At 43.7% G+C, this 72,089-nt stretch overlaps 5 protein-coding genes across 5 annotated transcripts; all 5 read left to right on the plus strand.

Annotated features, from left to right (window-relative positions):
• Positions 1-27,125: 27,125 nt before the first annotated feature.
• Positions 27,126-28,073, plus strand: LOC129339141 (olfactory receptor 11A1-like). Its single transcript, XM_054993744.1, has one exon. The coding sequence runs from the start codon at positions 27,126-27,128 to the stop codon at positions 28,071-28,073; it is 948 nt and encodes a 315-aa protein (XP_054849719.1).
• Positions 28,074-34,416: 6,343 nt separating this feature from the next.
• On the plus strand, positions 34,417-38,204 carry LOC129339142 (olfactory receptor 1038-like). The gene is made up of 2 exons (XM_054993746.1): positions 34,417-35,350; positions 37,894-38,204. The coding sequence occupies exons 1-2, from the start codon at positions 34,522-34,524 to the stop codon at positions 38,202-38,204; spliced, it is 1,140 nt and encodes a 379-aa protein (XP_054849721.1). The 5' UTR covers positions 34,417-34,521.
• A 5,932-nt stretch (positions 38,205-44,136) lies between these two features.
• On the plus strand, positions 44,137-45,075 carry LOC129339143 (olfactory receptor 734-like). Its single transcript, XM_054993747.1, has one exon. It carries the CDS (start codon positions 44,137-44,139, stop codon positions 45,073-45,075), a length of 939 nt encoding a protein of 312 aa, XP_054849722.1.
• A 5,057-nt stretch (positions 45,076-50,132) lies between these two features.
• LOC129339144 (olfactory receptor 4N2-like) lies at positions 50,133-51,068 on the plus strand. Its single transcript, XM_054993748.1, has one exon. The coding sequence runs from the start codon at positions 50,133-50,135 to the stop codon at positions 51,066-51,068; it is 936 nt and encodes a 311-aa protein (XP_054849723.1).
• A 15,073-nt stretch (positions 51,069-66,141) lies between these two features.
• LOC129339145 (olfactory receptor 5B21-like) lies at positions 66,142-67,074 on the plus strand. Its single transcript, XM_054993749.1, has one exon. It carries the CDS (start codon positions 66,142-66,144, stop codon positions 67,072-67,074), a length of 933 nt encoding a protein of 310 aa, XP_054849724.1.
• The last annotated feature ends 5,015 nt before the right edge of the window (positions 67,075-72,089 follow it).

A 72,089-nucleotide genomic window follows, 5' to 3' on the forward strand; every position in this document is an offset into this window, starting at 1 on the left:
TCTTAGGGCCAAGCTACAAGTGACGAATGACACTTGAATGGCAAGTGTATTTCTCCCTGCTCGCTTGCCCTCCACTCAATCCACTTGCCGTTCAAGTGTCATTCATCACTTGTAGCTTGGCCCTCGGACTCTTACTATTTTGCAACTACAGACTAACACGGCTAACTCCTCTGGACGTTTTATATATTTTCACTTTAAAAACTTTATATTCTATCTTTCTTCTTAAGAGTGGTGTGTAATATATATATTAATTGAAAACACATCTAATTTAAAATGAATCAATAGAAGTATGCATAACACATCAACTGATCCAAAAATACACACAGAAATCATGAGTTCGGTCCATTAAAGTGACTTCCAAAACAGCAGAACAAAATTGAGAAATGAGACTGTAACAATCCCACCCACCCACCCACCTCAAAAGTTCATGTGTTTCATTTTTGTTTAGGTTCTTACCTTTGCCACAGTGGTGCAGGCAGGCTGGCCAGCCAGGCAGTGTGACCAGCAGCCTGCATCATCTTGTTTTCCTTAATGGCAAGCCTGCATGCAACTGTATCAAAGGATAGAGACTGAGTCACCTTTAGTGTTAACCCTCTTGGCAGAGAGGGAAATGCGTATGGTGTGCATGAGGCATTTTTCCTGGGCAGTCTGGGCAGACCTCCTCCTGCCCTTAGGTTTTAGAAACTTCTGTTCAATTTAACTCAGTTGGAAGGAAGGTGAAGGTGCTGTGCTTCTTTTGGGGGGGAGGCACAGCTCATCATGGGAATGCAACTACAAAGTGCAGGGAAACATGACATCAACAAGCAGCTGTAGGACATTGCTACTATCATAAAGCAGGATTTTTTAAAAAATTGCTGCACTGGCAATGCAGCAATCTTCTGCTTGGCCATCAGCTCGCCACTGCTACTTTGCCAGCCAGTTTCCAGCCATTGTGTGCACACTTTGGTATCTGTTGTTGTCCGTGCATGTTTTGTGCTGGAGGAGAAACTTGTTGGATCAATAGGTTTTTGGACTGGATGGGGTGAATTTGCAGCTTTTGCTTGATTAAGCAAGAATAAAGAAAGCCTTGCCCCCCCCTAAAAAAAACAGAACAGTGTAAGTGTGCAGACCCAACACTTGAACTGATGCCTTTCCCATTGCCAAGCATTCTTCAGGACCCATAACTGAATCCCATTGTTGTGTGCGCTCAGAATCAGTGGGTCAGTCAATGACTTGGAGAGAGAAGTGTGTTCCAAATAATTTTGATGACATTAAGTGCAAAACCAGCCTTGTTTCTCCAAACCCCTTGAAAAGAAAGTGTGTGCATGTGCAATGGGCTGAAATTTAGGGGCGGGGGGAACAGATCAGATCTGAGCTGGCACCAGCCCACCTGGAAGAAACCAGTAATGGAATGGAATTAGTCCAGAACCCCGAAAACCAAAACGGAAATGGAAATTCCCTCAGTGCACACCCCTCCACATCAATACAGAAAACACACATGGTTGGATCCTCCAGCTTTTTCACTCCATGTCACCCACTTCCTCCCAGTTTCAAATGGCTTTTGTCCATGCAGATCACAAGGTCCCCAGCACAGTCTTTTTTGGTGGTCCAAGGGGACCCTTGTTTTTCACCAGCTGAAAAGCTGATGGGATCCAATGCACACAAAACTCAGAAATAATGGCTCTAAGAATTGCCAGAAACTGTATGGTAAAACCATATGGTTTTTACCAATTCCTAGAGAGGACTGATGGCATTTTTCTAGATTTTTCCCTGGAAATAAGATCACATCTTTGGCTTGATGGCCATTTTTTTTCCTGCAGCTGCTCTGGGCACCAGGGCAGAGAATTCCCCATCCCCACCCAAATTGTGAGGAGCTGGCAAACCTAATTAGAGATGGTACTGTTGGGAGAATTTTTTTGAGCAGATTTGTGACTCGTTTAAAATCTGGGTGATTATCATATATACAGTGATTAAATAAACACAATGTCTACAGTTAGAGTAATATGGATTTATTTTTCCTTATCCAGAAGTTACGGACAACATTGCAGATTCCAACAATTAGCATCATTACAATTATTAAATTTAAACATTTTATCTGGAGGCCTTTGTAACTCAAAATAACAGTGTACTTATATACTGCACTTAAAGGATTACTGCCCACTCAGAGCAGTGGAAAAAGTCTGTTATTACCAACTCCACAATACAGTTGAGGAGCAGGGCCGGATCGACAGGGGAGCAGAGGGGGTAGTCTGCCCCCGGCACCGACAAAGAGGGGGCGCTGGGCACAGCTGCTAGCCCCAGGAGCGCACAGGCGGCAGGACAGGGGGTGCGCTGTCCTGCGGGGCAGGCAAAAGGCAGCACGGGTGGCAGGACAGGGGGCGCACGGCAAGCTGGCCACCCAGCCACCTGCATTGCCGCCGCCAGCTCCGCGGCATGCCAGGACAGCACATGCCACCTTGCGTGATGATGTCACAGAAGTGATAGGATACCAACTCATTCTGTTGTGAGATCTCTATAACATTTTTGAACCAAGAAGGGTTGTTTTTAATGGCCTACTCCTTTGATTGATGTGGAAATGTAATTACACTCATCTTTCTCTCTCTCCATCCCTATTCTTTTTCAACTCCAACCTCTAAGATGGAAGCCTCTATTCTGGCACTGTGACTGACATCTTAGCAACAGATCCTGTCTTTTACCGCTTTGGAGACCTTCCAACTCTGCGAACAGCTAGTCGAGATTATGGCTGGTTTAAAGGTGACTGAATTAAGAAGATGAAGAGGGAAAAGGCAGTACTTTTGATTAAAACTTTGAATTTCATAGTATTCATAATTCCAGGGTAGGATATATTATACCCATTTTAAAAAAGAACCTGTGTATTTCATTACACTATGAAAAAATGAAACACTTCAAGAACATAGGAAATTTCTGCAGCAGTGGTGGTTCCATTGACCCTTCCCTCTGATCATTCTAGGTATATCAAAGTTTTAGGAGGCATAGAGCATTCTGCAACTCTCAGGGCCAAGCTACACATGACGAATGACACTTGAATGGCAAGTGTATTTCTCCCTGTTCACTTGCCCTCCACTCAATCCACTTGCCGTTCAAGTGTCATTCGTCATGTGTAGCTTGGCCCTAAGATCCTGCAATAAAAGTAAAATGACAGAACCTCCATTTTACCACCCACTGAGGGAAAGAGGACAGGTATGACTGAAGAAAATGCAGTCAGCAGCTGGAAAGAAAGACTGAGGGCCAAGCTACACATGACGAATGACACTTGAACGGCAAGTGGATTGAGTGGAGGGCAAGTGAACAGGGAGAAATACACTTGCTGTTCAAGTGTCATTCGTCATGTGTAGCTTGGCCCTGAGTTAGCTGAAGATGAAGCTTGTTGGAGTGTAGGGTCTCTCTCTGAAGTTTTGTTGTGGATTGGAAGATTTGTGGCCTTGTAGGAGTGCCTTTTTGATTCCACAGGCTGCATTTACTGTATTTATTGTAAAGACACCTCCAGTGATTTCTCTTACAATCAAGCCAAACACTGCAAGTATTTCTTCAGTGGCATATAAGGCTGCCACCTCCTGGTGGTTCCCTCATTTAAGGTCTCCTGCCTGGCTTCGCCTTCAACCAGAGGCTGTTTCTTGTCTATTGTAGCTTCCACTGTGTGGAACAGTCTCCCTCAAGAGTTAGGTGGGTTGCGGTGCTGTCGTTAGAGATGGTGCTGCGAGTCCATTTTATTTGCCAGGATATATAAACTGCAGGTCTTTTATATGGTGACAGATGATTTTATTTTGTAAATTTTAGACTGTAATTTGACAGCTGCCTTGAGAAATGGTGGGTCATAAATATTTTATTAATAAGCATATAAGGACTTACATGACTGCCACCCATCTTGTCAATCCAGTGATGTTTCTGAATCTGCTAATGCTACCCAAACAAATCAAGTTTTGTTGTATGGATGCATACTAAATTTAAACTGGAATGTATGTTATGTTCAGCTCAGATTTGTTGCCCTGATTCATTTTAAATGCCCATTGGCTTTATTGGGTGTTTTTATTTGAGTGATTTTTGTAATTAACTTGGATTGTTCTGTTGCTATCTCTATATGGGTTTTTTATTGTTTCACTGTCTGTTTTGTTGTGGTTGTTCATTGCTATGAGTCTCCTTGGACAGATCTAAATAAAATTCCAAATGTATTTTTCTAAATAAATAAATAAATTTCATACTTAGAAATGCATGATCAGAACTGTCTGTCTTGTTTTCAGATCCTCGCTTTATTCATGCAGTGGATTATGGCAACTTTGTCTACTTCTTCTTTCATGAAATATCACTAGAATTCAAGAACTTTGGTAAGGTAAGGGACAAAACTTTCTCACAGACTTGCAATGCTGTTGTTGAAATAACAGCCGTAACAATGCCAAGTTCATTTTGAGATTGGTTGAAGTGTTGCATTATGGTGTCTTGATGAGGCTTCTGATGGTAGCAAAATACTGATTTTTGCTTATTTCCAGTCAGCTGGAAAAGATAGAAAATTCAAAGCTTAGAACAATGTTTTAAGAAAAGAAACTATCAGTCTGGATCTAATACATTTTTCTGCTTGTTTAAAGGGAGGAGGGATCTCCTTTGATGACCCCAAATTAGCTGTGCCAAGGTTCAAGGGGGGTGGGGGTGGGATGGAGGATGTAATAAGGAATAGAATTGGATGATAATGAGCAATAAAGCTGTCAGGATATACCCTCTCTGTGTTTAGAACACCTTCATCAGAACCACAGAATGTAAAAAGGGAAGAAATTTCAGTGTGCTTTGTAGAAACAGAAAACTTAGTGGTCTGCATAGAAATTAGTTTCATATGGACCAAGAAATTATTTCCTGAAGAATGTGGAGCTATGCGTTAAGTATCCCAGGCTGATCTTTCAGAGAACATAATTCCAAAGTGGAATTTTTTTTATACATGAAGTTGACTTATACAGAGTCTATATCTTAATATTGTCAGCTCTTTCATCAAACCTGCTGCCTTAAGAACTTTTAATTCAGGGGTTCTTAACCTTTTTTTGTGCCATGGGCCCATTTGGCAGTCTGGGGAAACTTATGGACCTCTTCTTGTAATAAGTATTTTAAATGCATAAAATAAAATATAAAGGATTACAAAGGAAACCAATTAAATTGAAACACAGTTATCATATTTTTCCCATTCAAATTCATGGACCTACTGAAATCCTCAGGTTAGGGATTTAAGTAGAGGTGCCAGATACTGAACCTGGGGCCATTTGCATGTAGAGAAGTGTTGTTGTGACACACAGCCCATCTGTTGTTTATTGGGTGGGACCCAGACAGCTTATTTTGCTCACTATCCTAATTCTTGTGTTTACTATAGCCCTGGTCCAGAAGGCTTTTGCCAGCGGAGACCCCACTTTTCTTTTTCATCAGCAAAAAATATCATTGTATCCCACCAATTGCATATTGAAAGAAAAATGGGATGTGTTAATGTACCATAATTTCAATTTTTGTATAGTAAGGAAAGTAGAATTCCCGAGAAATCATTCTTTTAAAAACAAAGAGATGCTTCGGTTTCCTCATTTCCCTCTCTTCCTTCATTGTAGGTAATTTTACCCAGAGTAGCTCGAGTTTGCAAGAATGACATGGGAGGGAAAAAAGTGCTCCAAAAACAATGGACTTCCTTCCTGAAGGCGCGAATGATCTGTTCAATCTCTGGTGATATCCCCTTCTATTTTAGTGTACTGAGATCTGTTACAGACATAGTCAAAATCAATCATCAAGATGTTGTTGTGGCAGTCTTTACCACCCCTAGAAACAGGTAACGTCTACACGAACTTTTCTTCCTCATAGTTGAATAATCAACAAACAACAACAATAAAGGTAGGGTTTTCTACATGCGTGTTTTTCCTGTTTGTGGGATTCTGAAGAAAAATCTAATGCATTGCACTTAACTCAGGTGCTATTAAATACAAAGGCATGTGGGTAGCGAACCAAACTTTCAAGTGCGGTGAGTAAACCCACAAAATAAAACCTTGATATGCTTTAAGGTAAAATAACTTGTGTAGGGAACTAGAGTCATCATGTGACTTGCTTCTCTCTGTACCTAATTAATTATTTTCTCCACTGTCTGCTAAGTCTTTCTCCTTACCGTTCCCTCCACTTCCACAGCCTTGTGTGGTCAGTCACTGAAGATCTTCAATATAACTGCTTTGTGAAAAATGGTCAATGAGAACATGTTTGTTAATGCAAACAGAGTTCTCAAAATTTTATACCATATAACTTGCATTGGGTTTATCTAGTCATTAATTAAAAGATACATGGAGATTGTGTATCTCTCTGTGGCTGTTCCTGCTAGTTGTTTTCTCTAGAACAAAGTATTTTGCTAATTTGGATTATTCAAGAGAATTCAGACTCTTTGGTCAAAAATATAGAGCTTGAACCAATCAGCATTTTCACTCAATCAGGCCCAATTCTTTTCCTTGTTACAGCTCCCATCACACATTGCTTTGCTCATGCAGGTCCCATAATACCCAGGCATAGACTTTGGAGTGGTCAGAGCTGACACATCTTTCCTTTCTCATCAGAAGAAAACCGGTTGGATTCAATACATCATTATATTCCCATATTTTCTCAGATTTACTGGCATCCCCCCCCCCCAAGTGCTCACTTCTGGTGATACTTTTGATTTGAAGTAAGATTAACACACAGCATTTGCAAGTGGACAGTGTTTAGAAAATACTTGTAGTACATTTGTGCTTATGTGTGTAAGACAAGACTGTATTCGCTCCTGCCAACTCCCTTAAATTGACTGGATTGCTCATAGGAACTCAGTCAGAAACATACAGGGAAATCAAAAGATTTTCAGCACCCTCAAGGAATGGACAGCTGCATTTTTTCAAGTAAAACTTCCAGGTTGAGTGAGAGGCATCATTGCCCCCCCCCAGTTGAAATGAAAGGCAGACACAAAGCTTGGGATTAAAATTGGGCCACTTTATTGATTACAACATAACTTGTCACTACAGCAAAGGACCTAGCTAACTAGTGGTACAGGTCAAGCACTGGAGTCACCTCAGACCTCCGCCTTGACCTGTCTGGACAAGCCCCCACTGCCCCAGGGGTGAGCCATCTGATGAATAGCTGTACCTGGCGGCCAGGCAAATGGTTCCCCCTCCAAGTCTGCAGCACCTCGCCATACAGCAGGAGGGCCTTACTTGTACAGGGGAGCCATGCAGCAGTCTGCCCGCACCACTGGCTACTGTACAGCCACCAGCTGCTCCAGACAGACCCCAATTCCTCTCCAATGAGGATGTGCCAAGGGGGTCACCGGCCCGCTCATTCTGCCATCCTAACCTGCCAGTGGCCGAACTATGTACAGCTCCACCAACCAATTACACAAAACAAACCCCACAGTGCAAGGCAGGAAAAAAAACCCTTCTCCCTTTTCATGCCAATTGGGAAAAGAGAAAAAAATCCTACCTGGCCCTGACAAACAACGACCGGATAAGCCTCCACTGTGATAGGGAAGGTGGGTGGGCCAAGCAACCCAGCGTCCTCTGCAAAGGGGAGGGAGGCGGATCAGGCTTATATGCCTTTAGCTCCACCCTCCCCAAACACGTGTTAAACTTTCAACATGAAATTCTAGTTAGAAAATGCCTTTTTATTTATTTATATCCTGCTTTTCTCCCTCAATTGGGGCATTCAAAGAGGCTGGAGAACATCATTCTCTCCTTCTCCGTTTTCCCATAACAATCCTGTAAGGCAGGTCAGGCTGAGAGTTTGTAACAGGCCCAAGGTCACCTGGCAAGCTTCCATGGTAGAAGTGGGGATTCTAATCTGGGTTTCCCCAGACCTTCATCTGATGCTCTATCCACTATACCTCCTTGATTTAGAAAATCCACTTCTTTTGCATTATGAGTTTGCAGAAGGATATCTCAGAATCTTGTTAGATTTTCAAATTACATTTATGTATTCTACCTTTTGGAAGGATTTCTTTAATGTATGTACCCCCAACCCCAGTGGCATACATGGTTCTCCATCTACCACTTTATCCTTCCAACAACCCCGTGAGGCAGGTTAATAGGGAGTGGCCCAAAGAAACTGATAGGAGCTGACTGCCTAATGGTACACCTTAAATGCTGGAATGGGAGCAGGCTTTTACCGTCAATACTCAGAGGCAGAATCAAGTGGAATGTGATGGGAAGTCTTCTGCACTGTCATCATGTTTCTGAATTTACATATATTTACATTGCTTGTGACAATTTCTGGACATTTCACATTGTAGCATCCCTGGATCTGCTGTCTGTGCTTTTGATATGGCTGACATTGAGAAGGTATTTACTGAGAATTTCAAACAGCAGAAGAACTATGACACAATATGGACTCCAGTTCATGAGGAACATGTGCCTAAACCCAGGTATTAGCTGTACACTAATGCAGGGAGTTGGTAGTTTTCACAGAAATGGAAATTTAGTGTGCAGTGTGAACACAAAAGTTCATTATCTTCCGCAGTCCTAAGGAAAGTTACACCTTTCTAAATCCATTGAAGCTAGTAGGCTTATAAGAAAGAGATTGCTTGAGATTGCACAAGAAGATTTTTTAAAAATGTATATTAGGTGTCAAGTCAAAGCAAATAGATGTACAATTATTCTGAAGCATTTCCTCAGACAATAATGAAAAGTTATGCTAGATCATATGGCAAACTATCCTGGATCATTCTTCTAGAGAATACATTCAGGCAATGGTATGGGGGAGCCAGGTATAATTAAACATAAGATCATTTCTAAGGTACTAAAACTTGTTTAGGGATTCAGTGTCATCCCCTGTTTTAATTTCCAAATGTTGTACAGTACAACATATATTTTCCCACAGCATTGAGTGGATTGAAGCCAGCCACCATTTTTACTCAGTCTTGCCCTTTTCTTGTCCTTACAGTAGCCCCTATGTCACATAGTTTTTATATATGCACTTCCCATGATCCCCAAGATAGCCTTTTTGGTTGGTCAGTGGGGACCCCTCCCCCTTTTCTCACACTTGATTGGAGCCAACAAAGTTCATTAAAGACAGGCAGTATGTCTGCTGGTGAAAAATGATGGAGGGGTCTCTTTTAGCCACCAAAACAAGATATCCTAGAGTCTATTGGATGTATGGACAAAATGCACATTGGACCAGAGCTATAATAAGGAAGGAAATTAGGCAAGATTGAGTGAAAAATCTGGCTGCTTCCAACACTATGTGTTTATTTATGAGGCCCTCATAACTGCCAGTGAATGTCAAATTTGCATCTCTGAAAATTAAAAAATCCATCAAGTATCCACATGATAAACAGAACCAATTACAGTTTGCTAAACTCAAAATACAGAACAGTTAGTCATAGAAGAAATTAAAGACTGGATCCACATGCTGTTATATATTTTGTTGTTGTACTTATTCCTGATTTTTTTTAACAATATTCAATGACTTGTGGATCTTACCTAAGATGGTCTCAACCAGCAGCATTATTTTCAGTTTTCTCAATCCTTTACAAGGCATTGAGTTCACTCTTTTAAAAATAGCTTATTTATAACTAGCACCAGAACCCATTGTGTGAAACAATACAACGGGTTCTAGCTGTGGGGCTTTGTGAGGACTGTGCCAGCAACACAGCCCTCCCAAGGCCACGCACTGAGCCGACCCATGCTGCGTCACTGCCCTGCACCGCACTGCCATGCTGGGCTGCTGTGCCACTGTGACATGCTAGGCCAACATGCCAGACCAGCTGCGGTGCCGCGCTGGGCCTCACTGCCTCTGCGGTCCCTCAGATGCCTGGCACAAGCGCACCCAAAGACCCCTCACTGTGCCTGCACCAGGATAAAAGGTGAGTCATCACCAACACGGCTTGCCTTTTATATAGTAGGATATCTGTCACAAAGGGGTCAATAATTTCATTTCTTGCTACTGGTTCTTAGGCCTGGTTCTTGTGCTGGCTCCAAACCCTTTGAAAAGTACACATCCTCCATTGAATTTCCAGATCAAGTTCTACTTTTTATGAAAATGCATCATCTTATGGATAAAACAGTGTCATCAACTTTTACCAAGCCATGGTTTCAAAAGACAATGGTCAGGTAACTATCTTGGCATCATATTCTTGGCATCATGTTATTTAGGATGCTAAAACCCCAGAAAACTTTAGGTTTCAAGGTCTAAATTGGTCTAAACAAGTGTTTTATTTTATTTACTTCATTTATATCCCATCTTTCTTGCCAATGATCAAGATGGATTACAATTTTTTTATAAGATCAATCGGACAGCAAGGCTCTCCAATACTCAATACAGTAGGGTGACAGAACTGGAAAATAGCGCAAACAACAGAAACCAAAACCAAAACACAAACAAATAAAAAGCATGACAATGCCAAAGTGCAGAAAGTAGCCTGCAAAAGTAAAAGACAATGAAGTAAAAGGCAGATGATACATGCAATAAATATTGCAATAGACTACAATCCTCTCTCTTATAAAAACAACCTCCTGAGTTGTTCCATTATACTACAGTCCTAATTTCTTCATAAATTGTCCTCCTGAACATTTCAGTTTTGTACATTCTGTGAAATGATAGCAGACCATTCAACAAGAAGGGGAAGGTTGCATGTGGAGCCTCATAAGAAGGGCATCCTGTAACACCTTGACATCATTTCCAGTTAAGTAACCAGAAGGGGTGCCACCACATCGTCATAAAACCATAGAGTTTGGGGTGAATCCTAAACCATCCTGCAGTGCTTTTAAGTATTATCCCTTCAGCAACTCAACAACATTTGAAAACGAGATATCTTGTTTTTATCCTACCAATTTGCTCAGTTAAATGGAGAACCTTCTTTCCCAAAACAACTTTCCCCAGTATAAGAGGTTCTTCCTCCGGAGAAAGCTTCCTCACACCAATGGAAAGTTACATATTTAGAGAGCAATCCTAGCCAGGTATGCTCAGAAGTTAGTCCCATTTTATTCAATGGGGCCTACTTGTGCAAAGTATTCTTAAGATTACAGCTTTATCAGAAGAAAAATCCCAGTCTCTCCAGACTTTGCTCATTGGAAAGATCGTCAATCCCCCTAATCCTCTTGGTTACCCTCATTTTTACATTTTCCATATCACTTTTGTGATACACTGACCAGAATTGTACACAGTATTCCAAATGAGGCTTCCAACCAATGAGGTATTCCAACCATAGGTTTCTACAAGGGCATTACAGAATTGGCTGTTTTATTTTCAGTTCTTTCCCCCAGCTTTGAGTTTGCCTTGTTCATTGCTACTATATACTGGTTCAATATTTTCATTAAGCTTTCTACTACAAACCCATTTTTCCCGTTTCAGTCTAGGCCAGTTCAGAACTCATCAATCTATATTTAATACTAGCTTGATACCTGTGCTTTGCTACGGTATTTAATTGCCACCCTAAGAATGAAGAGGCAGACACCAAGTTGGATCTAAGGGCCACTTTATTAACTAAATATATACATACAATAACAACAGCGGCAAGGGCCTAAAGCGATACAGGTCAAGCCACGGGGTCCCAGCGGACCACCGCCTTGACCTGTCTGGGCGAGCCCCGAAGCCCCGGGTGCGACCCATCCACTGGATGGTGTGGACCCAGCCAGCCAGGCAATGTGGTCACCCCCTCTTAAGCTCCTAACACCTCAGCCGTATAGCAGTGAGGGAAGGACTCACAAGCTGGGTTTTCCAAAGGTAGCCTGCCCTGCCTCTGGCAGCCGTCAAAGCAGTACCAGTCCCTCAGGCAGGCCTCTCTTCCCACTAAAGGGGAAGTGCCAAGGGTGCTCACCAGCCTGCACCCTATCTGACCCCAAACCTCCCATGACTCAACTAACCGGCACCACCCTAAGCCAATACCTCAATCCCCAACATCGGTGCAAGGTAGGCAAAACAAACCCTCACCATCTTGCCAATTAGGAAAGGGGGAAAAAATCCTACCTGGTTCTGACAACAGCAGCCGGCTAATCCTGCACCAATACCGGGAGAGGAGGGTGGGCCGAGCAACTAAAGGCGACTGCAGCTGGGCGAGGGCAGCGCAGCCTCAAAGGCTCCTGCTCTGCCCCACCCAGCCAATCCCAACATGGAAGGAGGGCGGAGTTGGTGCTGCCTCCCTCCTTCCAGAGCGGCAATAAACAGCACCTGGCCTAACAGCGTTGCTGCCTGCCGGGTAAGTGCCACATTACTTTAAATCCAGTTATAATACTTAAGGGTATGTAACATTTGGGGGGGGAGGTTTTGAGTTGGCAACCCTAGTGAACTTTTAGAGGAAGATTGGGAGGTGCATTTTACCTCAGGGCACATTCAGTGACTCCCAATAGCAACTGCATACTGTTTAGAATGTGGGGGGTGAGGACCAATCAGGCCGCATATGCAAATAGCCTCTGTGATCCAACTGTCTCTGGGGTGGAGGGGAATGAGGTGTGGAATGTTGTGAGCCCCAATTAGTCTGCATATGCAAATGACCTTGAAAGGCTGGCCCAATCAGGGAAGAGTGGCCGAGCTGGCAGTGGGCGGGGGTGCAAGCAGGCAATAGCCTGCCAGCCACACAAGGAAGCTGTATCCCTTTGGGAAAACACATTTTACTCCTTTTTACCCCCTTAGGGGGCGAATTTCTTAAAATCCCTTCTTAGTGGGTGTTTACATCATGAAAAGAATGTTCTTCTCAAGTTTCATGTTTCTAAGTCCAGGGGTTTGGGCTGGGCATTGATGAGTCAGTCAGGAACTTGTCTTTATATAGATTAGAATTTTTTTGGTCCCAATATGGATCACATTAAACTTGTTCATATTGACCTTCATTTGCCACAGTGTTGTGTACTCACCCAGTTTAGACAGAACTTCTTGTGGTTCTTCTTGTAGTTCTTGTAGTTCTTTTCACCATCCTAAATAATTCATTATTGATTACAAATTTGGCTAATACACTGCTCACCCCCAATTGCAATCATTTATGCATTAATTAAACAGCACCTGTCCCAGTATTGATCCTTGTGGGACCCCACTGCTTGCATGTTATGCATGGTCACTAATTCAGGTGTGTCCAGCTGAATACTGAGACTATATTTCAGTTTAGAGACGTACCACAAAATGGCTGTCATGGGAAAGGATGCACAGACAAACATAAAAGGGCTGCCAAGGCAGCTGGCCAATCACAAAATTTGGAAATGGTTCCAAGACAAGTGTCCACCTATGACAGATGTAGCTGTTCTTGATTAGGTTCTCCCTACAGACACAAGTTGATACATCCTGGATTCTTTTAAACTACCTTCTGCCCCAATGAGGTATAGGGATGCCAGGACTGATTCTTTACCTCAGGGAAAAGATGTTAAAGAAGAGGGAACCAGAAAGTGTATTGGTTGGCACTACAATGCCTATTGGCATCACATTGATGATCTAATATAATGGCAGTCTAATGTAATTATTAAATGGGCAATATTATCATTTCAGGTATCACCTGACAAAAATTGTTATAGATACTTCTGCTGGGCCAAAAGGGGACCAGATTGTGGCTTTCATGGGAACAGAGAGAGGCACAGTTTTAAAAGTCTGGGACAGGTCTGGAAATGGTCCTCTTTTGAGTGAGAGCATTTTGGTGGAAGAGATGAACATTTACAACCCTGACAAGTATGTATCACCCATTCTGCTTCTGTCTTTTTATAAGCCAAGAAAATAGTCGGATCTGAATTCTGAGAAAATTGTGCAATGAGAAAAATTGTGGCACTCTGTTGTTAATTTAATTTTTATGGTGTTAGTTTTATAAATTTAAAATCTGTTATGAAGGACATGACGTGACTACTCTACATTCCTAACCACAGTTTGCATACAGTCAGCTTTTTTAAAAAAAAAAATTCAAAATGAAAGAAATTTAGAATACATTGGCAAATCACATTACCAAAGCACTTTTTGGCAATTAAGAGATTTTAATCTATTAAGATTCAAAAAGGTTTTGCATAGAAATGGCATCAAACAACATAATGCATTAAAATGGTATTAAACATCAACATAGTATAAAAGGGGGGTACAAATGGCATAAAATGGAATAAAGTGCTTTAAAAGAAATGCACAAAATGGGATGAAAAGGTTCGAATTTTTTAAAAAGTATGGAAACAAAAGTAACACGGCAAGTAAAGAAAATCAAGAATGATGTATTTATACATCTGCAATGATATGCCTGATTTTTCTGAGCTGACACTATCTATGAATTTTATTTTATACTGCCTTTGAAATATTTCTCCATCACTAATAGAACTATCTCCCCCTCCCCCTAAAAAATCAGGTGCAACTATAATGAAGAGAAAAAGCTAGCAATTGTGACAATGACACTGGACAAGTCATCTGGTGCCCTTTATGTAGCATTTGCAAACTGTGTCATAAAGGTTCCTCTTGGGAGCTGTGCTCTTTACAGCAAGTGCAAAAAGTAGGTATTCTTTATTTACTACTTTCTCAAAATTACCACCAAGTATTGATGGTACATGCAAAGAATTCTAGAATGACCATTGCATGTCTCCTCTATTAAGGTCCTGCATAGCTTTTAGAGATCCATATTGTGGATGGGTGACAAAACTTGGGGAATGCAAACAGCTTGTACCTGGAGATGGGTAAGTCAACATTGGCACTGGGGGGTACCAAGTGGAGTCCTATGCAGTGTTGCTCAAGACAAAGCCCAGTAGGATTAGCCAAATAGGCTTAATTTGGAGTAACTGTGTATAAGATAGCACTGTTAGTACTGGTGCTGCTTAGAAGTGTTGTAGAGCCAGAATCTAGAGTGAGGACATGAAACACAAGCATCTGTATTAAACAATGAAATTAAAACATTTGGCCTAACTTTTGAGCACAGGTTCCTGCATAACAAGCAGCCCACCATTGTTATCAATATTTAGGTAAGCCCAACCTGACCCAAACTTGGCAAGCATTGCTGATAATTTTGTTTTAGCCTGCACATAATACAATGCCAAGAAGTGTAAAATCGCATCACTCTCTACCCTCATACTACTCTAGCTCTTACTTTTTTTGCTGGAGGGTTGCAAGGGAGAGGGGCTTATCATTCTAGTGAAATTGCTGGCAATGTGTTGATGTTATTTCTGGCATGACCTGGAAGTGATGTAATTGTATTGCTTGTGAAGCTCTAACGTTCACCCCAAACACTACGGCTAAGCCCTTGAGTTTTGGGCAAATGCTAGAGTGTTGAAGGAAATGCAATGATGTTAGCTCCAAGTTGTGCTAGAATTAACTCCATGGTTTCTGCATGATGATGATGCCTTCCTATTTCCTTGAACCATTTTCCACTTGTCACCCAGCTTAGACATGGGCACGAACAGAAAAAAAACCCGAACATGGTGTTCGTTGTTCGTTGCCATCCGTGAACAACGAACAATGAACATTGACGAACGTGACCTGTTCATGAACATGTTCGTTGTTTGTGGGTGCCAGCAGGCTCTCCTCCAGCCATCAAGATCCCTCCACACCACTCCCAGAAATCCTACCTGAGCAGACAGCAGGAAATGTACCAATAATAAATAATAGCTTGGCCCCAGAGCCTGGCAGCAGCCCTGGAACCTGAAGGGATAGATCCCTACTGCACCACTCCCAGAAACCTTACCTGAGCAGACAGCAGGAAAGGTACCAGTAATAAATAATAGTTTAGCCCAGAGCCTGGCAGCAGCCCTGGAACTTGAAGAGGTAGATCCCTATCTCTCTCTTTATCTTAAGGCCTGGACATAGGGAGATTAACTCAGGGAGAGTTAAGCACTGTGAATGGTTAATTAATTTGTGGCTACATATAGATTAAATCTGGAATTAAGTGCTATATGTGGGCTAATTTCCTTTTAAATCTGAACCAGCCGAAGTGCTCATTTGGTACTACATCTGAGCATCTGTTCAAATGCATATTCTGAGCCAGGATGAGAGTCCAGTAGCACCTTAGAGACCAAGAAGATTTTCAGGGTATGAGCTTTGGAGAGTTAGAGCTCCCTTTTTCTGATCCGAGTATCTGAAAACCTTGTTGGTCTCTTAGGTGCCACTGGACTCTAATCCTACTATTCTACTGCAGACCAAAGCTATAAGTGCATGTTTCAGCAGCATAGATGCATTTAGAGAAATGTGTAAGGGTTCCTGCTCAAACTTTAGGGAGCGAGCCCGATAGGCTGCTCCAAGCCTTCCCTGACTTCAGACAGGGTGGCGAGGGAGGTGGGTTTACACTTATCCTTTTCATCTCACACGCTCATCTCTCTTTGCCAGAAGGCAAGTAGTCCAGTGCTTCTGTGACTCTGCAATGAATACCATGAAGTGTATTGTCGAAGGCTTTCACGGCCGGAGAACGATGGTTGTTGGGGGTTTTCCGGGCTGTATTGCCGTGGTCTTGGCATTGTAGTTCCTGACGTTTCGCCAGCAGCTGTGGCTGGCATCTTCAGAGGTGTAGCACCAAAAGACAGAGATCTCTCAGTGTCACAGTGTGGAAAAGATGTAGGTCATTTGTATCTACTCAGGAGGGGTGGGGTTGAGCTGAGTCATTCTGTAAGAGTTTCCCAGGGTGTGGAATGCTAATGGCGGGAGGCTTCACTGTAACCTGAGGAGGTTCTTTTGCATATGGATTGGTGCTTGATGTGCTAATCTTCTCTGCAGGGCTATTGTCGGGTGTGGAGTGTTTTGTTGGCCTGGTGTTTTTCAGAACTGGAGCCCATGCTCTGTTCATTCTTAAGGTTTCTTCTTTCCTGTTGAAGTTTTGCTTATGCTTGTGAATTTCAATGGCTTCCCTGTGCAGTCTGATAAAGTAGTTGGAAGTGTTGTCCAGTATTTTGGTGTCCTGGAATAAGATACTGTGCCCTGTTTGAGTTAGGCTATGTTCAGCCACTGCTGATTTTTCAGGCTGTCCAAGTCTGCAGTGTCTTTCATGTTCTTTTATTCTTGTCTGGATGCTACGCTTTGTGGTCCCGATGTAAACTTGTCCACAGCTGCAGGGTATACGGTATACTCCTGCAGAGGTGAGGGGGTCTCTGCTGTCTTTTGCTGATCGTAGCATCTGTTGTATTTTTCGGGTGGGTCTGAATACTGCTTGAATGTTATGCTTTTCCATAAGCTTTCCCATCTGATCAGTAATTCCTTTGATATATGGCAAAAACACTTTTCCTGTAGGTGACTGTTTTTCCTTGGTTGTTTGATTCATCCTGGGTTTGATTGCTCTTCGGATTTCATTTCTGGAGTAGCCATTTGCCTGAAGTGCGTGGTTTAGATGATTAATTTCCTCATTGAGAAAGCGCGGCTCACATATCCGTCTTGCACGATCCACTAATGTTTTCATTATGCCTCTTTTCTGTCGGGGGTGGTGATTGGAGTTTTTGTGTAAGTACCGATCAGGATGAATCAAACAACCAAGGAAAAACAGTCACCTACAGGAAAAGTGTTTTTGCCATATATCAAAGGAATTACTGATCAGATGGGAAAGCTTATGGAAAAGCATAACCTTCAAGCAGTATTCAGACCCACCCGAAAAATACAACAGATGCTACGATCAGCAAAAGACAGCAGAGACCCCCTCACCTCTGCAGGAGTATACCGTATACCCTGCAGCTGTGGACAAGTTTACATCGGGACCACAAAGCGTAGCATCCAGACAAGAATAAAAGAACATGAAAGACACTGCAGACTTGGACAGCCTGAAAAATCAGCAGTGGCTGAACATAGCCTAACTCAAACAGGGCACAGTATCTTATTCCAGGACACCAAAATACTGGACAACACTTCCAACTACTTTATCAGACTGCACAGGGAAGCCATTGAAATTCACAAGCATAAGCAAAACTTCAACAGGAAAGAAGAAACCTTAAGAATGAACAGAGCATGGGCTCCAGTTCTGAAAAACACCAGGCCAACAAAACACTCCACACCCGACAATAGCCCTGCAGAGAAGATTAGCACATCAAGCACCAATCCATATGCAAAAGAACCTCCTCAGGTTACAGTGAAGCCTCCCGCCATTAGCATTCCACACCCTGGGAAACTCTTACAGAATGACTCAGCTCAACCCCACCCCTCCTGAGTAGATACAAATGACCTACATCTTTTCCACACTGTGACACTGAGAGATCTCTGTCTTTTGGTGCTACACCTCTGAAGATGCCAGCCACAGCTGCTGGCGAAACGTCAGGAACTACAATGCCAAGACCACGGCAATACAGCCCGGAAAACCCCCAACAACCACCATAATACCATGAAGTATTTTATGCTTGAATTGTGCAAATGTTAACAAATTAACCAGTTGCTCTCTGCATCTTCCTTGAACTCTGTGATTCAGATGTTGTTGGGCTTTATAAGCTGTGAATGTCAAAACTCATAATATTATGTTTCTTGTGTTTAGCCAAGAATATGAGCAAGATTTAGAAAATGGTGATGTAAATGGCATGGGCAACTGTTAAAGTAAGCAAAGTGCCTTTCCTTTATCATTTCTTTAATGTCTTGTTGCCTGGCTGTTTTCATTTCTTCTAACTGTAATTATGGTGCAAACAGGACATTCCAGTCTCTTCATTCTCAGCATCACTAGACTCTCCAGCTCAACACCTCTATGATACTCAAGGATGCATGCTAGATTGGAAGGATCTTCTAGGCTGAAAACACAAACCTATACGTATCCATCTGCTCCTGCAGTCACAAGGACAAGAAGGCCATGGTAATCATTTTTATCCTTCAATGGCAAGAGAACAGAAGTGACTGTGGGATAGATTCTTCATCTCAAGCATTCAAAAAAAAATCCCAAACTCTTTGCTCTATAATTAAAAATTCATCAAAGACAGAAAATGCAAAAGTAAAATAAATCATAAATTTGGTTCTGGCTGTTTAGTGGTCAAGAAAACCATACAGAGCAAACATGGCCATACAAACTTTCAATGGCTTGGAGGACAAGACTGACCTTTACAGCAACATAAAAAAGATACTGAGAGAAGATGGGCAGAAACGGCTTTGTATGTCTAATAGAACCTACAAAAGTACTTCAGTTCATTTAAATGTAAGTTGAGCAGAGTTAGATAAATTTCATTCAAGTTATTGGGAGAGTCTACAGGGAAGTTCCTCAACAAGTAACAGCTGAGGGCCAAGCTACAAGTGACGAATGACACTTGAACGGCAAGTGGATTGAGTGGAGAGCAAGTGAACAGGGAGAAATACACTTGCCATTCAAGTGTCATTCATCACTTGTAGCTTCGCCCACAGTGATGGAACATTAGCTTTATATGCTGAAGGTCCCAGATTCCATCCCTTACATCTCCAGTTAAAAAGGATCAAGCAGAAGGTGATGTGAAGGACCTTTATGTGAGACTTTCAAGAGCCACTGCCAGTCAGAGAAGACAATAGCAGCCTTAATAGACCAATGGTGTTTATGGGAATAAGAACTTGAGCTGCTTCCATTACCTTCAACGCAGCAGGTTCAGAGAATCTTTCTGCTGAAGAAATTAAGAAAAGTAGACAAGTGAATACAGCTTATGCATTATGCCTGTTGACATTTTTTGTCAATGTATTCCTCCTCCCCACATCTTTATCAACCAGTTAGACATGTTTTCAGCGTTTGTAACACAGTCCTAAACAAAGCTGTTCTTTTCTAAGCTCATTGACTTCAATGGATTTATAACAGGGTAACTCTGTTTAGGTCTGTTGGTCCTAAGTGTTACTTTGCAACTCTGGGGAAGTAGCAACATGGAAGCTCTTGGGCTGGTTAGAAGTCCTATCCCTCCTAGACACAGAGAACACACAGCAACACAAAGGGAAGCAGCTCAGCATGTGTAGTTGCGAAGAGGTGGAAATTGGCACTCCCAGCTGGTGGCAACAGCTGCTGCAGCTGGGGGCTGTGCTTTGCCCAACCCAGATGGAGGAGGAGGCAGCACCGGCGTGTTCCTTCCCAACCAGGGTTGCACGAGCTTGTGACTGAGTTAGCCGATCTGCCCCTCGGCGCTGCAGTGCACCTTGTGCTCGGGTAGAGGATAGACATGTTTGTCTCCTCTCCCTGGCACGAGGAAGGTAGATGCAGCCGGGCTCCATTGGTAGGTGAGGCTGCGTTGAGAACATTCTCCCGGCATCGTGCAGCAAGCGGGACCACTTGTGCCGCTCCTGGAGCAGTGCAGCAGAGGGAGGCTTTTTTCTGGTGCTTGACCCAGCTGCTCTCAGTGGACGCGTGGCTGTGGCAGAGTAGGAGTGCTTTTGCGGGCTGTGCCTGGGCAGCTCCGCTGAGGGAGGCTTTTCTCCGCTGCGGCTTTTAGGTGAGGCGGCGGCTGAGGCACGCTTGTGCTGTGCGCTTTGCGCAGCGTGGTTTCATTGCCACAGCTTGTGCTTGTGTAGCGCTTGTGCTGTGGCCCTTTAATTCCCAAAACTTGTGTCTGCCTCTTCATTCTGACGGGGCGGTGGGGAGGCAAATTTGTAGCTGCAAATAGGGACTGTTTCTGGGGGAAAGATTCAGAGGGGAAGACAGGGGTCAGGTCCAGGGGGGAGTGAATCAGGTCCAGGAAATCCTCTACAAGATTTGTGAGGCTTGGCCTAAAGGTAGGGTACAATCCTCTAAGATATCACATCTACACAGCTTCCCTTCTCATCCTTGCTATTTGAATACAAAAAAAAAACGCCCATTTTGATTTCTCTCTTGAGGAATCAAAGCTGCAATTGTTTATTTTCACATAATTTTCCTCACATCAAATTATCCTGTGAAACGGGTGCTTATCTCAAGCATATTTGTGCCTTGGCATATCACCATAATAAATTAAATCTGCATTTATTAAGTACATCTTCATCCTGCCTTTTCTCCCAGGAGCTTAATACAATGTACTTTGTTCTCAGGACTTTGTCCTCACAGCACCCCTGAGAAGTCTGGTAATTTAGGATAAGAGGGAATGAATGGCCCAAGGTCACCCAGCAAGCTTCAGGACTCAGGGGATCTGAACCTAGGTCTCCCCAGCTTCCCAATCCAACACTCTAACCACTATACTAAATTGCTCAGGATGTGTATGGATGACACACATTGCAAGTAGACATATCAACTGGGTACAGAAACCAAGCATGCACAACAGAAACAAAAGTAAAGGCAAAAAGTGAAGAAACAAAATCACTGACAAAAACATTAACAGAGAAAAGAGAAAAAGAATATTCACTCAACCCTAGTTTCCAATAATTTCAATGAGCACTGAATGGAAACTTTGCACAATGAATATGGGCTGCAAAGAAGCAGTGCAGAGAGGATAATTCCATACACCTACAGTGGGGGAAAAGTACTGTGTTATTATCCACTTAAATTAGAATTTACTCAGTAGTTTGGCTATCCTATCCTAAGATGATGAAGAAGATGATGATCACAGCAACAGCAGGATGCTTCTATACTGGCCTCTCAGAGCAGTGAACAACGGCAGTGTTATAATTATCCCCACAATACAGCTGGGGAGCTGGGGATGAGAGGAGTGGCTTATCCAAAGCTACCTGTGAGTTCATGGCAGGATTGGGAGTCAAACTAGCAGAGTGCTGATTCACAACCTGGCCACTTAACCACTATGATCCAACCCACAATGCCAGCATGTTATTAACATGTCAGTATAGCTAAATACAGGGATTTTTTTCAGTGGAGACGTGGTGAAATGGAGTTCCGGCACCTCTTAAAAATGGTCACATGGCTGGTGGCCCCGCCCCCTGATCTCCAGACAGAGGGGAGTTTAGATTGCCCTCCGGGCTGCCAAGTGGCACAGAGGGCAATCTAAACTCCCTTCTGTCTGGAGATCAGGGGGCGGGGCCACTGGCCATGTGACCATTTTCACAGAGGGCAATTTAAATTTTTAAAATCTCCTCCCTTGTTCCAGCTGACCCAAAGTGACATCATTGTGCATTCTTGAGTTCCACCACGGAGTTCCACCACCTCTTTTCCCAGAAAAAAAGTCCTGGCTAAATATATATCATCTGCAGGGTAATAACAGAATTAGTGATGCACACTTGAAAAAAAAAGGTATTTTTCAGATTCTGGGAGTGGCATAAATACCAAAATTCCATAGTATTTATGTCCCCCAGAAGTGTTTTGGGATTCAGGTTTAGTTTTTTCTGGGGTTCTGGAATTTTTTGTGTTCCATTATTCCCTGTGGTGAGACTTGGAGTTAGGAAGCTGGAGTGTCTGTTCTTCAACCAAATGACACCAAAATTGCAGCAGAGTTAATGCTGCCTGACCTTACTGACTCCCAAATTTCAAGGAGCCCAATTCTATGGACTCCAGAACAAGGTGCTCCCAGCCATCCTACTTGCAGAGGGGGAAAAGAGCGCTGGTCCAAAAAGGAGGGAGGGAAGGAGAAAGAGTGAGCGATAACCAAAGGTTTGTTGGGCCCTGCCCCTGGTTTGTGCAGCCAGGATCCACCTTTCCTGGGCCACTGCCTGAGGAAATTGGAGAATCAAAGAAAAACAAGATGCAAGCTGCTAATGATGGTAAGCAAACAAACAGAAAAAGCAATATGGATTTTTTGGAAAGGGCTTTCATAATACCCCAAAATTCCAGATTTGTGTTAACATTTCATAAAATCATGGGAATGACCTGAAAGAGCAATTTTTGTGGAGATTTTTGGCTTGCAAATTCTTGAATGCACACACTTACAAGGAAACAAGGTGAACCACTTTGGGTCCCCATTTTGGAGAAAGGCAACACAGATGGGAAGGATGGGACTTTATTTGTTTGTTTATTTAATTTCCACACAAATTGGGTCCTCAATGTAGTGAACAATCAATATTAGAACACTTAAAACAATAAACAGTGGAGTATTTGCAGAAAGGGAATGATATGTGTATTTTGCTTGATGCCAGAGAGCAGCCAGACTCCAGTATTCTGAATCAACGGGCATTTCTGAGTAGTCTTTAAGAGCAGACACTCATAAAGTGACTTTCAGTAGCCTAACCTTGAGATAACCATACCATGAATCCACATAGCCAGGTCATCATAGTCAAGACAGGGAGCCATCTTCCAAACTAAATCGAATTGGTAAAGTGCATCAGCTTGCTTCTCCAGCAATAAAACTAGATCAGGTATTATCCCTTGGCCTTTAACTGAGTCAGCAAGAGTCAGATGAACCCCATCAAAAGTGGGAAGCACCGTGTGTTTGAGGGCTTCGATCTTCCCAGCCAACATTACCTCTGTCTTGTCAAGATTCGGTTTCAGCTTCTTTACCCTTAGGCATTTAATGACAGCAATCAGATACTGGTTCAGAGACTGTACAGTGTCACACAGCGATTTGGATAAAGACATATAGAGGTAGGTGTCATCAATGTATTTATTTTATTTTTTACAAAAGTTATATCCCATCTTTCTGCCCTGACAAGGGGCACCAAGGCTGCTAACAAATTAAAACTTACACAACAAAATCTCATTTTAAAAACATTAAAACGAACCAATCAACTCACCCCCCCATATTGATGACACCTTATTCCTAAACCATGAATGGTGTTTCCTAAGGGCTTTACACGGAAATTGAATAGCATTCAGAACAAAGCAGGACCCACACTGTAGAAAACTTGATCCCAGCAACAACCTTCTGAATTATGTCCCTAAGGATTAATATGAACCAATCCAAAGCACATTCCTTAATCTCTATATCTACAACCAAGCATCTCAACAGGATGGCATAGTCTACTGCATCAAAGGCTGCTGCTAAGTCCAGTAAGAGTAGCAAAGAAGCATCACCTTTGTCTACATTTGGAGAGAAGTTGCACACTAGAGGCATCAACGTGGTCTCTGTCCCTTAGCCTGGCCTGAAACAAGACTGAAAGAGGTCTAGGGCAGATGATCTATTGCTCTGCAGCCACCTTTTGTATAATTTTGTCCAGGAAGGGCAAATTAGATGATGGGTGATAATTGGCTACATCATTTTTCTCTAGGGATTTTTTTTCAGGGCACAAGAGAAGATGATTGATGTAGAATGGACATTAGGGATATGGTACCACCTGTGAGCCATTTTGTCTTTCCACCCAGCACAACTCATAATCTAATGGGTCCACCTGGTTTACTACCCCATAGGGCTCTTGCCGCTGGGTGTGAAACACCCTGCCTCAAACTCCCTTGGCTTGACCTCCCGGCCCTATCTCCTTTTCTGACACCTTTTCTTCAGAGGTAAACAACACTTTGGGGGATCAGAGCACAAACACTGTCCCAGCAGGCTCATTAGGACATGAAGACTGGTTTCTTCTTAAGCAAGGCTGTTAGAGTACTGATGACGAGCAATACTGGAAATGGTAGCTATCAGATTTAATCAAACCAGCTCCCTAAATTTTAAAGATGCATCTTCTGGGTAAAGAAATAAGCTAGCAGCCTTCCACGCTTTTCTTTGCTCTTATTTCAGGTGAGCATCATTTCCTATAACATTATGTATGTTACAATTGCTCAATATTTACCATGACTCATTCATGAATGGGTCTTCTATGAAAGTCTGAAAATGAGAAAATGGGGTTGGATTTTGCTAGTTTTTCTGGTACTGAAAGAGGGGGGAAGTGTCCTGTTTGGCCACTGCCTGTGCCAGGAATTGTGGGACCCACAGGGAGAAAAGCCATGTGAGATAAGGACTGCAGTGAGGAGGGGAATCAGGAGAGGGCAAGTGGAAAAGGTGATAGGATCCTAAGTTCTATATTCTAAGATCTAATGTTTGAATTCAAGACTGCTTAGTTTCACTGAATTGAAAAAATGTCTAAGAACAAATAATGCCTTTACATAAAAAACAGAGTAACAGCCATATAAACTGGAACACTTGGAGTGAAGGATGGTCCTTAGAATGCAGAGGACGCACATCCTTTCCTTGCAGAATTCATATCACACAGCTATATGTACTGAAACAGAAATGGTGCTCACACTGTTTTTAAGGTGCTCAATATGACTGGGCTAGCTCCTGAAGCAAAATGAAGAAATATTCTAGATTAGGGCCATTTCCACATGGTTTACCGCTGCTCGTAACAACCCGGAAGATTGCGCAAAAAACACGGAAGATCGCGTTTTCTCGCGTGAGATTTGTGTGACATCACGTGACATGGCGCAAATCTCGCATGAGAAAACGCGATCTTCCACGGTTTTTGCGCGATCTTCCTGGTTGTTACGAGCAGCGGTAAGCTGTGTGGAAACGGCCTAGATCTGAGGCAACCTGGTACTGCAGACAACTTGCCTATATGGTCCAGAAATGGTGTCTCACCTGCTGCTAAATATGCTTCAAAGTGCAGCACATGCTTTGGAAGTGCAAGCATCTGGAAGTGAAAGAATGCAAACATGTTCATTCAACCCCAGAGATCTGGGACCTCTGTGGCTACAATATGTTTGATCGTGGCAGGAGAAGGGGCAGACAGTGTTGTGATGAGAATCCTGGAGTAGGAGCTTGCATGAAATTCCTACTCTGCCATGAAATTTTCTGGATGACCTTGAGCAAGCTATTCTCCCTCCAGCCTGCCCAACTGATGTCACCAAGATGTTGTGATGATAAAGTGGAAGAATAACCATACATACTGCCTTGCGCTCCTTTGAGGAAGGGTGGGAGAAGAATGTACTCAGAAAGGTAGACAGGTAGGTGTGGTCTCTGAACAGTTTGGCAGAGGAAGCACTACCACTCCTGGGTGAAAAGTGTAGCTCTGTAGAATACAAATCTCAGATAGGGGCAATTACAGGGACCAATATCCTCTGTGACTACGTGAACTTAGGTAGTATTGCTTCCTAGTCCTCCTAAGTAAATATCAATCCTTCTTTACAAAGCACAGTATGTCTCGAGACCCCTCTTTCTACTTTCCCCTGCCACTGAAAAAGTGGAGGCAATTGCAGCTTTAAAAATGTTGCATTGTTTATTACATTAATGTCATTTGGGTGATAGCAATACTAATTCAGCTATCACAGAATAGAAAAAAGCATTCCCTTGAAATTATGGTTTTACTTAGCTTGAGTCCTCCTGCTCTGCACATTTCCTTTGATAAGGATATTTTTGATAAGGGAATCTTTTAAAATTAAGGTACACTCTGCTCTCATCTCCATTTGACTTTGGAGATGGAGGCCTCTCAAATCACAATACCACTGGGCTGCTCAGAGCTGTATTGTGTTATTTGATAAAAAATGTAAAGGTCAGAACAGCTTATTTAGGGCTTCCAGCAGTCTGCCATGCAGACACTATCTAGTTCCCCCACCTGCTCAACATCAACTAAGTTAACAAGGGTGCTCCCAGACTTATACTGGGTCAACTGAGGCATACTCCATTGACCAATGGTCTGATTCAGTATAAAGTAGCTTCATTTGATCATGTTTTCTTTGTATTGTTCCAAGCAACACCACCTTCACCTTAGGCAAATTGACTGGTATTGATTTCTAAATTTCTGAACAATGCATCAAGCAGTATTAATTCAAAATGTCACATTACAGACTGGATCCAAGCACCTTTTCTGTTGGTGAAAAAGGGATGAGGGGTCTCCTCACTGGAGAGGGCTATGGAATATGCATAGACAAAAGCAATGTGGGATGGGGGGGTGAAGTAAGGAAGAGAACTGGGAGGTGCTGAGTAAAACAGCTGAATGGATCTAACCCTTTTTTTTCTTATCATAGTAGGCTTTTCAACTGGCCAACCATTTGTTAATAACTCAGAATAAAGGCTTGCAATCAATGTAAATAGGTGTGTGTGTGTGTGTGTGTGTGTGTGTGTGTGTGTGTGTGTGTGTGTGTGTGTGTGTGAAATTGGTCAAACTTTAGCATAACATTTGAAAATTTAAAGACCTTCAAGCTGTTTGGTGACACAGAGACAAAAAGGGGATCTTTGGTCAGAAGATTATGTATGTTCCTTCCATAATCTTTTCTACATACATACATACATGCATGCATGCATGAATGCATACATATGGATAGCATAATACAGTGCATGCTAAAGTTTGTTTAGTCCACTTAAATGTTTTTGTCCAACCAGTTTTTCTGCTAGTGGGGAAAAAAAAGATTCCCTTCAGCTGTTCTGAAGATTGTGAGACCTGTATGGATAAAAGTCATGTAATAAGAAGGGTAAGTGGATGAAATTTTGGGTGAAAAGTTGGCTGGATGCAAACCCATTAGCAATAGATTCTGGGCAATGTGTACAGATGGAACTCTGGAGCTGGTTGTGAATATCAAAATTGACTGCATATTTTGTATTTTTCCACTAGATTCAGCCATGCAAAAAATCGAGCAGAGAAATGCAACTGTCTTTACAGAATTTATCCTCCTTGGTTTTGGAGATCTTCAAGAGATACATATCCCTCTCTTCTTGGTGTTCCTAGTGATCTATATCATGACCATGGCTGGGAATCTTCTCATACTTGTGCTTGTCATAACTGATGAACACCTTCACACTCCCATGTACTTCTTCCTGGGCAATCTGTCCTGTTTAGAGAGCTGCTACTCCTCAACCATCCTCCCCAGAATGCTGGCCAGTTTCTTAACTGAGAACCGCAATGTTCCTGTTACTGGATGCATTGTGCAGTTTTGGGCATTTGGTTTCTTAGCAGCAACAGAATGCTACCTCTTGGCGGCTATGTCTTATGATCGCTACGTAGCTATTTGTAGACCCCTGCATTATTCTGCTCTAATGAATGTCAAGATTTGTCTGCAGCTGGTGGCTGGATCTTGGATTGGCAGTTTTGTGGTGAACACCATCTTGTTAATGTTTATACTGCAGTTAACCTTCTGTGGCGACAATGTGATTGAACATTTCTTTTGTGATTTCACTCCCATGATGAAACTGACCTGTGATGACTCACATCAAGTAGAACTTTTATCAGCTATTCTGTCCTCCCTCTGCACCTTGCCCCCATTTGTTTTAACCATAGCATCCTATGTCTATATTATTTCTGCCATTCTTAGAATCTCATCTACCACAGGGAGGCAAAAGGCATTCTCTACGTGCTCTTCTCACCTCTCAGTGGTGACAATTTTCTATGGTACTCTCATCACTGTGTATCTGTTGCCAGACACCAAGGAACTCAGACAGCTAAACAAATTCTTCTCTGTCTTTTACACAATCTTGACCCCTCTGATCAACCCTCTCATATATAGCCTGAGAAACAAAGAGGTAAAGGAGGCCCTGAGGAGAACTACCAGAAGGTGTGCAAACTGCATATGAGTTCATAGACCATAAAATTAAGAAAGGTGCTTACTCTGAATCTTGTGAAGACAAGGAGGCCATATAAATAGTTTTTTTTTTATTTTTTAAATAAACAGCATTTAATATGAATGAGAAAATATTTACAAGTTGATAAACTATTTGTATTTGGTTGTCTCTGTTATTTCTTAATTTATTACCTTTGTATCTTATATTAATTCTCATCACAGTTCAGTATTTATTTATTTAGCCTATTTCTATCCCACTTCTTCAGAGTCCTGCTTGAGATGGTTATAATTAAAAACAAAACAATGTTAAAACACAAGCTGCTAATACAAGAAGCATAAAAATCCTTCACAGCACCAAGAATCCAAAACTTCTCATTCTTTTCACATTTGTAATACCATTTAAGGACACTTTTACAACTGGAAGTGGTAGTGGTGGAGAGTTGCCAAGTCATAACTGACTTGTGGCAACTCCTAGTGGTGTTTTCAAGGCAAGAGACTAACAGAGGTGGTTTGCCATTGCCTGCCTCTGCAACACGGATTTTCATTGGAGATCTTCCATCCAGTTACTAGCCAAGGTCAACCCTGCTTTGCTTCTGAGATCTGATGAGATCAGGCTTTAGGCTATCCTGGTAGAGCTGGAAATAAATCCTGAGAATTTTACTTTTAGCTTCAGTATGGGAGTTGAAACCCCAAACAGTCTCTGACATTGCTTCCAATAACACTGAAAGCAAATCATGTGGGTGGGACTGGTAATATGTAACTCTGGTGGGGGAAACATAACTTTGTATCTAACCATCTGTATACAGAAGGCTCACATTCCTTTCTATTCCTCTAGCCCTTTCCAACCTCCAGAAAGATCATTCCCAGGTGTTACTCAGAAAACTGGAGTGAGAGGTGCTGACCTAGCAGAAGCAGGTAGAGGAGCACTTTCATTCCCTTCTAAGTCCTCATTCAGCCCCCAAACCCACACAGCTGTTCCTCTGTGCAGGTGCTGCAATCCCAGGAATGATCTTTCCCAGGGTTAAAAAGTGCTGCAGGAACAGAGAAGAATATGAGTAAACTTCATGTTTTGTGTACAGTCGGTTGGATATAGGCAACAATTCTTTTCCATCGAAGTCACCAGTCTCTTAGGGAGGACAAAGCTGTTGTGACAAGGTACTGCATCATTCAACATGACCACATGATCTCCCTACTGATCCATTACTGAAGGAGTATGGACTTGATCGTGGAAAAAGACTTCTCATTCTAATGTGTTAATGTGTGGGATGGGCTTCTGATTATTTTTGCACTCTCTTTTGTTCTAGTGCAGTGAGAATGAAGGCCCTGACCTGGATAGGCCGTGTGAGCCTGATCTCATCAGATATCAGAAGCGAAGTAGGGTCAGCCTTGGTTAGTACTTGGATAGGAGACCTCCAATGAAGACCAGGGTTGCAGAGGCAGGCAATGGCAAACCACCTCTGATAGTCTCTTGCCATGAAAACCCCACCAGCGGACGCTATAAGTAAGCTATGACTTGAGGGCACTCTCCATCACCATAGTGTTAATGAAGAAGATTTACAAGACAAGCTGAACTTCTCAAAGCAGGAAGACGGGAGTTACCTGGAATGTTCTTTTTTCAGATAAACAGAGCATGATTTCATTTAGAACAAATTAGCACAAATAAAGAAAAGGCAGTGAGGCTCATCTGAGTCCTTCAGAGCAGCTTGTCTAAAACTACCCTGAAAGGGAAAGAGGCATACAAGGGGTGGGGAGTAAAACCTGGCTCAGAACTGCTCCAGATTCTGCTACTCCTGAGCTGTAACAACACATGAGGTTTGATCCTGCCTGCTTTGTTGCTCATTCCTGTCAAATTCTCCATCTTCATACAGCCCTCATCCCACATGACTGTTGTCCGTACAGGTTCCGTGATCCCCAGTGCAGTCTTTTTAGTGGCCAAAGTGGACCCCTTCCTCCTTTTTAAACCAACAGAAGAGCTGGTTGGATCCAATCCACGGAGTGGATCTTTGAATACTGTAAAACTTTTAAAAAATACTAGGAAACAGATGTAATTTGATTTATAACAAATGTTATAGCCCACCATTCTGCCCAATGGAAAAACAAAAGCAACTTGTGTTGTTTCCTTCATTTTGAACACAGCAACTCCTTAGAGGTCAATTTTGAGGCTCCTGGCTTTAGCTTCAGATGTGTTATGCCTACCACAGACCACCAGAGCTTACAATGCAAAAAGTATGCATAGGGGTTTGGGGGGATTATGCAGATCAGGATTTTCTTATTTTAGAAAACAGTTAAGCCTTGGAGTAATTTCATTCAAAATACCATAAAACCACTTGATCCAAGCTATAAAGGTCTGCCATCTTAATAAAGGCAAAACCTATTTTTTCCTGTCTTTCTATGTTCTTTTCTTTCAGGTGTTCCTCATTTCCTATTCATTCATTATGTTTGATTAATAGATCATATTCAATATTCCACTTTCTCAAGGGGCATCTTTGATATGTGAAGTCCAAAAAAAGAAAGACAATATAATGTAGAGTTCACAGTCAGGTTAAGGTCTAAGATTCAAGGCTGTTTAGTTCTACTGATTTTTATATTTCTTTAAGAGCAAATATTGCTTGTGCTATCTTAAGGGACACAGAATCTGGAATTGAAATTGGCCTTCAGATTGCAGATGGTATCTCCACAGCTGGAGAAGAGCAATACATCAGAGAAGAAATTGGGACATAGAACCCCCTTTTTTCATATAAATATGTTCATTATTAAATTTCCCATTCCAGATGGAGATAGTTTTCTTAGGGCCAAGCTACACATGACGAATGACACTTGAATGGCAAGTGTATTTCTCCCTGTTCACTTGCCCTCCACTCAATCCACTTGCCGTTCAAGTGTCATTTGTCATGTGTAGCTTGGCCCTTAGAAAGAATAAAAAGTTAGACTGCATTTAAATCATACATATTGTGGCTTTAATAACATAGGGTCGTATCCTATGTGTTTGTCAGTTGTGGAGATGGATCTTTCCTTCTTTTCGTCAGATGCAACGAGTGGAGGAGTGAGAAATCAAACCTGGTTCTCCAGATTAGAGACCCGCGCTCTTAACCACTACACCAAGCTGGCTCTCATTTAATGTAATTAAAATTATGGTTTGATCCTAGATATGTTTGTTCAGAAGTAAGTCCAACTGATTTTACCAACAGCTACGAGGAAGAGCTCAAGGTCACCCCTTTGTATCCATTCAACAACTCTATGAGCTAAATTAGAGAGTCCATTGGCCCAAGGTAATATTTTCCCCTTCCTCCAGTAAAGGGCCTACGGAATGTGTAGCCCCACATCAGGAGCCTTGTGCATGGTTTTCCAGGTTTCCAGAATGAACAATACCCTCATAATTTTGTTCCTCCTCTTTCTCCATCTGAAGTCTGAATTCCCCCCAGTAATGCCCCCCACTGTTTTTCATTATTGCAGTTCTATAGAAATGAAGTTGAGCAAATATGCACTGTTGAGAACCATTTTCACACTACTAACCTGCTTCCGTAACGTTGCGAAACATCGCAGAATAAACGTGGAAGATAGCGTCTTTTCGTGAAAGTTTTGTGCGACATCGCACAAAACTCTCGCGAGAAGACGCTATCTTCCGCTTTTTTTTGCGCGACATTTTGCAACGTTACGGAAGCAGGTTAGTAGTCCCATCTTTCAGAAATGTGTGTATGTGAGGAGATAATTCTGTGTCAATTTTAGATTGTCAGCTGAGTGCTATTGTCATCTCACAACTAGGGATTAGCAATAAGGGCACAATATGGCTAGCTATGACTTATTTACAGCGATATCCCCCAAATATGCCACTGATACATGTATTCACCCTTAGAGAGACTACCCATCATTAGGTTACAATAAAACCAGTTTTCTCCTGGTATCTTTTCCCAGTGAGCTCTCAGCATTTGTTGATTATCACTCAAAATTAAAAAGTTGGGTGGGGATAGAATATGATAAAGTAGGATTGCCAAGTCCTCTTATCCTCTCAGTGGGAGGCAGGAGACCCAGCACTCACCTTCAGTGCACTCCCAGAGCTGTGTGATGTCATCACTTCTGGGAAGTGATGTCATCACTCGGGGCCTCGTGCCACCCCTAGGAGTACTCCTGCTCTACACAGCGGGCTGATTTGGGACCATTTGGGGCTGAATCGGGCCTGATGGGGCCTAAATTGGTCCACTGTGAAGTGCAGGAGCTCTCCTGGACCCTCCAGGCAGCACTCCCATGATCTGCAGTGGGTAGAATTGGGCCTATTTGGGGCTGCGAAGCACAGGAGCACTCCAGGGCCCTGTATGACAATGTCCTGCTGCCCCAGCAGCGCTCTACACTCCTCAGCGGGCTGATTTTGGCCCCCAAACTGGCCCAATTCGGTCTGCTGCAGAGGGCAGGAGGCCCCTGGAGAACTTCTGCACTTCACAAATGGACCCAAATTGGTCCACTATGGTGCATGGGAGTGCACCCTGGGAGGCATATTCCCTGCCACAGAGAACTCCTACTCTGAAGATTCACTAGCAGAGAATCTGATTGGATCAAACCCTTTATCTGGCTCAATCCAAAATATATATAGTCTTCTATTCTTCCAAACCTCAATTAACCAAGGAAATATATTCTACTGGCACATACCTTGCATTTTAAAGACAAGAATTTATTAGATAACCATGAGAGTGACTTTGGATTTTTCCAGATTATGATTTTTGTAGGGTTGACAACCTCCAGATGGGACCTGAAGTTCTCCTGGAATTACATCTAATCTCCACAAGACAGAGGTCAGTGTCCTCAGAGAAAATGGCAGCTTCCAGGTCTGGACTATGTGGTATTATACTCTGCTGAGCTCCCTCACTTCTCCTAACCCTGCCTTCACCAAGCTGTACCCCACCCCACTGCACCCCAAATCTCCAGAAATTTCCTTACTCTGAGTTGGGGTTTTTTTGTCCAAAAGAGCCCTGGTTACCATTAATAATTTGCCTAGCCTTCTTCATAATTAGTTTCATTGGGGCATACATTCCTCAAAGGGTTAGAAAAATATTTTGGGAACAAGAGTGTTAATGCAGTCCCATGAGGTTCGTTAGAACATTACTATTTTTTAAGCAGTGTAATTGGGGCACATACATTAAAACACACAGAGAAAGGAAGGCATCAAATCATGGGAGGCAATGAAATCTTACAGTAGAAACTGAGATTCAAAATGCTATGGAAAAATATGCTTTACGTGTTAAATAGATGGGTTCTCATTAAAGAAACAAGTTCCAGGCTTTCCTTGCTGTTTTATTTCAGGTGAGCATCATTTCCCTATGACTATCATCTTTGCCATTCTCAGTATTGAAGATTCTCCTTTCATTAATAATATCAAAAGAATGTTGATTGGACTGAAATGCTTATCTCCTTTTCATAGAAGTTTAAAATACAGTTGAAGGTGGCATGGATCTAAATGATACCACATGCCAATTGCTATAGATCAAATCCAAGCAGAGGTTGGATTTTTTTTTAACCTTAGGATGAAGAAAGACATGGTATGGAGGCCCAAGGCTTGGGTTTCAATGGGGAAGCCCCCGCCCCCCCACTACCAAAGTTTCCTATGAGAGTTCAGGCTTCCTGGAGTTAGTTTAAAACTGTTTTCCATTCACAAAAGACCTGGGTTACTTCTCAGAGCCTAACCCCCTTTAGAAACTGGGCAGGAATTAATCTTCTTCTCTTAAGAAAATATAACCTGTCTTATTTTGTCCTGAAAGGGAGTATCAACTCACTACCTAATCACTCTTGGCAAAACACACGCCCAGTTCTCTAGTGTCTATGTAAAATAGGTTTCAGCTTATACTGATACTTATACTTTAAATTTTTAAAATCAATTCTTCCTCAGAACAGTAATGTTACAGTTAAGGCACATGATTCCTCTTCTCTCACACCAAACCTTCCCTGTCAGACTCACTCACACCCTCTCAACAATCCTGTCAGAAACCAACTGACTCACTTCAGAGTGGTTCTAAACTGACTAATCAGAGAGGAGGAAGCAGCTTGTCACTCAAGTTCTCTATTCCAGGCAATAATTAACTCTTTCCCTCCCAGGTCTCTGATTGTGCTGCAATTAGGAAACCTCCTTTTAAGTGCAGTCCATCACAAACGTGAATAAATAAATAAAACTATTCAGACATCGCACATTATATATACAAATCAGTGATGAGTAGCTAAGTGTGGTTTTGCAGTAAGGGTCTGATCCTATGACTCCCTTCCACCAAACCTTTCTCCAGTGGTGTTTGTTTTCAATCAACTTAAAATAAAGGCTGATACATGATTTTTATTTTCTTTGACCTTAGAAGGCAAAATACAGGATGGTATTACAATGGGAAAATCAAACCATCACAAGAGAATTCCTCCTTCTAGGATTTGGGGATCTCCAGACATTTCAGCAGATTCTTCTCTTTTTCCTATTCCTCATCATTTACGTGATGACCATGGCTGGGAACATCGTCATAATGGTCCTCGTTGTGACTGATCAGCACCTTCACACCCCCATGTACTTCTTTCTGGGGAATCTGTCTTGCCTGGAGACCTGCTACACTTCAACTATTCTGCCTAGGATGCTTGCTAGTTTCTTGACAGGCAAAAGGACCGTCCCTGTTCATGCCTGTATCATGCAGTTTTGGGTCTTTGGGTCTCTAGCAGCAACAGAATGCTATCTCTTTTCAGCAATGTCTTACGATCGCTATGTTGCAATATGTAAACCCCTGCACTATACAACCATTATGAATAACAAGGTTTGCCTCTTACTAGTGGCTGCCTCTTGGATTTGCGGGTTTGTGGAAAACACAATACTGATAGTCTTTGTGTTTCAGTTGACATTCTGTGGCCACAATGAAATAGAGCATTTCTTTTGTGATTACACACCAATCATGCAGCTTTCCTGTACTGACCCCCACAAGGCACAGCTTGCATTAACAGTCTTGGCATCCGTCTGCACTTTTCCAGCATTCATATTCACAATAACATCATATGTTTACATCATTACAGCCATCCTGAGAATTCCCTCAAAGATTGGAAGGAAAAAGGCCTTCTCTACTTGTTCTTCTCACCTTGTGGTTGTTTCAGTTTTCTATGGAACAATCATTATTGTCTATGTGCTACCCAAAACAGAAATGCTAAAAGATCTGAACAAACTCTTCTCTGTTTTCTACACAGTCCTGACACCTCTTGTTAACCCCCTTATATACAGCTTAAGGAACAAAGAGGTAAAGATGGCTTGGAAGAGAACTCTGAGCAAATGTAAGACTCACCTAGGTTAGTCTAAAGTTAGCAAGACTTAAGAAGATGTCTTTCTCTTGAATCATTGTGTTAGATTCAACCAGGTTTTCTGCTCATGAAAAAATGGAAGGAAGGGTCTCCCTTGATCACTCAAAAACACTAGTCTAGAGATCATGGAACGCGTGTGGACAAAATTCCTGCAGAATATGGACTGTATCAACGTGAAGAATAGGGAGAAATTGAGCAAAAGACGATGATGTGATCCAGCCTACTGCATGTAAAGTTCATAGTTTTGTACAGACTCAAATATCATTTCTACTGGATGTAATGCAAACATAAATATTCAAAATACTTTATAGCTGTGGTACATTGGATGTAGGGGATTTTTATAATGCTAAAACAAAAGGGTAATGCTAGCTAACCAAGAATTCAGTGCATCAACTCCATTCACTGGAGGAGGACTTAACCTGTTGGAGTAAACTGTGATCTGTTACAGCCTATGCTTAGGTCTTCTTAGTTGTAGCTTAGGGTTGTTGTCAACTTCCAGGTGGGACCCTAATTACTCCTGGAATTACAATGGATCTGTAGCCTACAGAGATCATTTTCCCTGAAGAAAATGGATTGTTCATCCCTGCAGTGCAGAGGTCCATGGCTTCCGCAAACTTTATTTATTGTTTTAATATTATTGTTATTTGCTGGCTTTATTATATTGATATTTAATAGTTCGAAGTAGCTTTGTAATCTGTCTGTTTTGAGAAAGACAGACCATTGCATATAAATAAATTCTCTGTATGCACAACGAATAACTCTGAAACTACTGACTTGTTGGGAACAATTTCATATGTTTCTCCTAAATATTTGCTGGGGTGTGTGGATAGGCCATGAAAGGGTGTGGGTTAGTTGGTCAGAGTCTCCTCCTTGCTTTTCTGATTGTATTACCTTTCACCTGTTGTATACTAATTCTGTAAGGATCAATTCAAAATTCTACCACCTCAGTCTGCTAACTTCATTGTACATAATATCAAATTATATAAAGTAGTAGATTGAAGCAATATATAAACTGGCTATTGTGTACTGAGTCTGGAGCTCAGAATAATTTCAGCCCAGAGTGATTTCAGCTCAACAACATGCTTTATTGCCAATCAGAACAGACAGACATTCAGCAGAACAGAACCCCTCAATATATGCATACAAACCCTGCCCCTGGCTTAACAATCAACCAATAATAATGAACCTTCCAGGATACCATCATTTGCATGAACTATATATAAAATATCATATTTATAAGAATAATTGTTTTGTTCTAGCTATACAAATGCAATGTCTCTTGGAAGTTTAGTCAAGAAGCTCAGCTGCTTGCTAAGGAAATGTCTTTAGCCCAGTTTCCCTCCCCTCCACTTCTCTTGCCAATAGCTATTTGAGAGAATAGGTCCCTTTACTGGCTGGGCTATGACCATGGGGAAGTTGTGCCTCCATCTGAGAAGATTTAGCTTTGCAACTGCATAGACGTAACAGCAGCCCCAGGATGCAACACAGATTTACCAAGGCATGGGCCGGCCCCAATTCCACAGTTCAAGTGGTTATAGCAAAGGCACAGAGCTGTTTGGCATGGTGTTCAAGTGAAACTTTGAATGGCAACATCAAGGTGATCCAATCAGAGTCTCAAATCACAGAGGAGTTTGATCACAGTAATTTCAACTGACAATTGTATTCACATCTAAATTTGCCACATCCCTGATTATATCAGACCTTTGTTGCTGCTTGCCAATATTCTCAACTGCTGTACATTGTGTGAGCACTCAACTTGGTATTGTGGGTGCACTGGAGCAATGAGATCTTGTCAACATACTAATAGTGAGACATTGAGTTTTTGGGGCAAACTAATGCTGGATAAAACACTTGTAATGGCAATAGTTGCATATTGGTGGCCTGTTTGGCTTGGAGTTGCTTGTCTTACAGGTGCCTGCTGTGGTGTCTACTTTTGTTTTCGCAGCCACTTGAGAATGTGTTCTCGAGTGTCAGCTTGACTTCATTTTTGCTTCTCTCCTCCAGTTCTTCTATCCTCCCTTTCCCCCCTCCTGGCTCGTTCGTGCTAGAATCCTAACCGTCCATATCCTAAAGGTTGGAACTTTCCCTATAACTAACCCCTCCAAACTCCTACACATCACTTCTGCCAAGACCTGTGTCTGTGTATGCTGATGCTGATGGATCTCTAATAAAGTAACTTTAACTCATACCAACCTGACATTTTGGCAGAAGTCCTTTAGATTCTTGGACCTCATCTTCTGAGCCTGCTACTTGCACTGTGGTGGAAGCTGTGGACCAGAGAACTGATGGGAAGTCAAGGGAACCTACCACCAACATCCTACAGATGCTGGCCTCTGTGGGGAGAGGACTGGGAGCGGTTCCCAAGATTGGGGTGAATCACAAGGACTGGCTGCTAACTACTCCACGTGAGTGGGCACCCCGTAGATCTGGGAATCAACAAGGCCAAGAGGTGAAGCTGAGGCAGCAAGGCAAGCTGTTCAGCCAGAGGAACTTCTAAAGAGGGATCCAGGGGAAACTCAATGAAACCCCAGTAATCCCAGACCAGATCCAGGGGGTTCCGGATGACAAGCAGGATGATAAGGTCGAACCGGAGGACCACCTGGAGCCGGATAAACCCCTGGGAACTCCTGTTGGATCAGATGAAGAGAGGGACCCGAACAAGAGAAAGGATAACCTCGAACCAACTGAACCTGTCATTCCTCTTAAGAAGTTGGACGATGTAATGGAGGATGAGGATGAGTCAAGCGGGAGAGACACAGAGAACCCCAACATAGCTGAGGGCCTGCAGACTGTGCAAAGCGAGATGTGGATCATCTGGGGGGAGTTGGGCAACCTCATCTAGGGAAGTTGGGCAAGTGATGGGAGGCCTACAGGAGCAGATGTGACACCTGCCCCCCTGGACCACTGACCGGACTGGGGCTGTGAGGAGCACCAACAGCCCCGCCAAGATGACTCCTGATGATTCCACCACCCCGAGGAACACCCATTGCACCACTGGTGATACCTTCCACTGCCCTGCAGCCTCCAGGAGGGCCGGGAGCCCCACTGGGGGCTCCCCTACCCGCAGGATGGCATAAATTAGATGCCCGCTTTAAAGGAGACCCCGAGGAATGAGGATTTTTCCTAGTATGAGTGATGGAATTCTTCCAAGAGTGGGGCCACACCTTCCTGAATGAACATAGCCAAGTAAGCCACTTGGGCTCATGGTTGGGTGACCCAGCAGCCAAGTGGTATGTCATCCTGTATGAAGCCAGAGCCCCGGAGCTGAATGATTTGGAAGCATTCGTGTGGGCCCTCCGAGCTCAATTTGAGGATCCATTAGAAGAGGAGTGGGCCAGAACCAAGTTGAAACGAATAAGACAAGACAGCTGGCTCATGTGAGAGTATGTGGCAGAATTCCGGCAATATGCGGCCAAGGTGCAGGACTGGACAGAGGGAATCAAGATTGAATTCTTCTGGGCCAGGCTGAACCCCGACCTGGTGGCCAAAGCCCTGGTACAAGATGACCCCAGAACATTGCGGGGTTGGATCCAACACGCGTGTGAGGTGGAGAACTGGGAGCAAGTAGTTAAACTTCTGAAGATGCAACACCAAGTGGGGGTTCAGAGAACCCACTCGGAGGGGGGCATGAGAGAGAAAAGACTCCAAAAGATGCGATCCCTGGAGACGGAGAAGGCCATCCATATGAGAAGAGGCCTTTGTCTCCAGTGTGGGGAAACTGGCCACTTTGTCGCCGAATTCCCCAGGGGGAAGAGAGAACCACCGGTGAAGCCTCTGGCTGTGTGGAAGGATGGAGCATCAACAAGTAAGCTCTCCTGTAAAACCTCTAAGAGATGGAGCAAAGCAGTGACTGGCCTGGAAGTGGGAGGAAACCTGGAACCCTCAAGCAGAGATCCTTCCGAGGAGGACACAAAACTCCCTGCACTAGCGGGAAATGCCAACGACCTTCCAAGAGAAGGCCCCACTGGCAGGTCGCAGAAGAACCAACACCCACAGAGGTGAGACAGAAAGGAGCTTGGCTTTACATGCCAGTGACTCCAGTTAATCCCTGGAGAGGGACTCACATTCGAGTACGCGCTCTAATTGACTCTGGGTGCACTCAGGACTTGATTGTCCCCACACTTGTCATGGGTTTGGGACTAAATGTGTGTAAATTAACCCACCCCCTAATTTTTGAGCAAATGGATGGGTCTTGAATGAAAGGGGCTCCCCCCAGATATGAGACTGAGCTAACCCCCATGGGAATGGGGAGTCATTGGGAAGTCAGGAACATCATAGTTAGCAAAACCACCAAATTCCCTAGGGTGCTGGGGATAAGATGGCTATGGGATCATGACCCATATGTACAGTGGAAGATGGGAGAACTATGTTTTGCGGGGTGGGGGGGAGATGCCAAGACCATTAGTTAGTCTTAAAGGTGCTACTGGACTCTTTACTGTAATGCCAATGGTTATGGATAATTACATACCAGTGGTATGTTCTGGGAATACAGCAATAAATATGTCATATAGGGCTCCCAGGGCTCCTGTTATGGATGGTTGTTACTGTATATGCTGTGACATCACTTCTGGAAAAACCCTGGAAGTGACATTAGGTAGTTCTAGAAATTGCCTGGAACTTTATGGCTTTAACATAGAGTTTCTGCCAATTCCTAGAGCTACCCAATGTCACTTCTGGGTTTCCCCAGAAATGACATCATGGTGCATGTGACACCATGCTCCCTATGTTCATGCACTGTAAGCTCCTGCTGGTTGCCAGCCACAGCCTGTAAACCCTAATGTCTTAGCTTGTCTTAACAATGCCCTAGTTAATAAATTCAAGAACCTCTAAAAGAAGATAGTGTGCACCAATCTTATATATTTTAGGTGATGTGCTCCTTTGTAAAAAGAATGAGTGGGATTCAGCCAGTTTTTTTAGCTTAGTCTTGTCCAGCCGTGTCCTTTGCCCTCATCCAATCTGGCTTTTGTCAATGCAGGCCCCACAACCCCCAGCATAGCCTTTTCCAACAGCTGAAAAGCTGGATGGATTCTATGAATTCTTTGTGAAGTAATCTAGATTCATGTTTCCCTGCCTTTTCCCCAGGAAGAACAGAAATCCCAGTAAGTCAAAGGAATAATAATTAAAAAAAAAACCTGAGGAAAGTAGTAATTTCTTCTTGTACTGATGGCTGAGCTAAAAAAAACCCTCTGGTGTTTATGTTGTTCACTCTTCATTGCAAATGTTTTCTGCTTTCACCCTTCCAAATAAATACTGCAATATTTGAAAAAAGACATGATTGTTTCCTTCAACCTATGAGCTTTTCCAGTCCTTTGAATTACTGAAGCTCTTTCTCCTTTTTGGAAAGGCAAGGGATGGTCCAGTGTTTGATACCACTTTGGAGATACCTTTGAGAGACCCATCTGCAGAGCTGCCAAGAGTAGGGGGACTTGGGGAGGACAAAACTTTGGAGCTCTGGCCAATTTGGATACCCATTGAGCCAGAAAATTCTTCTGATTTTGTTTCATATGATGTCTGAGTTTGGACTAGGTGGTGTGAGAGGGGTCTGAGGGAATCTTTATCTGCCTATACTATACTATATCTGCCTATACTATGGCTGGAACTGGTTGGTATTTTTAGGTTATTAATGTCACTTGTGGTTTGTGCCTGATTTGCTAAAGTGTCCATCCATGAATGTATGTGGTAAGGCTGGCTGGCATCCCCATAGAGAACAGTATACACAGTAGACATATAAGAAGCAAGTTAACCACTCACATTCTGGGCTTCCTGAGTACTTGATTAAAACATTCAGAGAGGTGGCAGCAATATTCTACACTGAATATCTGGGGAGATTTTTCACCCCACTCCTGTTTATGGGCTGAAGCCTTAGCGAAGATAAAACTGGGCAGAGCAGCATCCCAGAGAGTATTATTGGATCAGATGGACATAGAGGCACCAGTTCAACCCTCATTACAGTAAGCAGAACAGAGGAAGTCTGATGAAAGGAGATTTGATATCTTTATCTTGGAATTGAAGAGATTTTATTGTTGCTCACTTTCCAAAATGATGCGAAGCAAAGACGGAAAACAACATTTACCAGCTACCTAGCTGAGAACATCTTAGGTAGCACATCAACACTGTTCACTCCAAATACCATTAGTAATTCTGGAATTTCCCAAGGTATTTTGCTGCCAATTGTTATTTGAAATTTCCTAAGTATTACATTTGAAATTGCATTTCTTGCTTCCTTTTCTCTGTAGTTAAAAAAAAAATCACTCTTCTTAAGTATGGAGGGAATATTGCTCCAGTCTGTATTTGCGTATAAAAAGTTTTAAGATATCACAACCCAGGTCTATACAGTATATATGTAAAAGGTCCCACAGTAGACATCATCTTGGGTCTGTGGCTAACAATAGTGCCATTTAACATGCTTTCCATTCTTTCATTTTCCTATAAAATGTGTGGATGCATATGGACGGCATTTAATATTACTAGATCAAATTTATTGATCATTTGCTGATTACAGCAGCAAGACATTTGAAATTGCATTTCTTGCTTCCTCTTTCTTTGTTTGCTCAAAACTGGAAGAATTTGACTCTGCCCACAATGGAGGAATGGCTGATAAAGATGATGGTACTAGCTAAAATGGCAACCTGAAATCCTATGCAGAGTTACTCCAGTCTAAGCTCATTGATTTCAATGAAAGATCACTGATTAGAAAAAAGTCAGTAAGTTCATTTGTTGATGAGTGGAAACTCTTCATAGACTATTTATACGAAATAGATAACAATGATGTGATGAATTGTGGGTTTATGGATTAAGGGATTTTGACGTTAGAAGAAAGAGAGCTTTTAATCATTACCTAGAGAAAGTGTAGATTTGACATGATTCGAATATTTGTTTTGGAGAGAATCAGAAACCTTTTAGTTTAGATTGTTTTTTCTTGTTTTGGTCTGTATTATGTATGTTTTTTTTATTTTGATTAGTTGGTTTTGGTTCTGTTTCTTTTATTATGTGTATTTATTAGTATGTAAGTAATTGTAGTATTTTTAGATATGTTTTTAATCATATAAAACCCTTAATATAAAAGATCAGTTGTTGAAAGATCAGTTGCTATAATAATAATTATAATAATGAAATGCCATTAAATCACCACTGACTTATGTAACTCTTGCTGGTGTTTTCAAGGCAAGAGATGAACAGAAGTTTTGCCATTACTTTCCTCTGCATAGCAATTCTGATCTTCCTTGATAGTCTCTCATCCAAGTACAACCATGGACAACCCTGCTTAGTATCCAAGAACTCAGGGTAATTTGCACTATTCAGGCTGAAAGATTACTTTATGGACATAAGATCTTTTGTTTACCTATTGCCATTATGAAGATCATCAACATAATCATCCTTAATTTCTATATTGGCAACACCAGTATGGGCACTGAAATCACCTGCTAACATTATTTCTGGCCCAGTATATCTAACATCAGGTTCATGAACATTAAGTTTAGAAATCCAACCAACATCAATCATAATAAAAAGCAAAGGACAAGGGGGTATATAAACCTTAACAACTGAAATTGTGCAGCCACTACAAGTCAGCAGGCCAGCCATTACCAAAGGCCTAAAGGCTGGCAACAGTGCTATAGTACATGTCACTGAAGAAGGTATCAGCTCCCCAGTACGAGACCTTCAGTAGTTGAGGCAGTAGCATTTATAGGAGAAGTCATTTAAGGGCATAGCTGAAGTCAGCCAAGCCAAGCTGCTTGTATGAAAATCATATCATAGGAGCTAATAAACTATAAAAACATTTCATCCTTAGCTGCTCACACATGTGCATGTATGCGCGTGTGCACACACACACACACAAACGATTTACTTGCCTTCGTTCTTTGACCTGCAGGATTTAGACAGCTTCTATATTTCTCTTGAACAATTGTAAAATGCTATTGGCTGTTTATCATAAGAAGTGTTTGGGATGGTTAAAGCATTGTTATCTCTGTTCCTTAAATTTGAAGTTATGCAATAATAAAAACTGACTATTGGCAGTGCAGCTGATTTGGAGGTATTTCATTTATTGTTACAAAACCTACTGATTAAATTAAACAGAAACAAATCTTTTTTTCCTATTACTTTTAAGGAACTCTTATAAAACTTTAGAAATATACACTGTAGCCCTAAACAGAATTATACATTTTTAAAGGCACTTCTAAGTCTAAGGACTTATAATACTCTAATTCTGCTTTCGATTAAACTGATACTCTCTGCCCTGTTTCTGTAGAAAAGGGCAAGAGTCCAGTAGCACCTATAAGACTAACAAAATTTGTGGTAGGGTATGAGCTGATACCTGAAAAAGTGAGAGCCAGTTTGGTGTAGTGGTTAAGAGCATGGGACCCTAATCTGGAGAGCTGGGTTTGATTCCCCACTCCTCCACTTGAAGCCAGCTGGGTAACCTTGGGCTAGTCACTGCTCTCTGGAGTTCTCTCAGCCACACCCACCTCACAGGGTGGTTTGTTGTGGGGATAATAATGACATACTTTGTAAACCTCTTTGAGTGGACATTAAGTTGTCCTGAAGGGTGGTATATAAATTGAATGTTGTTGTTGTTGTTGTTGTTGTTGTTATAGGTGCTACTGGACTTTTGCTCATTTCTACTGCTATAGGCAGACTAACACCGCTACCCAGGTTGATCTGCTCTGGTTCTGTTTATGTTTGTAAGTTATTCTATTTTAAATGTGCAGAACTATGTTAATGATTACCTTTTTTTTCTTTGTTCATTTTGGCAGTGTACCCACACCACAGACATGGACCACAGGAATGGTTCTGAGGTGTCTGAATTTCTTCTGCTAGGACTTTCTCAGGTTAAAGAAGTCCAGCTTTTCCTTTTCCTCATCTTTGTACTCTTCTACTTACTTATCCTGCCTGGGAACATCCTTATTATTCTTACTATTAGGATGGACCCTCACCTGGGCTCCCCAATGTACTTTTTCCTTGCCAATCTGGCCTTCCTTGATATCTGCTACAGTTCTGTCACGCCACCAAAGATGTTGGCTGACTTCCTCAGCCAGCACAAAACCATTTCTTACAGTGGATGCATGTGCCAGCTCTTTTTCTTGCATTTCTTGGGAGCAGCTGAGATGTTCCTACTGATAGCCATGGCCTATGACAGGTATGTGGCCATATGTCGACCCCTGCAGTATATGTACCTTGTAAACAGAAGCATGTGCTGCATTTTGGTGGGTGCATCATGGGCTGGAGGATTTGTTCATGCTATTATCCTTGTCACCCTGACTCACCACCAGCTCTCCTTCTGTGGACCCAATATTTTAGACAACTTCTTCTGTGATGTCCATCAAGTCATCAGGCTGGCCTGTTTTGATACTCACAAGGTGGAAGTCCTGACTTTCATCAATAATGGGCTGGTTATATTAACAACCTTTCTACTTTTGCTCATTTCATATGCTGTACTTTTGATCAAATTAAGAACTAGTGCAACATATGGGAGGAGTAAAGCTTCCTCCACCTGTGTCACACACATCATTGTTGTCTTTGTGATGTTCACCCCAGCCATCTACCTCTACACACGCCCTTCAGAACCTTTACCCTTGGACAAAGTAGTCGCTGTCTTCCATACTGTGATCTTCCCCTTATTAAACCCAGTGATCTATACAATGAGGAACAAAGAAATTAAAAGTTCCATGAAAAAATTAATCAAAAGATACTGTCTCTGGACAACAGACTAAAAACAGATGCAAAATTAGAAGGTGAAAAATGGGCCTCAGGTATGTGCATCTTAATATAAGAAAAAAGGTTTTATTGAAATTAACTTTCAGAACAGATAATTTCTGTTTTCATTGATGCTGTAACTAGATCATCACCTAAAAAATATCTCTAGAATGGCTAAAATAAAAATGTTACATTTTCTGTCTTGCAAGGATCTTGTGAGTTCCAGTTTGTGCCAATTTTTTCTTCTTCTTTCTTTGTTGTTCTTGTTGTTCATGTATATGTTAGTTGGCTCTGGTGGTCTTCTGCAGCTACAAAATATAGGTAACATTCATTACATTAAAATTACATATGCCACAATATCCTTCCTTGTAATCTCTATGAGTTTTCCTTTTTGTTTTTACATATTCAACCAACTTGGTTGTTTATATTTACACCTTGGCTGGCCTAGGAGAGCTTAGTATCTCTTTAGGATTCTGCTGCTTTTCTTGAACATCTGATATACTAGTAGCCAAGGGGAAAATATCTGAGGAATGAATATTTAAATATGGAGACTGGGACCATGAATGGACAAGACTGCTCTTACTAAACACCTAAAAAATTCCTCAGGTTTGCAAAAAAATAGGAAATCTAAAAAAAAAAAATTACATTGGGAGGTTAAAAAAAACCCAAAATGATAAAAGGATTGCCTGCAGCTTTAATGAGATGCCCTCATGGCTATTGCTAAGCAACCTGAACAATTTAGCCAATTTTCCAGGCTTAGTTTCTGTCAGTAAAAGGTAGGGGGAGGGGTCCGGGCCCTTTCCAGGGCTGTTTTGGCCTTTGTGGGAGGACTCATCAGGACCAGGCCCAGAAGCAACTATTGGGTGATGTGATACCACAAAACTTGCATGACTCATCCAGGCCTGGCTGCATGCTGCAGTTCAACAGCAACCACCCCATAAAATCCAGTGTAGTGGTTAGAGTATCAGGCTAGGAACTGGGAGAGCCAGGCTTGAATCAGCCCTCTGCTGTGGAAGCTCATTGGGTGACTTTGATTCAGTCACACATTCCCAGCCTAACCTCTCTCTCAGAGTGATTATGAGGATAATAAGGAGGCAAGGAGAATAATGTAAACTGCTCTTGATACCTATTGTGTAGAAATGCAGTATATAAATGAAGTCAATAAATATTAGAGGATGATGGTGGGAGCCAGCACAACATCTAGGCCATATGGGAGGGGCTGCAGGGAGAAGACAGGGGTGCAAAGGTGGGTGGGAAGGAGAGAAGCCTCACACAAAGCCTCAGCTGAGGAAACATCAACCTACCCATGCACATGAAAATTCACATATCAATGGACCTTAAAGCAAGGAAGTGTTGGCGGTGGCTGGGCACACACAATGGAGGAAAACAAACATCACCAGCATGGCATGCAAGCAGGAGAGTGTTCCATTTTCAACTGGTCTGGCACAGCACAGGGATTTTTTCTTTTAATCCTGCTTTAGTGACAAAGCCAATACACTTTACCTTTGATTCCTGCAGTTATACAATGTTTCCCTGAGCCTTGTAGTTTCATTTCCACAATGACGGGCCATTTGGATTAATCCTGTTTAAACCTGCTGACCTCCGGCCTGTCCTTGCACTGTGCGTAAAAGCATACAGAAAGAGGGGGGGGGGGTGCTGGATGTTGTTTTTTTTCTTTCACGGGAATGGGAGGGAGGATGGCCCTCTTTTTTCATATTTGTGCGAGCAAAAATGGGAGACTGAATAGTTGCTGTCTGCCAGTCTCCCTTCTGACTAAAACCGTTTATGAAAATGAAGGCGTAACATTTGTGGGCTCTGCTAAACAAGAAAGTCCCCTTGCTGTGCCAGAAAATAAAAAAAATCTGACCAGATCTCTCCTCCCCTGGGGAATATTGATCTGGAAGACTTTGGGATGCATGCATGTGTGAATGTCCAGTACATGCTGGGTTAACCGTTTTAATCAGAAAGGACCTCCAAAGCTAGAAGGTTTTCTTGGCAAGATGAAATTCTTCCTGGTGCTCAACTCTCTATCTTTGAAGGACTTCTTTATTCACAGTGGTGGCTATTGTACCATGACACCTAAGAGAAAGACAGCAGCAGCAGCTGGCCACTGAATGGGCATGAACCAGCTCCACATGCCTGGGACCTCATGGCTCTCCTTTAATAATTGCCTTTTCTTTCCAATTTTCATCCTAATCTGCATAACATGAGACTTTGTGGCAGCCAGGGTCTTGGAGGCTGAAGGAGAGCCCTCCCTCCTCAAACCCACATGTGCAAAACTGTGTGGATATTGCCAGGGCAGCCTTTCCTTGCATTATGCATAAAAGCACACAGAAAGGGATGATGATGGCACCATGCTGATTACATCATGCTATCTGCGGCTCCCCTCCTCAGTGCAAAGCAAACCTTTGATCCCTATTAGCCACTTAATACCAATGCCATAACTCCATTGCTCAGAAAACACTGAAAAAAATACACTCATGCGTGTCACACACATCCCCTTCCCACCAATGGAGTTAACGCTAAGGGCTCAGTTTGGATTAGCCACTTAATACCAATGCCATAACTCCATTGCTCAGAAAACACTGAAAAAAATACACTCATGCGTGTCACACACATCCCCTTCCCACCAATGGAGTTAACGCTAAGGGCTCAGTTTGGAGTCAATTGGGTGCATGATATGCGCAGACAATGCCATTAAGGAAAACAACATGCTGCCAGACAGCCCACGCATCTGCCTGACCTGCCTGCACAGCCTTTGCATGTAACTACCAAAACGAAACGCACAAATTTTTCGGTGGGTAGATTCATTACAGACTCATTCCCCAGAGTTCCTTCAGTGTTCTGGCAACTGCTTTAACAAGACTAACCACCAAGTTTTGTGTATATTTTTGTCTCTTTTTTCATTATGCCCACCTCTAATCATAAGCTTGTTAATGCAAACCCCACAACCCCCAGCATAGCCTTTTTGAACAACTGAAAAGTTGATTCGATTCTAATGAATTGTGAAGCGATCTATATTTACATTTCCCTGCCCTTTCCCCAGAGATCCTGGTAAGTCAATTTTTTTTAAAAAAATCCTCCATCCCTGAGGGAAACACTCATATCTTCTTTGAGCTGAAGGCTGCTTCCCCCCAAAGTGTTTCTGTGAAATGTTTACTAATCTAGCCATTTTCCTCTGATTTTATCCCTCCCGATAAATACTGTAATATATGAAAAAAGCCCAAAGCAAGTTGGGGACATGGTTCTTTCCCACAAGCAATGAGCCTTTTCAGTCTTTTGAACTGCTTGGGGCTTTTTCTCCTTTCTGGTGTTCCAGTGCTTGAAACCACTTTGGCTTTCCCTGCCTTTGAGAGACCCTCTGCAGCACTTCCAAGACCAGGGGAACTTGAGGAGGACAAAATTCTGGGGTTCTGGTCACTTTGGTATCTATTGAGCTAGATAATTCTTCTGAATCTGTTTCATATAATGTCTGAGTTTGGACAGGGTGGAGGGAGGGGGTCCTGATGGGATCTTTATCTGTTGGCTCATAGCCCTGCCAGCACTAAGCTACTGTGGCTGGAACTGGTTTGTATCTTTAGGGTGAATTTCACCAGAGGATTGTGCCTGATCTGCTAAGGTGTTCATTCATATGTGTGGTAAGACTAGCTGGCTGACTGACATCCCCGTAGAGAACAGTAGACACAGTAGACATAAGAAGCTATTTAACCACTCGCATTCTGGGCTTCTTGAATACTTGATTAGAACATTTGTAGAGGTGGCAGCAGTATTCCACATTAAATATCTGGGAAGATTTTTCACTCCTCTCCTGGTCATGGGCTGAAGCCTTGGCAAAGATAAAACTCTGGGCAGATCCAGATCCAAGAGAGTATTATCTGGTCAAATGGACATAGAGAAGCCAGTTCAACCTCCATTACAGTAAGCAGAATGAAGAGCTTTTTAAAGGAACTTTGATGAAAGGAGATTTGATATCTTTATTTGGGAACAGAGGAGATTTAGTTGCTCGCTTTTCAAAACAATGCAAAATGAAGATGGAAAACAATATTCACAGGCTACATAGCTGAGGACATCTTAGGTTGTCCATCAACACTGTTACCCCGAAGAGCCATTAGGAACTGCTGGATTTGCTAAGGTATTTTATTACCAATTGCTATTTGAAAGTGCCTATGTATTGCATTTGAAATTGCCTTTCTTGCTTGCTTCTACTCTTCTGTGTGCAAAAAAAAAATCACTTTAGTTAAGTATGGGGGAAATTTGCTCCAATCTGTATTTTTGTATGCAAAGTTTCAAGATCCTAAGTTCTGGACAGTGTGCATGTAGAGGAAGAGGACTCCACAGTACACATGTCATCCCATGTCTGTGTATAACAAGAGTGCCATTTAACAAGCTTTCCATTCTTCCCCCTTTTCCTTTAAAATACTTAATATAGCATTTTATGTTACAAGATCAAATGCAAAAATCAGTTGCTGAAAGACTAACAGTAATAAAAATTAAGCGCCATCAAGTTTAAATTGGAGACCCCCTAAAGTGGTTTCTAAGACAAGCAATGAGCAGAGGTGTTTTGACCTCTGGATCTAGGCAGCATTTATATTTCTCAAGAACAAGTTATACTGAATGAATAATGCCGACCTTATTTATTGTAAGAAGTGGTTGGATTGGTTAAATAATGTTATCTCTGTTCATTAACTTTGCAGTTATTCAAGAATAGTAACTGATTATTTGAGTAACTGATTATTTCAACTGATTTGGAATTACTTCATTGATTGGAACTATTTCACTGTTACAAAGACTATTGATCAAAATAAACTCAATCACATTTTTTTCTCTTGTAACATTTAAGGATATTAGAAATATTAGGGATATAGATCACAAACATAAGCAGAATTATACTATTTTAATGCCCTTCCAATTGAACCCAATGGACTTAGAATGGTCTAATTCTGCTTCACATTAAACTGATACTCTCTGCTCTGGTTTGATCATGTTCGAAAGTAATTCATTTTTATATGTGCAGCACTGTGCTAATGATTACCTTCTTCTTTGTTCTTTTTGGCAGTGTATATACACCACAGACATGGACCACAGGAATGGTTCTGAGGTGTCTGAATTTCTTCTGCTAGGACTTTCTCAAGGTAAAGAAGTACAGCTTATCCTTTTCTTCATCTTTGTACTCTTCTACTCACTGATCCTGCCTGGGAACATCCTTATTATTCTTACTATTTGGGTGGACCGCCAGCTGGGCTCCCCAATGTACTTTTTCCTTGCCAGTCTGGCCTTCCTTGATATCTGCTACAGTTCTGTCACACCACCAAAGATGTTGGCTGACTTCCTCAGCCAGCACAAAACCATCTCTTATGGTGGATGCATGTGCCAGCTCTTTTTCTTGCATTTCTTGGGAGCAGCTGAGATGTTCCTGATAATAGCCATGGCCTATGATAGGTATGTGGCCATATGTCGACCTCTACAGTACACGTACCTTATAAACAAAAGCATGTGCTACATCTTGTTTGGGGCATCATGGGCTGGAGGATTTGTTCATGCTATTATCCTTGTCATTGTGACCCACCAGCTCTCCTTCTGTGGACCCAACATTTTAGACAACTTCTTCTGTGATGTCCATCAGATCATCAGGCTGGCCTGTTCTGATACTCACAAGGTGGAGTTCTTGACTTTCATCAACAATGGCCTGATTATATCAACAGGCTTTCTACTTTTGCTCATCTCATATGCTATCCTTTTGATCAAATTAAGAACTAGTACAACACATGGGAGGAGTAAAGCCTCCTCCACCTGTGTCACACACATCATTGTTGTCTTTGTGATGTTCACCCCAGCCATCTACCTGTACACACGCCCTTCAGAACCTTTACCCTTGGACAAAGTAGTCGCTGTCTTCCATACTGTGATCTTCCCCTTATTAAACCCAGTGATCTACACAATGAGGAACAAAGAAATTAAGAGTTCCATTAAGAAGTTAATCAAAAGATACTGTCTCTGGACAAGAGAATAAAAACAAATGCAAAATTAGAAGGTAGAAAATGGGACTCAGGTATGTGCATCTTAATATAAGAAAAAACCGTTGGAATACTTTATTTAAATTAATTTTCAGAACAGATAATTTCTGTTTTCATTGATGCTGTACCGAGATCATCACCTAAAAATATCTCTAGAATGGCTGAATATGTTACTTTTTTGTCTTTTTTTTTTGTCTTGTGAGTTCCAGTTTTTGCCTATTTTCTACTTTCAAAAGAAGAATGCTTTGTTTTAGGACAATTATACAGGTTCCCAGGTGTGTGTCTAATGCTAGGGTAAGACTGGAGGCTGGTTGCTTTAGAGCTGAAGCATGTGTGTGTGTGTGTGACGTATATATATGTGACTGAAGGGTCATTTTAATCCTCAAGGTTTACCTCCATTTATAAACAGAGATATTTTCCAATCTAATTGGCTTAAATATGTTCATAACCATATTGCTAGGATTGGTTTTTCTCATGCCCTCCTATCATGTGGTTACAATCAGGCAAAGACTAGTTAAATAGAGGATATAGGATATAGAATTGAGGATATAGAACGCCAAACTGATATTGCTAGCCTACAAAATGAGTATGTGTGGAGGTAGGTAAGCAAATAGAGCAGGGAAGAAGATAGGTAAGCAATAGATTGCTGGAGGTGGGGGGAGAAGACAAGACCACAGATGCTGTTGCACTGTATACCACGCTGAGCAAGCAAAGGAAAAGGTTGAGATTCCCCACTGTGAGTCTTGCAGGGTCCCCCACTTGTCACTCATCATTCCCAGAGGAGATGTTCATTCTTCACAGCCAATTCCATTTTCCTGGAAATGATATACATCTGCATCATAAAGTGGCCCTTATGCAAAGGTGTAATGCATTACTTTTGACAAAATGGGGTTTTTCCAGAGTTGTTTTGGTGTGCTAGCTCTCCTAGGAAGAATACACTAGACAAGAAATCTCTATTGGAAGGTATTTTCCCTAGCACTGGCAAATATAAGGCTGCATCTGTATCGGTATGCTTTTCAAACGGTTTATATTTTCTGTCATAATAATATGCAGCCAGAATTAAATCCCATCTTTGTATCCTACCAGCTTCTAGAGTGGAAATTCCTACACTGAGTTCCAGAATTTTCACCAATAATTTACAATATGTGATCAAGGAAAATCTCCTTGATTCTCAACGTTATCTCCAGTACCAGAATATCATCCAAAGAGCATACTACTACTTTCATGGTGGAACAGTACTTCTTGCGCAGTGAGCTGGGGCTTGGACGAAGCAGCTCAGACGAGGTGGTTCACATGCTCCGCAGCCTGGCTGCGGAGGACGAGAGCAGGCGTCCCAGCCAAGCTCCAGCACGGCAAGTCTCAGATGAGCCAGGGGTGACTATGAGTCTACTCCCCTCCCCACTGTGCCTTACACTTGGGGGAGGCAAGTCCTTCCTTACCCCAGGAAGAGTGGGGTGGGGTGGGTGGTTGAAAGGGCAGAAGATGTAGTAACACAGAAGATGTAGTAACACAGGGACATTACAACATATGCTCAGAGTTGAAGAAATGTGCTGTGCAAATTGAAGTCCTGCCTTATCACTGGGAAAAGTGGAGTGGGAGTGAGTGGTTGTCAGGAGGGCTGCAGAGCGGCCAAAAATAGTGGAAAAGGAGTTCAGAGAGCTGAGTTCAGTGGGTGTGGTTAATTCCACATAAACCAATCAACTCCCAGGGAAAAGGAGAGGGGGGAGAGCTGCAAAAGTTCACATTGGCATTAATTGGGTCAGCCCTAACTGAGCAGCTGATTAAAAATTAACATCACGGTTTCTCCACAGGGAGAAAAATCAGGTTAATGGGGAAAAAGATCGGCACTGCGTCCCATGACTAGCTCGCAAGTGTGAAACCCCTGCAAATATGGGATGCGGAACAGGTATGGACACAATTTAAAATCCTACTATGAAAAGTACCATGGTTCCGCCCTAAACGCTCACATAGAGAATAATGGAAGCTCTCTGGATCACAGCCAGAGCTGCCTATCAAGGTTTTCAGGGCTAAGATTGGTGTGTTCCAAAGGCAGCAAAAGGTATGCAGGTGGCTCCTACGTTGCCTAGGGAATTGATTGCTCAATGCCATGATGTCTGCGTAATCTGCGTTCACGGAGCAACGGACCAACAAACCTGCCCCAAAGTCATGTCTCTGTGAAAAATGCACATCCCACAAGCTGCCGGTTTGCAGATGCCAAAGAGGGTGAGTTTGAGTCAAATTTTGGTCCATTTTCCAGTCCGTGCCTACCTCTAGTTAAAAAGCATATTCTCTTTGTTTCTTGGGAATACCCCATGACATAAACTAGAATACTAGTTTATGGACCAATCCGAAATGACTACTCGTAGCCTTGATTGAAGAAATAATTGTCGAGAGAAACTAATGATTGGCCAGAAGAAGACGGACTCGAAACGAACCTATAAGAAATAAGCCGGCAGAGCTCGTAGCCAGCCAAGCCAACACCCTGCAGTGATGCTTTCAATTCTACCTGTCAGAGGAGTATAAGCGGCTTGCACATATTCCACACCAGCGTTTCTGAGCGACCTAGAAAAGGGACAAAAAGAATTGAAAGGACACAAGGACAAAATAATAGGACTTATTCAATAAATAGGACTTACTCAGGAATTATGTACAATATATGTATTGGGAATGGGATTGTGTGACTTATTGTATGCAAGAAATTGAAATGGTAATTGAGCACATGAAATAGAAGATTGATAGTAATGTTCTATATATGTTGCATATGTTGCATGTCTTATTGTACCCCCTTTTTCTGATCTCCTTGAGCTTCAGCTTTTCTCTTACCGTTCATAAACTAAAATACTGACAGTATAATTCTAAGAAGAGTAACATTCATCTAAATACACTGAAGTAAATGAGTTTAGAAGGCTGTAACTCGGTTTAGGATTGCACTGTTAATAGTGGATGCTAAAATTGTCCCACGGAAAGGTAGTTTTCTGGCAAGTTTATGAAAGATATAGAAAAGACTATTGAATAGTCTCTGGAATAGAAGAGTGTGAGAATTCTGTGCCAAAGTGAATTCTGAGACAAGTGGGAACATACCCTCTGCATTCAACATCCTGTAAAAATGTTTAGAAAACCTTTTTTTAATTTTCATGAGCTTTATTGATTGATTCTGCTTAGTCGATGTTTGTGTTTCCGTCACTGAAGTGAGCTTTCCACTAGCGCAGCTGTGCACATGGAACTTCTTACAAAGACTTCTTACACTAATGAAAGTAATTCCATTGATAGAAAGTTTGACTGTTCAATGAATGGCACTGTTAGATAAAGATTTGTGTTTTAAGAATCTTTCTTTAATACTTTTATTATTAGGTTCTATATAAGAAAGATTGTATTTACAATCATTCATAGCACCCAATATTATTTGTTATTTTAAATGATGCTTTGTGAGTGATATGTTTTGCATGCAATTTAGAGCCTTTGGAGGTAAAACAGCATAGAAAGTTGGTAATCAGTTCACATTACCTCCCCGCCACCGCCCAAATGCTGTGTAATTTAAAATCATTTTTATCCAAGATAATATTTCTACTTTCATTCTTTCACATCAATAAATAATAACATTTGATTTATATACAGCCATTGAGGACAACTTAATGCCCACTAAGAGTGGTTTACAAAAGTATGTCATTATAATCTCTCCTCCTTCCATGATTTGAATTCTATCCTAAGTTTGAAGCAATCATTCAGCAGCACTGTTAAGTTTAATTTCTCTTTGGGAATAAAGAATCAAAATTGAAATTCATCAACTCATCTCTGATGAAATTCATTCACAAACTGCTTCTTTGTGAAGCTCCAGGAGAAATTTTGCATTCCCTTTGCCACACCCTGGCAGCACCAATCAAAGGTAATCAAACCTTTGTCATTCCCAGAGACTGACCGTTATGGTCTTTCTCCCAATGGCTGAGGGGGCTCCCCAGCCTCACTACACATTTTGCCCTATAAGAACCAGGGCTTTGCACCATTCAAACTGTACACGCTTCCCTGGATCCAACTGCTCTACCCTTGGGATTACCTTCCCTAATACTCTCTCTCCTGGCCAAGAATGCAGGATGTTTGAACCCCCCTTCCTTCATGGACTGCCTTACTCCTCCTTGTGGATAGGTAATTAATGCCCTGAAATCCCTCAAATCTATTCCACTTTCACCACTGCTTTTCCTAGACATCCTGTATGCTTGTGAACTGTTTCTTGTGTATGTGTGTGTATTTTTCTTTTGTTAATAAAGATCCCCCTTTCCATTCAAGACCATAAATCTCACATTATATAACACATTATAAACTCAAGTTTCCAGTAACCATAAGGGGAAGCACTCTCTTTTCTCTAAATGTTGCATTGATTTATTAATTTACCTTGAACTAGGGCATGCCTGCAATGAATTAAAAGCAAAATCTTCATTAACATGGCATTAACATTAACATGGAAGGTAGTGTTTTATGGTGCCAGGATTGTGTTCAAGAGTACACCGCCAATCAAAATGGGGATCCAGTTAATGATTATAGCTTCGAGCTGTTGGCAGACCCTTCCTCTATACATGTATGTCTAACCATAAAATCATTAAAGGAAGTGACATCTTATGGCAGCAAACTACAGAATTACTCATTGTATAAAGCAATTCTTTTCTTTCATCTCCAGTCAATTTATTTTGGTGACCCCAATGTTCTCAGTATAATAAGAGAAGGCAAAAGAAGTCTGGTTTTTACTTCCAAGAATATTTTCTCCCATATTTCTTGGAAAATACTGTACAAATCTACAAAAACTGTGATTCCACATCTCAAGAGAACAAACATCTTGGGGGAATGCTAATCTAGCATTTTTACTCTTGTAGTGTTTGCACACATCCTTGTATTTCATATGAGGGCGCTTTCTTCCACTACTGTCTCAGGTGAGAACATAATTCCCTGTGGCAAAAGTGTCCAGAGTAATCACCTTAGGCAGAAAAAATATAACCACAGGAACACACAGGTACATTTTTGTAATGTACTTCCAAACCAGATAAACTACAGGCTGCAATATTATAATACAGATTGGAATTTATCTTTTATCTACAATTGGAAAATATGGAAATTTACCCAGGATCCATACTAAGGAATTCTGACATGCTAAGGAAACACTCAAAGGAGTGATGGGAGAGCTTATATGAAGGTGAACTTATCTTTGTGTGTTTTTTGATGCACGACAGAGAGATTTTTAGAGGGATGTAACATCATCAGAGGAGTGTTTAACCTTTAATGTAACAAACTGCAAATATATTGTTGCTGCCTAGGCCGAGTGGAGGGAGCGAGGGGACCCGCAACAAACCATGACCACACACAGGTTTGGATAAAACACGGCCACAACTTTATTGACAGAAGCAAAACAAGGAGTATTGGCGCCACATGTGGGTCAGATCCTAAAAAGCATCGGCTGACCCGCCTGACAGCCGATGAGCCTCAACCCCCCCAGACCCAGGCTGGGGGAGGGAACCCAAGGAGTGACATTTAAGGGGAGATCACCTGGGTGTACACCCCTGGGTGATTCCCCTGTCACCTGGGAGTGAGGATGCCGTGGCAGCCCCCGAGCTGGGCATGCATCCCCATGCCTCACTCCCAAGACTCCTTATGGGAATCTCCTTAACGGGGAGCCTGGGGCACGGAGGCCCCCAGCCCCCCCAAAAGGGATCTGACTCAATTCCCACCGCTCAAAGTTGTGACAAAATGAAATAACCTGAAGGAGAGGTGGGTGGGAGACCGCAGACCGAGCAGAAGTGAGGAGGGCGGGGACGGCAGCCGGGTAAATACCCGGCTGCCGGACTTGAGTGAAAACTGCGGACCCGAAGCCCGCGGCCAATCCCCGCCCCTCCCAAGGACGGCCTGGGCCACCGGGATTGGCCGGCCACCCCAGATTTGAATCTGATTGGGCGCCGGCCCGCCCAGGCGTCCCAGGCGAGCCAGCACCCAGCCGTTGCTGCTCCCCGTCTCCCTCCCGGCCCGCCGGCAGCAACCGGGCACCAGGTGAGTCTGGTCGCCCCAGTTTGCTGCCTAGGCCGAGTGGAGGGAGCGAGGGGACCCGCAACAAACCACGACCACACACAGGTTTGGATAAAACATGGCCACAACTTTATTGACAGAAGCAAAACAAGGAGTATTGGCGCCGCATGTGGGTCAGATCCTAAAAAGCATCGGCTGACCCGCCTGACAGCCGATGAGCCTCAACCCCCCCCAGACCCAGGCTGGGGGAGGGAACCCAAGGAGTGACATTTAAGGGGAGATCACCTGGGTGTACACTCCTGGGTGATTCCCCTGTCACCTGGGAGTGAGGATGCCGTGGCAGCCCCCGAGCTGGGCATGCATCCCCATGCCTCACTCCCAAGATTCCTTATGGGAATCTCCTTAACAGAGAGCCTGGGGCACGGAGGCCCCCAGCCCCCCCAAAAGGGATCTGACCCAATGCCCACCACCACCAGAGCCACCTGTGGCTCCCGCCAACACTCCTACCGCTGGTGCCAACCCAACAGGCCATCCCGCAGGTCTTGGAGCCAAATGTCCTGCCCCCAGCTAGATAGGTGGACACCGTCAGGAGAGAAAAGGGGGGGGGATCTGGTAAGAAATGTCCCAGTGTGCGATGAAATGACCGCCGACTTCTTCCACGTAGCGGCACATGGCCCGAGCAACCCTCTGCCTGATGCCGTCGACTTTCTTAGGGCACCGTGCCCCACGCCAGACCTGCCTCTGGAGCAAGTCCAACCAAATCAAGGCCGTCTGGGGGAAGAGTCCTCGCAGATGGTCCAGGTCAGCGCGCATGGCCCGCTGCAGATCTGGCCCCTCGCGCTTGCCCAAATCGTTTTCCCCGAGTTGGATAATCAACGCATCAGAAGGGCCCAACCGCCGGGCCTGACGAACCAGCATCGGGAGGAGGGAGTCCCAAAGCATGCCCCGCACGCCCATCCAGTGGATCCGCAGGTGATCTTCCAAGCCCAGGTGGCAGCCCCAGCCAGACGATGCCGCATACTTCCCGGCCCAATGGACTATGCTATGCCCGCAAATCCAGACCGTCTTCCTGAGCCCTGTAAGAAGAACAAACCAAACAACCACTCCGTCAGTGCCCACTCACCCAGTGTGGGCGGATGTAAGACTGAAAGGCCCGAGACCGCCAGCGCCCGATGGCCATGATGGCCCTGTCCGGCAGCCCGAGGCCGGCAGCCTCTGTGGCGGCCCTGATGCGAAAGGAATGCGTGCCAAACTGGGAGGGGGGGAGCCCGGCCATCTCCAGGCATGCCCGAAGGAGGGAAGCAAACTGATAGCGGGTGAGGGGAGAGAGATCCCTGTGGATGAGGAAGGGGCCCTGCTGGGGGGCGGACCCGTAAATAAGCCCCCAGTGCCCGCACTGGGCACATGGGCCCCTGCCTGGTGGCCCGTCGGCAAATGGCTGCCCCCTTGCCGCGTTGTTCCGTCTTGGAGCGCCGGATAGAAATGAGCACCCGCTGGGGGGACCAGGACACATCTGTGAAGGACAGAGCCCTGCCGCTTGTGTCAGCCCGGGAGCCTGCCACCAGCTCACTCACTCGGAGGGCCCCAAAAAAGGCCAAGGCGAAGGCCGTGTGAAATAGCTGCACCTCGAAGGAGGACCAGCACAGGTCAGGTAGCACCCTTAAGATGCACCGCAGGATGGATAGGGAAATGGGCCGCCTCTTGTCCGGAAGGGGAGGGGCCAACCTAGCCCAGCCCTCTATGGCCCTGCGGGGGATAAAGCCGCGGCAGGGGTCGGGGAAACCTAGCGCTTTGCAAAAGAAGGAGACTGCCGCTAAGTCATGCCGCATGGTGCGGGGAGCCCGCCCCAGGGCCCGCAGATGAGCCAGGTACCGGAGCACCTCCTCCTGAGAGGGGGGCCGTAAAGCCCCACCCCCAGCCCCCCAAGTGAAAGCCCCAAAACGCTCGACCGCAGCCGAGTAGGACTTGAGCGTGGTCGGGGCCACCGAACCAAGTACTCCCTGCATCACGATGTCTCTCCAGCCAGCCATAGCTCCTCCGGGAATGGATCGGGGGTGCGTTGAGCCTCTGGAGCCCGTGCAAAGAACCTCTCCATCTGGAATCGAGACAATGCGTCTGCAAGGCCATTGTCCACACCTGCTACATGACGGGCTGAGAAGGTAACGTTAGCTGCCAGACAGACCAAAACGAAACGGCGAACCAGCCGCATGACCCGCTCAGAGCGAGAGGACTGCTTATTGATAACTCGGACGGTGGCCTGGTTGTCGCACCAGAACACCACCCGCCTGTCCCGCAGGACCTCCCCCCAAATGGAGACCGCCACCAAGATGGGGAAAAACTCGAGGAATGTGAGGTCCCGAAGGACCCCTGACCCCTCCCAAGAGGGTGGCCAGCGCTGGGCGCACCAACGCCCCTTGAAGTAAACCCCAAAACCCAGGCTGCCGGCTGCGTCAGAATGGACCTGGAGCGCGGAGCCCAAGTCAAGGGGGTCCTGCCAGAGGGAAACCCCATTGAAGGTGGACAAGAATCGAAGCCAGACCTCCAGATCAGCTTTGATCCCCTTGGTGAGGCGAATGTGGTGGTGGGGGGCGACCAGCCCCCGGCAAGCCCACGCGAGCCGCGCACAGAAGGCCCGCCCGAGGGAAACGACCCTGCAGGAAAAATTGAGGTGGCCAATAACGGACTGTAGCTCCCTGAGGGTACATTTTTCCCGGGCCAAAGTCCCCGCGATTAGCCCCCGAAGGCGCCGGAGCTTGTCCAACGGAAGCCGGGACAGCCCCGCCACTGAATCAAGCTCGATGCCCAGGTAGGTAAGGCGAGATGCCGGGCCCTCTGTCTTTTCCGGGGCCAGGGGGACCCCCAACTCAGCAGCCAGTGCCTGAAAAATACGCAGGCGATCGGCGCATGCCGAGCTGTCAGGTGGCGCCATGATCATAAAGTCATCAAGATAATGAGTAATAAAGGGGGCCCCCATGCGCTCCTTGGCAGCCCATTCCAAGAACGTGCTGAAAGTCTCGAAGGCTGAGCAGGCCACGGAACAGCCCATCGGCATGGCCTTGTCCACATACCACATACCCCGGAATTTGAACCCCAGCAGGCACTGGTCACCGGGGTGAACAGGCAGCAACCGGAAAGCCGACTGGACGTCACATTTTGCCATGAGGGCACCCTGCCCGCAGGCTCTGACTAACCTGACCGCGTGGTCGAACGACGCATACCTAGCCGAGCACAGTTCCGGCGGAATGGCCTCATTAACCGAGGAGCCCCGCGGGTAGGAGAGGTGGTGTATGAGGCGGTACTCGCCCGGGGTTTTCTTGGGGACTACCCCCAGCGGGGAAACCCTGAGGTTGGGCAAAGGAGGGCTGGGGAAAGGACCTGCCACCCGGCCCGCGGCGACCTCCTTGGCGATTTTTGCTGCCACCACCTGGGGCAGCTCCCTGGCGGACTTCAGGTTGCCCACCGAGGTGGCCACCCGGGGGCCAGTGAAGGGGATGCGGAACCCGAGCGAAAAGCCCTCCCTCAGGAAACTAGCGGCCTGCCTATTGGGATACCGCGCCAGGAGGGGGATAAGGGCCCACGGCCTGATGGGTGTGCGGGCAAGGCCAAGAAGCCCGCAAGAAGGGCTAGTTTCCGCCGCTGGCGGATTGGGATACTGCGGTGCTGGACCCTCCATCCTTGCGAGCAGTGTTGCTGGAGGGCCGGCCACCTCGAAAGGGCTGGGAAGCTGCAGACCCACGGGGGCAGGCAGGGCGTGAATGGGCGCCCCCGCAGGCATCACAATTGTGCTCGAAACAGCAGCTGGGCTGCTGGCATCTCCCTTGGTTATATTCCCAGCATAGGCCCCTGCCCCTGTCCCTCCGAGGGGGCCAACGGCCGGAGCGGGATCCCTCCCCTTTGCCCTTCATGTGGGGGCCTACCAACCAGAGCCATAACTTCTGATTGATGAGGTCCCACTGCGTCCGGGGGTTATGGGAGGCCCGCTTCCTAAAGGCCTCGTCATAATCCAGAGCTGCCATGTCCCCCGCCAGAGCCCGGGCCCTGAGCACGTTCCCCAAATGATTGGTGAGGTGCCAGCCCCTGTCAGGGTAGGCCGCCTGGACCACCCCTAGATAAACCGTAAAGCCCTCCAGCCAGTTGGAGAAGGTGCGCTCTGCTGCCTCCTTTTTTGCCCCTTTTTTCTCCCGCTTAGACGAGGGGGCAGACCTACCATCTTCCGCCTCAGGCCTTAGCAGGCAAAGGACGTCAACGTAAAAACCATCCAGTATGCGCTCGCGGACTTTGCGGGGGAGATGAATACCAGGGGGGTCCTCATTATCCATGAAGGACGAGGTGGGCGGGGGGGAGTCAGAAGGGGCCCAAACCTCCCGGGGGTCTCCCTCCCCGCGGCAGCCCCTGGCCCGCCGGCGCTGGGCCCACTCAGGGAGGCCAGGGACCCCTGAGGCCATCTCCCAATAGCTCCCATCCTGATCCCCTTCGTCCAAGGACGAAGACTCACCCGTGGTCCAGTCGCTGTCTGACTCCTCCTGATGCCGCCTGTGGCCTCCCTTCCCGCGAGCCGTCCGCCTCCTTTTGGCCGAGTGTTTGTGTCGTCTGCTGGTTGAACGCTCAGGGCTGGACGAAGGGGAGCGCGAGTCATGCTGCCTGGTTCGCGCCACACCTCTTTTCGGCTTGTTGCTCCCCTTCTGTTGGGGTACCTCTACAGGCTGCGTGGCCGCGGAGGCTGCCCCGAGCCCGGAGTTTCCCAGGTTCTCCACCCTGGCTGTCAGGGCCTCCAACGCCAGGCTAATGCTTTGCAGAGCGGAGGGGTTGGAGTCCCACTCGGAGCCCCTTTGCGGAGCGCTGCTCCCGCCCCTCCCCCTGACCTGCTTGCAGGGCCTGGTAGCAGAGGGGCCTGGCTCTCTGGTTGCTCTGGCCCCTTGCCCGTGCCTTGTATCATGGCTGGGGTGCGCACCAGGCTGCCCCTTTGATCCCCTGGGGCCCCGGGTTAGTGCAGGGCTGCTGCCAGCCGCCTTGCCCCGAGTGGGCCTTGGCTTGCTGACCCTACTGCCCTTGGTGGCTGCAGCAGGGGGCCTGGGCTGGTACGCCTGCCCCTCCCCTGCGTCCTTTTTGCCCCCCCGGGAGCCCTTCCTCCCCCCAGCCTTTTTTCCCGATGGTGCCATGTGCGCAGGCGGCGCGGCTGTCCCCCGTGTCCGAGCGGGGAAAAGAGAAGAAAAAGAGAAGGGGCAACTTCGCCTGAAAAGAGAGGAGAGACCAACGGCCAGCAAAAAAGGCCCCCCCGCCCAGCGAAAGAACGAGGCGAGAGCCTCCCCTGGGTCCGGCCGGCTGCTTTGCCGCTCCACCGAGGCGCGGAGGGCCGAGGCTCAGCTAGACCTCCCTCCCACACGCTCGCGGCCTCCGCCCGGCTGCCTCCTCTGATGTCCGCTGTCCGCTGCTCCTTCTCCGCTCCGTCGGGGCACGGGGGCTGAGGCTCAGCTAGACCTCACCCTCGCGTGCTCTTCCTGTCGCTCTCCTTCACTCCACCGCTGCCTTCTCTGTCGCCACTCGGTCGCCGCAGTTCGATGCCTCCTCCTCGCACGCTGTTGCTCCGACCGCAGACCGAGCAGAAGTGAGGAGGGCGGGGACAGCAGCCGGGTAAATATCCGGCTGCCGGACTTGAGTGAAAACTGCGGACCCGAAGCCCGTGGCCAATCCCCGCCCCTCCCAAGGACGGCCTGGGCCACCGGGATTGGCCAGCCCCCCCAGATTTGAATCTGATTGGGCGCCGGCCCACCCAGACGTCCCAGGCGAGCCAGCACCCAGCCGTTGCTGCTCCCCGTCTCCCTCCCGGCCCGCCGGCAGCAACCGGGCACCAGGTGAGTCTGGTCGCCCCAGTTTGGTTTTACAGTACAGCAAAGGGGTTGTTTAGCTCTTGTTAGGTAGCAATTTACGCAGCCAACATGGAGATTAAAGAGATTAAAGGCATCTTGTCAGAAGGTACCACCCGTATCTCACTGCTAATGAAAAAGGGAGAAAGGGTCCCCTTTCTTCACCCAAAAGAGTGTGCTAGGGCTCATGGAACAAGCATGGACAAAAGCTATGTGGGATGAGAGATATAGTATAGGGAGTAATTGCGTGAGATTGAGTGAAAAACCTGGCTGGATACCATCAAATCTCTATAAAATGCATTAACAGGCACAGACAGTGCCAAGAAGCTTTATTCTGACAAATTTTTAATATTTGAGAGTCAGCAGAGCAGCACTAAACAAATAGCACAATGCGTCTATGAGATTGAAAACCACACCAAAATTGAGACCAGTAGTGCCATAAAGACCAACTTTTTCACCATGGTATAAGCTTTCATGAGTCAATGCTCAATTTGTCAGATACAATTAAGAATGAAGAACCATATCTGACAAAGTGACCTTTGTCTCACGAAAGCTTATACCCTGAACAATTGTGTTGGTCTTTAAGGTGTTACTGGAATTGAAGTTTGCTCTACTAGTCCAGACTAACATGGCTATATACCAAGGCTCACATAAATGTATTTGCACTATATAATGTGTGCACCAGAGAGCCATTTTGTTCTTGACATGACACTCATACCAAAAAAAAAAGACTATTAACCTTTATAGCAATGTTATATGATTGTGTGCATGTACCATATTATTTGAAGTCAGAAAATTCCTGGAATTTGAACAATAACCATTGGAGTAAAACAGTATGTGTTTCATGATTCAAGTGATATTTTCAAGAGCGTTAAGAAACCACTTGGGGAGTACCAAAATTCTTGCTCTGAGTTCTTGTAGTCATATAGTACTAAAACCCTTTGCTTGTGTGAACAGAGATGGAGATGAAATTTTTTAACAGCTATAAGATAATATACAAAGTACTTATTGTATAATTAATCATAAAGCATCTGTTCTACAAAGGTAGAACTTCCATGGCAGCTGGATAAGACATACAGCTGAACATCTGCTCCTCCACTTCTAAGCCTGGCCTTGCTAGAGGTAGAACTCTTTTGTGTGACCTAACGGGAAAGAGCCAAAGGGCTCGTGTCTCATTTTCAGCCTGTGATTGCATGCCAGCCGTCTTGGCATTATTTCCACGAGTCCAGGGAAGTTCTTATAACTCATGACTAACTGAAAAGTGTTATTAATGACCCTAAAAACTATATGTCCTGTTTTAAGTTTGATTGGGAAGAGGGGGTGCATTTTTAGGCATGTTGTTGAGTCCCCACTGTGGGACCAAATCAGGGCAAACTTAAGTAAACAAACAAATAAATAAATAGCTGACTTTTTTTCTAAAAAAAAAAGAGTTCAGCAAAAGCATAAGATTATGTATGTTGGTTTATAGTATATAGCTTATGTATATTGGTTGCTTTCAATTCTGCCTTGAGTCACAAAACTAGGGACTACAGATGATTTCATGGTATATGTGCATATATAAGGCAGTGAATTGCATGCCTCAGCTTGTTTCAAGTCACACATGGTTCAGATGGTCAGTGCAGACATAAATCAATATGGAGCTTGCCAACATCATACTCCTTTCCCCTGCATGCATCCATTTTAATTATTTTGAATGTCTGCATAAGGTTGTTTTCTATCCCACAGACATCTCAGTTGATTAATTTATATTTTCCTGTATCTTTTAATGTTCTATGGTATGACTGAATGCTACAATACATACATTACAGTTGTGTAAGTAGCAGGTTGAAGTAAATTCCCTCCGTGTTCATTTTTGATTCCATGCCCATTAAATATTTTTCCATAAGATCAAATGATTGCCACCACTATCTCTATTTGTGTTAGAAAACAGTTCTGTAATAATTAGATGGGAAAATATTAGTTCAGTTTCAGCATGCTTTTAAGTCAATGAAAGAAGAAGTGGTCAGTTTTGTCATGGCAGAGGCTAATCTATAAGACATATGAGTATTCAAGATCTATGACTCCTGGAGAAATTACTGAGGTAATTTTCAGTTTAATCATCACAGTTTTCTGAACAAAATAAACGGTGTACTAACTTATAACTAGAGATGGGCATGAAAAGGAAAAAAAATGAACATGATATTTGTTGTTCGTCCATGATGTTTGTTGTACATCCATGAACAGAGATTCACGAACAACCGCAAACATGGCCCTGTTCATGAACATGTTCGTGGTTGGCTGTTCGTGGGGCCAGCAGGCTCTCCTCCAGCCATCATCCAAGTCAAGATCCCTACTGCACCACTCCCAGAAACCTGACCTGAGCAGGCACCAGGAAAGGTACCAATAATAAATAATAGCTTGGCCCCAGAGCCTGGCAGCAGCCCTGGAACTTAAAGGGGTAGATCCCTACCGCACCACTCCCAGAAACCTTACCTGAGCAGGCAGCAGGAAAAGTACCAATAATAAATAATAGCTTGGCCCAGAGCCTGGCAGCAGCCCTGGAACTTGAAGAGGTAGATCCCTATCCCACCACACACAAAGAAAATTCAAGCTCCAATGCACTCTCTCTATCAAAATGCCAACAGCAACTCTCTCCCGCTCCACTATCTGCAAACTAAGCCAGAGCTGGGAGCCTCCCTCTCCCCTGCTCTTTGTTCCCTTGCAACAAATTTTGAGCTCCACACTTGAAAGGAAGACCTGCCCATCAAGCTAAATTGGGCTTAGATTGGGGTTTCCAGGGCAACAGCAGGAGTTCAGACAGAGTTCAGACAATCCCTGCCTAAGTTGCCAAGGGAATTGATTGCAGGTGCCAGACTATCTGGCTTGATGAACAGCAACGAAAAACAACTAATGAGGCTTGCAACGACCACCTGTTCGTTTAGAATGGGGCCTCACGAACAGCTTGTTCGCCAACAGCAGATTGGGCTGTTAGTGGCTTTTTTTTTTGTTCGTATTGCTGTTCGTGCCCATCTCTACTTATGCTAACTGGTTGAATCTTCAGTGGGCATATTTTATGAATCACAGAAAGCCACTTCCAGGGATATAAATCAGTGCCCTACACATTTTGAAGCCATTTAAATTTTGAAAGATACCAAAGATACCAGAGGTACTAATTTCTGTTTCTGCACTTACTATTATTTCCCTAGATGATATGTCTGTGGACATGGAAATGGAAAATCAAACAGAGATTGCTGAATTCATTCTCCTTGGATTTGGAGATCTCCTTTCCTTGCAAATCCCCCTGTTCCTGCTCTTCCTAACAATCTACATTGTGACCATGTCTGGGAACCTTCTCATAGTTGTACTAATTGTAGCTGATCATCATCTTCACACACCCATGTATTTTTTCTTAGGAAACTTGTCTTGCTTGGAAGCTTGTTACAGTTCAACTATCTTGCCCAGGATGCTGTACAGTCTCATATGTGGGGATAAGAACATTTTCGTTAGGATCTGCATCATGCAGTATTTTTTCTTTGGTGGTTTGGCTGGCACAGAATGTTATCTTTTATCTGTAATGTCATATGACCGGTATTTAGCAATATGTATACCTCTGCATTATGCAGCGCTTATGAACAGTAGGGCTTGCCGACGTCTGGCATGTGGATCTTGGCTAAATGGTTTTTTTGCTAGTACCATGGTAACATTGTTTATGTCACAGCTAACTTTCTGTGGCCTGAATGAAATCAACCATTTCTTCTGTGACTCGTCTCCTATTCTAAAACTATCCTGTAGTGATACACAACTTATTTCTATATTGATATTTCTTCTGTCATCTGCATTCACTCTTCCTCCTTTTGTCCTAACATTGACTTCTTATGTATATATCATTTCTAAAATCTTTAGAATTTCATCCGCAGCAGGAAGGCAAAAGACCTTCTCTACATGTTCCTCTCATCTCACAGTGGTGACCATTTTCTATGGGACTCTCATGATGGTGTACATGTTGCCAGAAACCAATGAATTTACAGATCTGAACAAAGTCTTCTCTGTCTTTTATACCATTGTGACACCCTTGGTGAACCCCCTCATCTACAGCTTGAGAAATCGAGAAGTCAAGGAAGCCCTCAGAAGAATTATTCCTAAGTGTGGGATATAGTAACAGGAGATGGGAGAAGAGATGACTGGATGAATAATGTGCTGTTATATTCTTGCCTTGTATTGGAATAGCTAAGTTCCATATAAAATCAGCATATGTCTGTGGTGTATATTTGCTCTTAATCAATGTTACTTAAACTGTATTTCTATCTGTGTTTTAACAAACCAGGGAACATATCCCAAACTAGTTTCTAACCTTTGCTTCAATTAATTGGTTGGGTCCAGCCAGTTTTTTCACTTAATCATGCCCAGTTCTCCTTACTACATCCCCATCTCACAAGCCTTTTGTTCATGCAGGTCACATGACCTTTTTTCAGGGTGTTCAGAGCAACGCTTGCTTTTCTTTTTAACCAGTAGAAAAACTGGTGTTATCCCATCCACTAATTGTCCTGAAGAAAACAGTTGTAGGGGTAGGGGAAACTCAATTATATATATTCCTATTTTTGAGGTATATAATACAAAGTATAGCTGTGCTGTTCCTTTTTACTTATTCAGAAGGTTTCAACCTCATCTTTCTGATACCAACAGTGAAATCCTAAGCAGATTTATACTTTTCTAGTCCCTTTTATTGAATGGACTCTGATGGGCATGTATTCTTAGGGTTGCACCATAAACCAGTACTCAAGGTGTTCTATAACTTGACATTGAATAGTAAAACATATTAATTACAGAATAAAGACATCCCATCAATCTCCAACATAGAAATACTTGTAAAAACAGCAGATGGATAGTGAAAAACTGCCGTCCAATAAAATCCAGTGCATAGATTTTAAAAGCAACAGATCAGAAAGGATGAATGCCAGACAACCTCCAGAAAAACTTTTTAAAAGGCCAAGCAATAGGGCATGATAAGCCTCATTAGGCAGGAAATTCCACAGTCCACCTGCCACAGCTGAAGACGTCTTAACCTGCACACCTGCTAGCCTCTCTTTTGGCATGCAGAGAGGAGCAACAGTAGCTATACTAAGGTCATGGGCAGGCTCATAAGGGAGGTGGTCTCTCAGGTACCTTGAACTTAAATAATTTAGGCCTGAAAGGGGCATTTTAAAACGATCATAGAAACAAATTGACAATACGTGTAGCTGACAAAACAGTGTCAACTACAGAACAGTGTAGCTTTTCCTCTCAACAACCAACCTTTCCTCTCAACTTTGCCCAGTTCTGGACTTCCGGTTTGGGATTCATGGAGGTCTGAAGCAGCTCCATTTGCGGAGCTGACCGGACTGCCGTTTTAAGCGGCCGGCGGGGGAAATCTAGCCCGCGGCCGACTGCTCTCAGGCGGAGAGCAGGCAAAGAACGCTCAAGACCCTAGGGTGTGCTAGATCTCGGATGAGGGGGGGTTCTGCGCAACAGGTCCCCTCCCGATCCTTGAGGTCCCACCCTGTGACAGGTCGACTACGATCTCTGCGGCAGTTCTGGGGCCAATTCGGCTGGCATAAGACCTACATACCCAAGCTTCGATTGGGGAAAGAAGTGGAGAGGAGAAGTTATAATCGAAACAGCGATTACAGCCCGAGAAAAGTGAAGGAGAAGGTAAAGATCACTATCTTCTGATACGGGACAGATTGATAAAAGCAGAGAGGAAGAAAAGTAGATTTTCAAACTGCAACAGGCTAATAATAAGGAGGGGAAGACTCGGCAAGAGTTGTATTTGAAAAGAGACTAAGTTTAAAGCAGTTATTAAAGGAATTGGACTATTGTTTTGAATACTTGCGGTTATGGAGCTGTGAGAAAAAGATACCATCGCGAGACCTACTGTGGGAAGTTGGGAGACAGGAAGTGCGTAATAACAATAGAGTTGCTGGAGAGAAGCGGCCCTTGCTGGAGGGCAGGAAGAAGGGAATCGCCATCTTTGAAAGGGGAAGGGTCGCGGCCTCAGCGGAAAAGGAAGTAGGCCATCTTGGATTACAAAATCATAGAGAAACCATAGAGAAAAGACGCCCGACATTTTGGACTCTTTAAAATTTAATTTTTGCAAGAAGACCGGGACATTTGAAATAAAAAGACATTAAATCTTACGCCACAGAGTTAAGGAAGAGAGCGGACTCGTGGGAGCGAGCCAAAGCAAGCCCCACGATGTCAAAAAAAGAGTGGCAATCGGCAATAGAAAACCTGGACAAAAAACTTTTAGATGTGATTAAAGAACTTAAGGACACGAAATTGGAGCTGATTAAAGAGGTTAAAGAGGTCAAACAGACAGTAAAATCGGAGCTGTCAGAAGTGAAAAAAGGTATGGAAACAATACAAAGTGAACTACAAGGAACGCAGCAGAGAGTTAAAACAGTAGAAGACGCGATGGAGAACTTAGCAGACACGCAACAAACAGAGATGAGACTGATGAGGGGAAGAATGTCGGTTGCAGAAACTAAACACATGGAGAAGCAGCTACGCTTTCATGGCTTGCCAGAAGTGGAAGGAAAGTCAGCGCAAGAACAGATGACTGAGGTGTTAGCTGAATACCTGGGGAAGGAGGAGGAGGAAGTTGTGGCTATCCTAGACGTGGCATATCGTGTAAATTCGAGAATTGCAACCCAGAGGAAATTACCAAGAGACGTGATTGTGCAGTTTACGACACGAAATATGAAAGAGAAGATTGTGACAAAACAGTTTCAAGATCCATTGGAGATTGATGGCAAGACGATTATCATAATGAAGGAATTACCCAGGTCAGTGTTATTAGATCGGAAAAAATATAAAGTGCTAATTCAGATCTTGAAGGACATGAAAATCAGGTACAGATGGGAGTTACCAGAAGGTGTGTCCTTTGAGTTTGGAGGGGCCAAAAAGCGTATCAGATCTGAGCGAGAGATGGAGCGATTTATAAGGGACAATGAAAAGGACTTACCAACAAGATCATGAGTATGGAGTGTAAAGTTTTATCTTGGAATGTAAATGGACTAAACTCACCAAACAAGAGAAAAAGTATTTTCCACTGGCTATTAAAACAAAAATGCGATATTGTTTGCTTGCAAGAAACCCATATTCGAAAGCAGGATGTAAAATATTTAAAAATGGGGAAACTGGGCAATGAATTTGTAGCGGCCTCTAATAAGAAAAAAAGAGGAGTGGTGTTGTATATAAAAGAGGAGCTACAGCCAAAATTTGTAATAAAAGATGTGGAAGCCAGATTTGTAGCAGTGGAATGTACATGGAACTTAAAAAAAGTATTGGTAGTCGGAATTTACGCACCTAACGGTGCAAAAGAAAGCTTCTTTGAGGATTTGAGGAAGCAATTAGAGGATCTTTCATACGACCAGATAATTCTTGCTGGAGACTTCAATGGAGTGACGAACTTGGAACTAGATAAAAAGACAACAACTGTACAAAAGAAAAGAGGATTGTTACCAAAGCTTTTTTTTGAGCTGATACAACAGGAGACTTTAGAAGATGTATGGAGAAGAGAAAATCCTAAAAGTAGACAATTTACTTTTTACTCTTCAAGACACTGTACACTATCGAGAATTGATATGATCTGGGCCTCAAAAGACTTAGCGTTATGGACTAAGGAGGTAGAAATAATGCCGATGGTAGGCTCAGATCATAATCCAATCATGTGGAAATTAGGGAGGAGGAGAAAAAGGAAAGCATGGAGAATAAATGAGGACTTGCTACAGGAAGGAGAGAACGTGGAGATGTTGAGAAGAGAGACAAAGTTCTTCATACAATATAACGTGAATAAAGAAGTACCAACTGACAAAGTTTGGGATGCTTACAAGGCGGTAATAAGGGGCATACTAATGGACTTAAATGGCAGAGTGAGAAAAAAGAAAGAGGAGAAGAGACAAGAGATTGAGGAGAAAATAAAAGCCAAAGAAATACAGTTAAAAAAGAGACCAGGGAAAAAGAAATTATACCAGGAAATTAAAATACTTCAAGAACAGCTGACAGCAATGAATAATAAAGAATTGGAGTGGAACCTTAAAAGATTGAATCAGAAAGTGTTTGAAGGAGCAAATAACCTGGAAAGTATTTGGCATGGCAACTAAAAAAGAGAAGGGAAAAGAAAATAATAAACAAAATATGTGAGGACAATAAAACGTATCTGGAACAGACTACCATTAGTAGAGCCTTTTACAAATTTTACGCTAAGTTATACAACAAGAAAGAGGTGAATAAAGAATCAATAGCGACATATTTGGAGAAAATGAAACTCCCAGTAATTTCGGAAGCTTGGAGAAATAGACTGAATAATGAAGTAACGGATGAGGAAATAAGTAAGGCAATACAATCTGTAAATTTGGGAAAGGCGCCAGGGCCAGATGGACTTACGGCTAAATTTTATAAGACAATGGCCAATGAACTGGCACCATTCCTAAAAGAGGTCATCAACGGAGTTTTAAAGGATCAACGGATTCCAGATACCTGGAATGAAGCGAATATATCACTGATCCCTAAAGAAGGCCAAGACTTGACAAATGTGAAAAATTATAGACCTATATCGCTACTTAATAATGACTATAAAATCTTTGCGAAGATATTGGCGGAGAGACTGAAGAGGTGGCTTTCGGAAGTTATTGAGGAAGAACAAGCAGGTTTTTTGCCAGACAGACAAATCAGAGACAACTTGAGGACAGTGATAAATGCTATTGAATACTATGATAAGCGTTGTGATAAGGAGGTTGGTTTCTTCTTTGTTGATGCTGAAAAGGCGTTTGATAATTTAAACTGGGACTTTATGTTTGCCACTATGGAGAACCTACAAATGGGAGAAAGATTCATTAGAGCAATTAAGGAAATTTACAGAGACCAGAATGCAGCAATTGTGGTGAATGATGAAGTGACTAAGAAATTAGCTATAAGTAAAGGAACAAGACAAGGTTGCCCGCTGTCTCCGCTGTTGTTCATTTTGGTATTGGAGATCCTGATGATACAAATATGACAAGATGAAGAAATCCGTGGAATAAAAATAAAGGATTACTCTTATAAGGTTAGAGCATTTGCGGATGACATAATGCTAATTGTAGAAGACCCAATGGAGAACATGCCAAAAGTGATAGAGAAGATTAAGGAGTTTGG

The sequence above is a fragment of the Eublepharis macularius genome, chromosome 12 (assembly GCF_028583425.1).
Source record: "Eublepharis macularius isolate TG4126 chromosome 12, MPM_Emac_v1.0, whole genome shotgun sequence".
Classification (NCBI taxonomy): domain Eukaryota; kingdom Metazoa; phylum Chordata; class Lepidosauria; order Squamata; family Eublepharidae; genus Eublepharis; species Eublepharis macularius.

Coding starts and splice junctions, on each gene's coding strand:
- LOC129339141 (XM_054993744.1), top strand. CDS start 27,126: ATGCAAAAAATCGAGCAGAGAAATGCAACTGTCTTTACAGAATTTATC.
- LOC129339142 (XM_054993746.1), top strand. CDS start 34,522: ATGACCATGGCTGGGAACATCGTCATAATGGTCCTCGTTGTGACTGAT. Junction 35,351..37,893: donor CAAATGTAAGACTCACCTAG/GTTAGTCTAAAG, acceptor ATGAAACCCCAG/TAATCCCAGACCAGATCCAG.
- LOC129339143 (XM_054993747.1), top strand. CDS start 44,137: ATGGACCACAGGAATGGTTCTGAGGTGTCTGAATTTCTTCTGCTAGGA.
- LOC129339144 (XM_054993748.1), top strand. CDS start 50,133: ATGGACCACAGGAATGGTTCTGAGGTGTCTGAATTTCTTCTGCTAGGA.
- LOC129339145 (XM_054993749.1), top strand. CDS start 66,142: ATGGAAATGGAAAATCAAACAGAGATTGCTGAATTCATTCTCCTTGGA.